Genomic DNA, 72,089 nt, shown 5'->3' with positions numbered 1-72,089 from the left:
AACAATGTATTCATACAACGAAAAATTCCCAAATATTGGTTTGAACTCGCGATTTGCGTTTTACTGAAAAACTGACTGTTTTCATAGAAAAAACTCATATTTTGTTCTAAAACATTGAAAAATTTGTTCAAATTGCCCTGTCTTTCATATCAAATCAATGTTAGGGGTCACACCAGTAATGTTTTGTATTCAAATTGATAATTTAATTTTAAAGTAAAAAATATGATATTTTGTCTAAGTTCTTTCTCTAAGAAGCAATTAAAAATAAATTTGCCACAAAAGCTAATCTTGTAGGAAACTTTTTCTGATCAATTTTGCATTATGAATTAGTAGTATATGCAACAAGTTGCACAAATTAGTTTTTTTAAGCACTAGTCGTACATTTATCCAACGAGGTGCACCGAGTTGGATAAATACGACGTGTGCTGGAAAAATCAAGTTTTGCCACGAGTTCCATACAACATTTTTTGCAATTCCGAAATATTCCGTGAGAGGGAAATTATAAGTCAAATTTTCATGTATTTTGTCAATTCATCGCTCAAAATTTTTTTGAGCATTATTACTTTTTGAAACAAGTGCTGAAAAGTTCATTAAATTTAAAAAGTGTTACTATCCCATGCTGCTATTTTTAGAACAGAAAAGTAAGCTTTTTCGTCGTTCGAGATGACAGGAAAAGTAAGTAGTTTCACGACGGAATTGCAAAATAGTAGTTCATGCAACAAGTTGCAAAAAGGGGATTTTTTCAGCACGAGTCGTACATTTATCCAACGAGGTTCACCGATTTGGAAAAATACGAAGAGTACTGAAAAAAAAACAAGTTTTGCAATGAGTTTCATAAAACATTTTTTGCAATTCCATTAAACACTCATTGAGTGAAATTTTAAGTTAAATTTTCATGTATTTTGTGAATAAATCGTTTAAATCAAAAAATTGTTGAAAAGTGTTACTTTTCGAAACAAGTGTTAAAAAGTTCAACTTTTCATCACCCATTTCAGTGCTGAAAAGTAGAACTTTTCAGTATATATTTTGAAAAGTGTTGCTATTCGATTCTGTTATTTTTGAAACAGAAAAGTAGGCTTTTTCGTCGTTCGAGAATGACAGGAAAAGTATATAGTTTCAAGACGGATTTGCATAAAAAATAGTTTTTGTCAGTTCAGTGCCAAGATGCAGTATTATCGGGGGCGTCAATAATTAGAGTTTACGCGCGGTCATATGACCGTAGAAGAATGGCCGCATGACAGCCCCAAAACAAGTATTCAGCTGTTGTCAAGGGTTGCCTTGAGTTTTCAACTGACTTTTTGGAAAATATTGAAAACAAACCAAGTTGGCCAGAGAAATTGGTCGTGTGGTGTTCGTTGGATCGATCGAAGTGTGAATGGGCGCGCGCGAACCCGCGAGAAGTAGATCGGAAAAGCATTGAAATAGAGATTCGCGTCGTTGAATTATATATTATATTTTCAGTTCGTTTTGAAAGCCCATCCCATAGCATCGTTGCTCGGATGGCACGCCGGCGGTAAGAAGTTAAACATAATACGTGGTTGAGGAATTGGTAAGTCCTTCTCAAAGCGTCGCAACTCGGAAGGCAGCGATAATGTTTCACTTTTTGGTCATATCATCTTACAAAAATGAATCCTGATCTATCCTAAATTGTACATCACCGAATAATACGTTAATTCAAAATTCATTTCGTTTTGAAAGTCCTTCCCAAAGCATCGTTGCTTGGATGGCACGCCGGCGGTAAGAAGTAAAAAATACGCGATTGATAAGACCTTCTCATAGCGTCGTAGCTCGGAAGGCAACGATTGTTTCACTTTCTGGTCATATCATCTACCAAGATGAATCCTGACCTTTCCTTTCCTTCCCCTACTAACACAATTCCCCCACTTCCCGTGATGAAACTCTGTGTCTGATGAGTCTGCAACTTAAACTATCAGACTAACATTCCTACCTTTGTTGAACTGCATCTCCTGCAGCTCCCACTATTCATCTGTCGGTTCATTGTGTAACTTCAGCTGATCCGTCAATAACGGAGTAGCAGCTCATTGGCAGTCAACCATGCTCATGCTCATGCTCAATATTGAAAACAAACCAAGTTGACAGCAAAATCAACGTGGAATTTCAGTTCAATCAGTAAGTTTTTTCTAAATTTTTTCTTACTTTTGGTAATCTCTTAGTCATAAGCAATAATCGTACCAAAATGGTTTGAGATTTAACACACAGTTGAAAGGAACTCCAAAACTCTGTTATGTACTACGAATGAACTAATTGTAACATGATTATTCACTAATAAAACCGAATTGAATTGAATTGAATTTCAGTTCAACTTGCTGATTTTTACAACGCGGTAGTTCGGTGGCTTTAACCTCCTGTCAGTCGAAGCGAGGGAGAGTCGTGATTTTATCTCGCAATAAACAATTATTTTAGCAAAATGAAAACGGCGAATTTTCAATATTCTTTATGAAAATTTAATTTTGTCTTTAACATTACTGTTTCAGCAACTTCCAGCATGTTTATGTTTCTAAACCTTTTCCATTGTTTTATAACAGCAATTGATATGCAAAATCAATAATTTTCGTTGATTTGACTATGTGACGTATGCGCCATTTAGAAGAAAAGTATTTTAAATTAATTCAGTTTAGTACATAAATTATCACATTTCGCCAATTTTTTATGATCATCGTTTTGTTTTTATCTAAATAACATTTTTTCATAAAAAACCAAGACTGCATCTTTGCTTTAAATTGACAAAAATGATGTGATGTGAAATACGGAGCAATTTGAACATATTTTTCAATGTTTTAGAACAAAATATGTTTTTTTTTGTGAAAACTGGCAATTTTTCAGAAAATTGCAAATCGCGAGTTCTGAACGATTTTTTGGGAAATATTCGTTGATACTTGTGAATTTAACTGGCAGCTTTGAAATAAAACGATGAACTTTGCTGCTGGCCTATACACTAATCGAATTTCTTGTATCATAGTTGAAATACAATATAATTGAATTGATAAGTGAATTATTTACAGAAATTTAATTATTTCATTTTTGTGATTTATATCGTTATAGACAATTAAAATTCAAAGTTTTTTTGTTTATTACTTGAAATGTTCACTTGCACACATTTGAATGTATAATCTATGATAGATTTATTCTTATAATTATTATTAATCAGTACTGGCATATTTAAATCCGTTTAAACCAATATTTTTCTTTAAACACTCATCTCTGCTGTTGTATTCTAAATTAATTTTAATCTAACATATTCATGCTTTGCAGCATTTGCTCCAAGTCTCTGCTCATATTTTCCAATTCGGAAATATTCGTCATAAACGTCGGATCAAGGACTCCCCCACTGAAAGTCCCGTCAACATTTCCAACATTCCCACCAGAAAGAAACATATCCTGACTAAACCCAGGCAAAATTGGCACCCCTCCAACATTCAAGTCTTCGTTCGTCAACCGATTGTACACCGATATCACTTGGTTCAGATAAGCAACAATTTTATGACTTTCCGATAAGGTAGCAGCAGTGAGTATCGTAAATCCCATAAGGTAGTCGTTCAATTGGAGAATTGTCTTCAACTTGGCCAACGATTTCGGACTCAGGTTATCGTCAATCGGTCCACCTACGAGGAATTCCAAAACCATCCGAAAAGTGTCCACATTGTCCTTCACGAGTCCAATGTGAAGAGCGGACATGTTGGCTGGCGCCACATTGTTGACGACGTCGATTCCGGAACGCTTACCGTGCTCCAAGAGCTCCTTTAACGAATCTCTGCATCCGTTGACGATAGCTTTGGCTACGACTGTAAAGCCTTCGATATCCCGAAGGGTGCAATCCGCCCCGGAATCGAGGAACAACTGGACCAGTTCGGTGTTGTTGAGACCTGCTGCGGCGAATAGTGCCGTTTCCCAGGTGTCTGACCGTTGGATGTTGACCACGGTGGATGGGTTTTGAGATAGGAGGGTTTTCACGATTGGGACGCTTCGGACCATGACGGCGTTGTACAGCGGGAAGCTGCCGTCGCGAGCTTGGGTGGTCTGGTCGGCGCCGTGGTCGAGGAGGAAGCGGACCGCTTCCAGCTTGCACATGGAGGCCGCTTGCGAGAGGAGGGTTGTTCCGTCGATGGTTTGGAGTTGGAGCAGGTTTGGGTTGGAGAGGACGGTGTGGTTGAAGATTTGATGGAGGACTGGCCAGGGCATGGTTTGCTGGAGCAGGGTGAAGAGGAAGGAGTTTTTTTGGTGATCCAGGATGGAGGGGTCGACTCCTCGGGAGGTTAAGTGTTCGAATGTGTCGAAGGTGATTGAGGAGGGGAGATGGTGCAGGATTGTCTGACCTGTGCTGTTTTGAGCATTTAGGAGGGATTTCAAGATTGAAGAATCTTTCGGTTGGATCTTGATGAAACAGAGTTGGGAGTCGATTTGTAGTATACGGTAGGGTTGCCCTAAGATTGTCACCTTACAATCCATTCCAAATAGCAAGAATCGTTCTTCAAGATGTCTAGATAGATCTGTCCTAACTTGAGGTAGGGAATACTTGGAATACTTCAAACAAATTGGTTTAACTGACTGTTCTTCAAGTGAACTCGTCAAGCGAGCTGTTCCAAAGATCATACATTCTATTTTCACAGAATTTTCTTGATATTGCAATGCGAATTTTCGAGTTTTAGGCATTTGAAGTATCTTGCTCTGAATCATTGCGTATTGCTGTACAAAATCTTTCTTATTATTTTCGTTGAATTCCAAGGGTTCAAAAGTACTAAGTGAATCTAATCTGGCAAGAATCCTGCGAAAGAGATCATGATCAATCCTCAAACACATGGCGAGTTCTCCAGTGTCCAAGAAACCTGTACTATCGAAATATTTCCGAATCTTCAATTCCTGAAGCATCTTCAACCACTCACCTAAACCGCAATCGAATCCTTCTGGAATCTCAACGTTGAATATCTCACTCTCAATGAAGGCCATCATCCGCGTGTCCACGGTGTTAGCTGATGCCACGGACAATACCCGGCGATCTTGGCAGATATCAAGTCCTGCATCCAGAAGCGCCTTCATCATACGAATCGATCCTTTCGCAGCTGCCAGGGTCAAAATCCCAGATGTTTTCTCGGGAACTCTTTTCAAAAAGTGTCTCAGAATCTTCAAACAGTTGTACCCAACAGCCAGCTCCGCTGGCGATCTCTCTTTAGAGCCATTCTTCCACCATGGATTCGCTCCTCGTTCGAGCAGAAGCAGAGCCGTTTCCCACCGGTGGAACTCGCTGGCCGCTTTGAGTGCCTTGTCGATTGCGGTGAGCAACGTTGGGAACCGCTCCAGAAGCAGCCGGATCATGAGAGATCGTCCAAACTTGCTGCATACTAGCAGGGTATTCTCGAGTTCTTGATTGGGGGTGAAGTTACGGGTTTGTAGCAGGTGATTGAAGGCTGGAAAGTTATCAGATATTGCTGCTGCTGTTAGGTGAGCTGGATCTGCTTCAGTTTTTTGCATCAATTTCTCCAGATAGTGTTGGGAGATTCTTCGTGCGATGATGGCGTGCTGTTGGGCATAATCTCTGACCTTTGGAAATTGTTCTAGAATGAAATCAACCAGCTTTTCAGAACCAACTGCAAGTAGCACGTATAGCAATTCTGGTCCCCAACTTATAAGAATGTCAAATATTGTAGAAATATCTTCGGATTCTTCCAAGAACTTGAGCAAACCACCCAAAAACAGTTTGGTATTGAACATGAATTCAAAGTTCTTCAACAATTTAGCCCATGTAGGCTCTGCGTAACTTAGAGCCTTCTGGAATTGTCCATTGCTCATTGCTGGCTCAATCTTCACGTTTGGAGATGATAGCTCATTCCACTTGCCTGGAGCTTCCGGACTCAGCATGGTCACTAACGACCGAAATCGAGCATTTTGGTGGGAGAATTGTTCATAGTGTTCATGAAGTAGCAACTCTGAAAGATTGCAAATTCTTAGTCCACTGTAAAGGCCAGGGGATGTCCAGTGAGTTCCAGCTAGCAAAGCACCTTGATTCAAACTAGATTTGATGCCAACAAGATCAAAGTTCAGTACAGATTGCTTCAAATTTTCTTGAGATTTGATCCACGACAAACCTTCTTTTTTGACATTCAGCAACTTTGGCAAATCCTTCTTTTTTGGTGCTCCGAAGATCTTCCAATCTTTTGTAGTCATCACCAGAGCATTCACGAGCACTTTAGTCCGCGAACTATTCGTCAACAGATCGTACGATATGCTGTCATGAGCTAGGTAGTTTCTAAAGTTACGCCCACAAATCATCTGAATGTCTTGCTTGATGGTGTGGTAGTTGTCCTGAAACTGCTTAGTTGTGATTAGAATCTCGCACAACTCCAGCATCCAGTACTCGATCGCAAGAATGACTTCCGTTGGAAGATCACTCAAATTGACGATCATGTTTTCAATAGTTTCGCAGTTGTGCATTTCAAGAACTCTCAAGATTGACTTTTTAATACCTTTGAAGATCTCTTCGAGATCTGCCACGTCCTTTTCGCGCAAATCCTTCACCTTAGCCTCAAAATTGTGAATATTTCTCTGCTTAAACACTTGCCCAATGGCTTGCACCTTGGCATCAATCGCAAAAATGTCCCCAAAGTACCCTTTTCCCCTCGTTCCCTGCAATTTCCGGTACAACTGCGACTCCAACTGATCCTTGTCACAGTCGGAAATCTCACCTCCCTCAAACAAGTAATCACAAATCCGCCCCACCTCATTCCGGCAGTAATGATCCTGGGCGATCTTCTGGTTGATCTCAAAGTCAATTTGAACCTTCGCCAACGAGGATGACTCCCGCTCGGGAAGTTTTACTTGCGCCGGGAGCAGATCCAAATCGGACATCAGGATTTCCCACTCGTTGTGGATCAGCGGTAAGTATCCGTAGGTGGAGTGGTTGAGGTTCATTTGGAGCAGCCGGTGGAAGGTTTGGATTAAGGGTGCTGAAAATGCTGCAAGTTGCAGTTCGTGGTATTTGTAGAAGAACTTGGAGATGGGCATGGTTTTGAGGTGAGTTATGACTGGAGTTCGTCGTTGGTGATTTATTTTGAGACGTTCGAGAGCTTCTTGAGATATTTGGGTAAGTTCTTCAAGTGGAATTGCATTCAGCAAGGATTCGACATCTTTGTGATACTTTTTAACTCCATTCAACAGTTTTTCCTGAAGGGGAAGAAGCTGGTTTTGCTCGCCAACAAATCTAATTAAGCTTTGAGCACTCCCAAGTGACTTACATGATCTCAACGATCCAAAAAGACATCGTGAAAACTCAAAAGTTGTGCAAATTAGCAAAATGCTCATGGTAACTTTGATAACCTCAAGATATCCAACCGACACTTGGTAGTACACAAACTGATCCTCAGTTGAGAAATATTTCTTCACCAGAGGAAAATCGTGGCAAGTGACATCCCTTGTCTGTTTGTTGTGCTTCACGTAAGCGGAGAGCTGTCGAGTTAGAATGTTGTTCAGCTTTGCTGGCAGATTCATCGAATTGGCAGTATTTTTAATGGATTCACCAAATATCTGGACGAATCGTTTCATTGAAGCGACCGTAACCTCTTTGGAGCAGTTTGTCGGGGTAAAGTTCTCCAAAATCGAGAAAACTTTGTTCAGGGAGTACATCTGTCGCACGCGATGGTACAATTTTGTTGTGAACTTAATCATTTTCTTAGATTTTCCTGATATTTTCCAGCTGATGTCAAAAGACTCATTGCCAAAAAATTCGTCAATCAGAGCATCGATTGAAAGATTGGAATTTTTCTTGGAAGTCAACTTGTTCCAGACATTTTCGCTTAATGTTGGCAAAGATGAATCTTTTGACCACGAAGCTTCAAGAAGTATTCTGTCACGATTTACAATTTCATTAAAAATTGTTTTCATAGCTGATGATACTCTCAAGAATTCTTTTACAAATTCTTTCAATTCAAGTGAAATCAATTTCACAATTTTCATAATAATTGATTTGTTTAAAACCATTCGATAAATCTCAAATTCATCGTCTTTCACTGACGAGAAGAATATTGCCAAGAGGAACATCACCTCCTTCAGGGGAAGCTTCTTCAAGTGAATCTTATCCTTGATGAAGTGCAGTTGGTTGTGAATCATTCTCAGTTTGTAAAGGACTTCATTGGCAATTGCAAGAAAATCATTGCAGCTTGTCATGCTTAGAAGTTCGTTTGACCACTTAACGATAAATTTCAACGAATCCAACCATTCTGTAGGACTTTTTGGAGTAACAGGATCACCACAGAAATGATTGAATCCGAACGTTGCAAGTTTGTGCTGAAGGAATGTTTGCAATTCTTCACCAATTATTACTCCTCGAATGTTCAACTCCAAATGGGCATTCGAAACATACATGAAAAAGTTAGACTCTTTAAACATTTTGGCATTTTGACAAAATTTGAACGTTTCAAGCGATCCATACTGCAAAATTTTGAACACTTTTTGCTCCTCAGACAAACTTTCAGGAAGCTCATATTTCAAAACTAATCCAGCAAGATCGGTCCTATCTTTAGACAGAGCACAGCTGATGAAACTCTGAACCGTTTCGGGATGCATTTTCCAGCAGGGCATTCCAGCATCAAGCAGAATTGAAGCCATTTCCCCACTTCTTCGAAGAAGCTTCCCATCGTAATCGACAACTTTGTGGAAAAGAGATGGATTCATCCATAAATCTTGGTGGTTGGGATCGTCAATTTTGGCAATTAGTGCCCGAGTAGATTCGACATCACACGATCCAATTGCCAATTGGAGTCGACTTTCGTTGGAAATTTCTTTCATTAGGGTGGTTAAATTGTGATTTTTGATAGAACTGTTCGTTGTTTTGCATTCTGCAAAGTAGCTCATTGAATCAACTTGAAGTTTTAGGAATCGTTGGACAGCTGAGTCGCTGTTGAAAATTTTCACATCACAGCTGTAAATATTAAATTTGAATGAATTTTGCAACTTTTGAATGATTCGTTCATGAATTGTATCGAATGAAAACTTGTCTTCGTTTAAACAAATGTTTTCACATAAATTTTCATCCTCAATAAATTCAAAATTGTTAACAACAGTTAATTTTGCAAACGCATAAATTTCACTATCATTGCAAAATATTTCGAAATTAAACTGTTTTTGAACTTTCAAATTTGAAGACTCTAAAATTTGCTGCATTTTTGAAACTACTTCTGAAAAGTCAGTGCCATCTTCAACATTCTCCGAATAAATTTTGAACTTTTCAATGAAAAATCGCTCATCTATCCTTTTGTAAAGCAAAATTCTTTGAAGAACAAAATTTTGAAATTCAACGTTTTGTGTAAAAATAAACTCCTGGTTATTTTGCACATTTTCTAAAAAGGAAACATATTTTGATGTTTCCAGTAAGTTATACCAATCGTCAAACTGACTCTTTCCATCAACTTTAATGTTCAACCGAATATTTTGAGCAATTTCCTCCAATATTCCTGAATGCCTCAATCCCAAAGCTACTGGAACAACCCAGCTATCGAAAATCACTTTGAATCCAACTCGCAAAAGATGACGCACCATTTTGACGGATCCAGATGATGCTGCCAGAGCAAGCAAATTCAACTTTTGATTGAATTCGATTTTTGGAGCACACTTCTTGACGAATTTGAAACATTGATAATGTACGGCAACTTGGAATGCAGTTTTGAGCTGAATTCCAAACACTACAAATTGACTTGAATTTGTTTGAAAGTGTGGATTTGCGCCGTGTTTTAGAAGAATTCTGGCCAATTTCCAACGTCCTTTCACGACTGCTGAAAACAGAGCTGAATTGAGGTTTAGTTGGGGAAATTTCAGTATCAAATGTTTACAAATTTGAATTCTGTTAAAACTGATTGATGTGATAAGAGCTTCACCAGCTATTGATTTGAGTTCATCACTTTCAATAAAATTGTTAATGGCTTCAATATTGTTGGATTTTATGGCTGCATTTACAAACTTTATGGAAGTTTGATCATCAAATTGTTTGAAATGTGCATAATCGATGTGTCTTTCTAATGCTCTTACAAGTATTTCTTCTTCCATGTTGATATTTAGATCAATCAACAATTTCAAAAGTTCAGCAGAGCCAGTTGAAATGGCTTTCAAAACTAAACTTTTGTCAGGTTTGAAATCAGGTCTCAACATTAATAAATATTTAAGACCAGCAATATTGATAAAAGTGACAAGTTTGTTCACTACAAATGATAATGTTTCACAATTCCAATTCTCAGGATCAATTTTAGTTGATTTAATCAAGTCGTTCCAAGAAAACATTCTCTCAGGAAATTTTTCCACTTCTTTTGGACACAAATCAATCGCTCCATTGAAATTTTCTAAATCCAAAGCAATTTGCAGTTGACATTCCTTTGAACGATATTTTTCTTCGGAATCACACCCCACTAAAGACATCATTTGAAAGTACGAGTCATTTGGTTGATTGCTAAATTTGTAAGCTAAAATTGTTCCCAAATCGTAATATTTGGATGGTTCTCCAATGCCAAGTTGAAACCAAAATTTACCATTCACCTTTGATCCCGTCCCAATATTTTCGTGAAATCTCTCAACATCCAAGTCCAGAGCAGCTTGAAGTAACTCTTTTTGCTGGCGATTCCAAACTATCGCTTCGAATCTGATATCTTTAAGGCATTCAGGAAGTCTTTTTTGAAGGAGTGAAACACTTTGAAAGCGGATCTCTGTCAGAACAAGGGCATTGATTAAATTATTTAGCTTTTCATTGTTCAAAACTGTTAAAAAGTTTGGGTTTACATCTTTCAAAAAGTCGTAATAAGTTTTGCTACAAAGTTCTCCAAATCCATAACGAATTAACTGAGAACAATCGCAAATCTTTTTGGAGGATTCCAGAAATTTGTAAAACTCCATTTGCCAATGGTTGAGTACCATCAGGACATTTCTTGGAATGGTCGAGTGATTAAGTATCAATTTCTGAACTGATTCGCAATTGTAGCTTTCAAGTATTGGTTTCAATGTTGCTGCATAAGTTTCAAAAACATCTGCTTGCATTAGAGAGTATGTGTTGATTAATTCGTTTACGTCCATGTTTTCAAAAGATTTGACATCTTCTTCCGAATCGGTTTCAAGTTCAGATTTCTTAGCTTCAATCATTTCTGAAGGATTACTACTTTTAAGCTTTTGCTCAAGAAGATCAAATATGATTACTTCTGGTTGAATCGACTCCCACAAGTGGAAGGCAAGTTTGACTAGTTCAGCAGGATTACATCCAAGATCCAGATTTATCATCTTTTTAATGCGGTGCATGTCTGATAGATTTAAAAAATAAATGCTTGATATTTGTAAAGTCTTCAAATCTCTCAAAAGTACAAGTTTTCTTTGCAAGTTGTCCTGTAAATCCTTCATATTTTGTAAATACAAATGGTTTTCCAGTTTTTCATAGAATTGTGTAATTTTGTTGTAACTTTCTTCATGTGCTAACAATATTGATTTCAAATCTACAAAATTAAGTAGTGACTTAAGTTGTTCTAGCGAACAATTGCTTGCAATTTCAAGAAAGTGACGATGTGCCTTGTGCGTATCTAAAAATATCCCTGATCTAAAGATTGTTTCCAGTATTGGTAATCGCTGATATAACGTTTGATAAAATTTGAAAAAGTCATCAGCAACTGCAATATCTTCCTCGGATTTTCCACGCCAAACTAAGCTCTCCTGATTGATAACGTACGCTATGCAATGATTTCTTAAATCTAGAGGAACTTTAAGTAACTCTGCATGTTGTTTAAATTTGTACAGCAACCGATCCATTGAAGTATTCCTGATTGCTTCATCGACATCGTTCTCGATTATTGCTGATATGTCTCGCTGAATGATCTTCATGCAGTACAGCCGGTTCAAAATTACGTAAACTTTTGCTAATCTTTTGAACACTTTTCTATGCTTCTTACAAACAAATCTCTGGTAGTCACCAGGGCTCGGCACACCTTCCACCTTAACCTTCTGCAGCACCACCACCACCGCTTCCAAGAACTCCATCACACTGCCCCGATTCAGCACCAACCGATAGACCTTGAAGTCACCCTCGCGCTTGAACACCAGCAGGAACAGCGCCAAGCAGAACGCGACCTGTGTGGTGATTACAAACCGATTGATTATGCAGGCTGAACTCACATTACGTTCTGTCGCGCACCTCTTTCACCGGAATCATCTGCAACTGTTCAACCCGCTCCAAGCACCACAACTCGTTGTGGATTAGCTTGAGCAGCAGTAACGTCTCGTCGTCAACGCTGAACGAATCGCCTGACGGTTGACCTTGAAGTCGCTGGAACAGATTTTGAACGCGATCTACCGCTTCAGACCATGTAGATGACTCGAGAGGTCCTGCTAGGTACTGCGCCCCATATCGGGTCAATTTGTACTGCAGCAGGATTTGAAGATCTTCGGGAAGATCGACATTCCTGATGTCCAACTCGATCAATGCGTTGGAACAGGTTACGAAACCGTGCTCGGATAAGTCCTCGTTATCCAGCGAACCCAGTAGATTGCGCAGACTTTGCTCGTCCATTATCGCTGGTTATCGACATTTGAACTAATCGCGAGCTTGGTTCGATCGCAACTGCGTTGCGTGTTAAAACACGCTCACGCGCACACCACCGCTTGAAACTGATACGCCGGTCAGTGTAAAGGTCTTCGCGCGGTGTTATCTTGCGTGTTGGGGCGAGTGAGTGAGCGCGATTCTTAGCGCTTGCCCCATAAGCAAACCCGCTATTTATGGATTTTTTATGGGATTTGAGAGAGTGTTGGGGACTACGCATCGAGTTTGATAATTTTGACTGCCGGGGTTGAGTCAGAGACGTGACCGAGGAGTTTGTAATAAAATACAGTTTTGTTAGCAAGTGACTAATTTTTTCTAACATGAATTCCGAATTTGTAGGGTTATTTTTTTGAATTATAATAAGAATACCGAAAAATGCTTTTTTTAGTGAGAGCGAAAAATTTTCAAACATTTTTTCCTTTTCTGAAACTGAAAACAATGTTGAGCAGTTCTCTAGGATTTCGGTCATTCGATTTTTTTGTATTTTTTAATCCGGCTGAAACTTTTTTGGTGCCTTCGGTATGCCCAAAGAAGCCATTTTGCATCATTAGTTTGTCCATATAATTTTCCATACAAATTTGGCAGCTGTCCATACAAAAATGATGTATGAAAATTTAAAAATCTGTATCTTTTGAAGGAATTTTTTGATCGATTTGGTGTCTTCGGCAAAGTTGTAGGTATGGATACGGACTACACTGGAAAAAAATGATACACGGTAAAAAAATTGTGATTTTTTATTTAACTTTTTATCACTAAAACTTGATTTGCAAAAAAACACTATTTTTAATTTTTTTTATTTTTTGATATGTTTTAGAGGACATAAAATGCCAACTTTTCAGAAATTTCCAGGTTGTGCAAAAAATCATTGAGCGAGTTATGAATTTTTGAATCAATACTGATTTTTTCAAAAAATCGAAATATTGGTCGCAAAAATTTTTCAACTTCATTTTTCGATGTAAAATCAAATTTGCAATCAAAAATTACTTAGGTGAAATTTTGATAAAGTGCACCGTTTTCATGTTAAATCCCTTTTTAGTTGACTTTTTTGAAAATAGTCGCAGTTTTTCATTTTTTAAAATTAGTGCACATGTTTGCCCACTTTTGAAAAAAATATTTTTGAAAAGCTGAGAAAATTCTCTATATTTTGCTTCTTGGGACTTTGTTGATACGACCTTTAGTTGCTGAGATATTGCAATGCAAAGGTTAAAAAACAGGAAAACTGATGTTTTCTAAGTCTCACCAAAACAGCCCACCATTTTTCAATGTCGTTATCTCAGCAACTAATGGTCCGATTTTCAATGTTATTATATGAAACATTTGTAAAATTTTCCGATCTTTTCGAAAACAATATTTTTAAAATTTTCAAATCAAGACTAACATTTTAAAAGGGCGTAATATTTAATGTTTAGCCCTTTTGAAATGTTAGTCTTGATTTGAAAATTTTGAAAATATTGTTTTCGAAAAGATCGGAAAATTTTACAAATGTTTCATATAATAACATTGAAAATCGGACCATTAGTTGCTGAGATAACGACATTGAAAAATGGTGGGCTGTTTTGGTGAGACTTAGAAAACATCAGTTTTCCTGTTTTTTAACCTTTGCATTGCAATATCTCAGCAACTAAAGGTCGTATCAACAAAGTCCCAAGAAGCAAATATTTTTCAGCTTTTCAAAAATATTTTTTTCAAAAGTGGGCAAACATGTGCACTAATTTAAAAAAATGAAAAACTGCGACTATTTTCAAAAAAGTCAACTAAAAAGGAATTTAACATGAAAACGGTGCACTTTATCAAAATTTCACAAAAGTACTTTTTGATTGCAAATTTGATTTTACATCGAAAAATTGAAGTTGAAAAATTTTTGCGACCAATATTTCGATTTTTTGAAAAAATCAGTATTGATTCAACAATTCATAACTCGCTCAATGATTTTTTGCACAACCTGGAAATTTCTGAAAAGTTGGCATTTTATGTCCTCTAAAACATATCAAAAATTAAAAAAAAATTAAAAATAGTGTTTTTTTGCAAATCAAGTTTTAGTGATAAAAAGATGAATAAAAAAATCACCAATTTTTTTTTACCGTGTATCATTTTTTTCCAGTGTAGTCCGTATCCATACCTACAACTTTGCCGAAGACACCAAATCGATCAAAAAATTCCTTCAAAAGATACACATTTTTAAATTTTCATACAGCATTTTTGTATGGACAGCTGCCAAATTTGTATGGAAAATTATATGGACAAACTAATGATGCAAAATGGCTTCTTTGGGCATACCGAAGGCACCAAAAAAGTTTCAGCCAGATAAAAAAATACAAAAATTAAAATTGAAGAAAAAAGACCGATTTCGTAGAGAATTGCTCTGTTACTTATGTTTTTTGTCTAAAATTTTAGTAGCAATTGAAAAGCACCTCAAACCTTTTCGTTCGAAGAGATAATGTTGATCCCTGATTACGAATCCGAGGTTTATTTTTCAATATCTCGTGATGGATGGGCAGTAGGACCCCCCTCATTTCTGAACGTTCGAAAAAAGACTATTTGCAGCCTGGAATAGTCATGATTAAGAAATGATTTACCAAAGAGAAATTCCATTAAAACGTATTCTTTACCGTGAAGCAAATTTATCCGGCCCGCGACGGCTTTTCAACAAAGTTCTATGACCGGCCCCTGAGGCTGATCATGCAACACTGAATAAATAAATTGAGTGTATTATAAAAAACTTGATTGAAATTGTAAAAAAAAATAGTTAGCAAAAAATAATAGATTTTTTCAAGACTGAAGTTTGGTTCGAAAAAAAACTTGAAAACGCAAATAATCAAACCGAAAATAAAGATCGCTGCGAATAATTTTAAATATTAAAAATGTCTAAAAGATTAGTCAAAAAATCAAGAAGCAAAAAACATATTTTTTTATAAACTTCAATAGTTTAAAGACGCATTAAAAACTATTCAATATTTATTTTACTACATTTTTTTTTAATTTTGTGTCTGTTTAAAATCATTTTAATTTTTTTCTTTTACTTAGAATACTTGAATAAAGAGGCACAACAACTTAAAAAGTGTTTTTTTGTACAGAATATTTGAATCCAAATTGCAAATCCAAATCCTCAGTGATTTTTTTTATTTTACTTTGCTAAAAAAATTAAACTTTTAAAAAGCTTGCATCAATCAGTAAAATTTGAGTGTTTATATAAATCCAATGATGTTCGGGTATTATTTGCAATCGACAAAAAATATTACAATACAATTTTGAACAAAACAAAACAAATCAAATGCACTATTTTTATTGAAAGTTATATTAGTTTTTTTTTCTAAAAATCAAGATACATGAATCTTGTTTGCTACACAAGTTTGTAAAATTGTTTAATTTAAAAGAAACTTATAATTTTTTTGTTCTTTTTCAACTTTTATCAAACATTAGTTCCGGCCCGCCACTGCTTCAGAAAAATGAGATCAGGCCTGCAGGGCAAAAAGGTTGGGCTCCCCAGCTTTACAGCTAAAAGATTTTTTCTCTCATCTTAAAAAGAAAAATCTTTAAGACTATTTTTTTTCTAAGCGAATGATTGAGAAAATACTCATATATAGCCATTCCACGTCAAACAGGAAGTCTCCAAATCAAAAGTGCCCCGGTTTGACTCAAATTTGGAGTGAGGGTTCTTTGGCCCAAATAATTAGACCCGTATTTTTTTGTTTGGCGATAAGGGGGGTCATTAGGGTGTAATATGGTTGTATGGAAAAAAATAAAATTGTCCAAATTTAGCGAGCACAACCATTTTTCAGTTCCTTTTGGGGTCCTAAACAACTCCCCAAAGTTTGGGAACGATTGGTTTAGTCCTCACTTTGCGCAAAGCGATTTAATTTTCCATATAAATTTGTATGGGAAAAACCATTTTTTTGGATTTTGATATTTATAAAATCCACGTTTCACGCTGTACTAAAACCGGATTCATATTCGGATGCTCTGGAACAGGGGTGCTCAAAGTTTTTGGAGGCCGGGCCAAATTTGAAGCTCATCATCGGACCTTTTCAAATATTCAGCTAGTTTTTTTGGACCTCAACATATTTTCCTTAAAAGCCCAACTAATAACCTTTCTTTTGAATTGTGGGGCTCCAAAATTGGTTCAGCCGTTCCGGAGATATGTTTTTTTTTAAAAATGTGGTTTTTGCGAAAATTGACGAAAAACGCAATTTTATGGACCACCCTATTTCGGATCAAACCACCCTAATCACCAAACAAAAAATACGGGTCTAATTATTTGGGCCAAAGAGCCCCCACTCCAAATTTGAGCCAAATCGGAGCACTTTTGATTTGGAGACTTCCTGTTGGACGTGGAATGGCTGTATATGTAATGCATTTTTGACACTTTTTTCATTAAAACGTTGATTCCATGACTTGCCATTTCAACTTTGCATTTTTTCCCCCATTTCAAATCTATCAGTTTGAAGGAAATCGCAACGAGCTGTAAACCTACATCATAAATCGAGCACGGGTGGCTAAAAACGAGCTGATAAGATTCGTAGAAATCACATGCATCGCCCGTTCACAAAAACCACCACAAAATAGAAATGAATATCTAATAATATGAAGTGAAGAAACTGTTAAGTTTCTATGGCAATGAACGAGTTGTCAATCAATTCTTTGAAATTTTGCTCAAAATATGGACTGAAAGTACATACACATACATACATTCATAGTAACCTGACTGTTTATCAGTTTGGATTAATCATTTCAATTTGCATACGTTCAGGCTGAATTTTGTAAGAATCACACTGACTATCAAAGTCACCCCTGGTTTTAAAATAACAATTTTCAACGAAACCATGGTTTAAAGTACTATTAAAAAAAACTTTTTTGAACAAAACGAATATGGAAATAATTATGGGGCCAAGGCCCCAGTTGAAAAGTATCTGAGTATTTATTTTTATGAAATCTTATAATCGTCAACTCGGTTTGGCCATTTCAATGAAGAAAGGGTTATTATTATTGTTGGAACATTCTTCTTGAGTTGTAACTGTAACCGGTTGAGGTTCTAATACAGCTACAACAAATAAATACATAAGCATTGCGGGGCCATCCGGTGGTGAGGCGTCCTTCAAATCGAGACTAAAAAAGTACAAAAAAAATGTTGCAAAATTGTTGCAATCGGATGATAACAATTATTATACACAGATAACCAGACCGGTAGCCAAGGAATGGGTTTCAAGCTGAGATTACTTAAAAAAATTAAACCGCTTATTCTGTGACATCCCTGGCAAGTTCCAGGAATTTGTGAATTTGAAGAGTTCAGCCGGCGACTGCTTTTATTATCAGCGCAACTGCAGCTGTGAAACATTCACAGTGTCACTTTCGAGTCGATTGGACGTGTTTGTTGTAATTTCTGGGGTTGATCCAAGTGAATCGAGTAGAGATTTTGTTTTTTTTTTTTTTTTCTGGAGAAAAATATTTGTTGTTCAATTTAGAAAGATCAGGTATGTATCACAACCTAAAACGCGAAAGGATACTAAAGTTTTTTTTTAATGACAGACCAGTTGAACCTTAACGACCCCCTTTTGCTTTTACCATTTGAGCGAGATATTAGGTCTTACCTAAACCTAGTCTGGTTTTTATTTAATGAATTCAAAAAAAAAATACTTTTTGCAATTTCTCAAAAAGTAGCAAACTAAGAATTACCAGACAATTTCAATAATTTAAAAATTACTGTGTCTCAAAGCCGTTGCATTGTATTAAAAAGTGGTCAAAGACAAACTTGTAGGAAATTAGACGGGCTTTTAGAAAAAAAAAAAACTGAAATAAAAATACATGTCACTTCTATGACATTTTTTGATTTTTAAGTTTAAATGTTAGATTTGAAGGTGATTAAGATTTTTTCTTCGTTCAAAATTTTTGATTCGTTATAATATTTACGTAAGCATACTTACTATCCAGGTTTCTACAACACTGAAAAAATATTCTATTTTTAGCTATGACTAATGTTAAAAAGCTTATATCTGTACAACCAATTTGAATGCTGTCAGAAGCAAACTTATGGGAAATTGAACGAGCTTTTTGGTAAAAATATTTACGAGACTGAAAAATCAAGTCTGTCGTATACAAATTGCCAAAAACCTAAAAAAAATATTTTTTCAACATTTTTATTTTTAAAACCGCTGCATCTTCACAAGGATTGGACATAGGACAATGGTCAATATGGGAACTTTTATGTAAAATTGTCTAGGAAATCGATTCTCACTATTGGATTTTACAAATTTTGACGTTTCGACCACTTTTCAAAAAAACAGGTTTAGTACATGATTTTTGAGACATACCATCCTGCATTTTTCGTCAGTCTTTTTGAAACATCTTAGGCTATTACCTCAAAAATGTTGAACGAAAAAAAAATCTTTACATCCGCTTAAAATGTAATTTTTAAGCTAGAAAATCCAAAAATTCATAAAAATAGGGTGGTTTTTTTATTTCAGTGTATTTTTTTTAGAAAGCTTGTCCTACAAGTTTATCTTTGACCACTTTTTGATACGATTCAACGGCTTCGAGATACAGTCATTTTGAAATTACAAAATATAAAAATATTTAAATAAATAAAATTAACTTCATATACACAAAAATGACTTATATAGGCCTAGGGTAACATGTTTACAAAGTTTCATTGAAATCGGAGAGGGTTGGGTACCAGAAAAATTACTGATTTGAGCTGGAATTACTCATTGCTCATCGAACTAAATGGCAACGCTTCATGGTGAGGAACCGCATCCATAGGTCGGAACCAAAGTCCAACCGATCGGGTTGTGGATGCGTTCAAACCTCTCAATCTGTATGCAAATGACGTACTTAACGTCGATGACGAAACGTTGCTGAGAATGAAACTGAGTTTGGGTGAAATATGCTTCCTAAGAAATAGTGAACAACTTGAGTTCATTCCATTGTGGTGGTGTTCATTTTGATGTTTGAGGAGAGGGATAACCGGGCATTGATGTTAGTACTTAACACCCAAACTCCCAAGCCCGAAATACGGAGAGAGTTTGCGTATAAATTCTCCCTTTTTCTGCTTGGGAATCTAGGTGTTAATATGGACTAAAACTTTGAAAATATTTACATCGACCTCAAGTGCCAATTATTGATGGTTAAGCTTGATCTAACAAGACTTATCTTTTATAGATATGGACGGTACAAGGTTTCGTCAGCTGTTCGGAAAGAAAGACTTGTCCGAGGAAAGTTTTGTAGAGTGTTGCAACGCACTGCTCGAGTTAGACGTGAGAAATGTGGATATGGATGAACGGCTGCAAGCTCAGCTGCAGTATAAATTGGTGCGTTTTGGCATGAAACATGATTTGAAGCCCCGTAGACCAGCTTGCAGTAAAGGTGGATGGCCTGAAGCTATCGACCGAATCCAGCAACTTTTCCAACGTCTTAAAGATCAACCAAGTGAGGACCCGTTTTATGTTGACGATGGGACATTGCTTCTGATAAGAATCATCCATAATGAGCTGTGGTTCTTGGAGCAAGTGCCTGAGCTGCAAATGGCTCCGGTAAAAAAGGTACGTACATTTTCGAGCCCAAGGGCGTGTGATAAACCTCATTTTGAAAATTGATTTTTTATTTTTGCAATTCCGTCGTGACTTTTTCTTACTTTTCCTGTCATTTTCAAACAACGAACCGACTTATTTTTCTCTACTAAAAATATCAGATTCGAAAAGTAATACTTTTGAAAAGTTCTACTTTTCAGCACATGTAATTTAAGTAATATTTGTCAATATTGTTTTGAGTTGAACGATGAATTGACTAAACAAATGAACATTTGACTTAAAATTCCATTCGGTATTGCAAAAATGTTGCAACACGTTGCAAAGCTTGATTTTTTCAGCACTCGTTCGTTTTCTAAATTGTTGTATTTACTACTATTAATAATCTTTATTTTTTCAATTCGGTGCCAATGTGCCTTTGATGGAACGCATGTTGAAGGTTTATGTTAGTATTGTTTGTTTTGTCATTTATGTACTGCCACAACGGCCACAATTTTGAGAATTGGTTCTGTTGCCTCTAACAGTGAAACAAAAGAAGTCATTACACGGAGAAAAAAGAGTACCCAAAATCGTAAACACGCGTTCACAAAAATTGGGAACCACAAACAAAGCGTTCAAGTTCCATGGAACGTTTTTGAAAAACGTATTTGAAAACTTTGTTCGTGGTTCCCAATGTGATGAACACATGTTCACGATTTTGGAAACTCTTTTTTCTCCGTGTAACCATTTTTTGAATTGGCATAAGAGCGCCATCAGTGAAAACACATTTTGAAATTGAACACTGACAATCGAAATTTATTTCGCTAAAAAGTCCTGTACAATATTGGATGTAAAAAAGGCAGTTCTGTTCAAACCATGTCATGAAAATCGAGAAAAATATAAGGGTGTACTAAAGAATATTTGTCGACACGGACGTCAACCTAAGGCGGAGAAACGAAACAAATGTAAGACAAATAAAGGATTTGTGCTGAAAATATCGGCATTTTTCAGCTTACGAAAAAATAAAACATACTAGCAATTCTCTGGGAAATCTGTTTTTTTTTTAGAATTTTAATTTTTATATTTTTTAATTCGGCTGACACTTTTGTGGTGTTTTCAGTATGCCCAAAGAAGTCATTTTGCATCATTAGTTCGTTCATATAATTTTCCTTACAAATTTGGCAGCTGTCCATACAAAATTGATAAATGAAAATTCAAAAATTTGCAGCTTTTGAAGGATTTTTTTTATCGATTTGGTGTCTTCGGCAAAGTTGTAGGTATGGATATGGACTACACTGAAAAAAATGATACACGGTAAAAAACAATTGGTGGTTTTTTATTAAACTTTTTGTCACTAAAACTTGATTTGCAATAAAAAACAATATTTTTAATCTTTTTTGACATGTTTTAGGGGACATCAAATGCCAACTTTTCAGAAATTTCCAGGTTGTGCAAAAAATCTTCGACAGAGTTACGAATTTTTTAATCAATACTGATTTTTCAAAAAATCGAAATATTGGTCGCCAAGAATTTTTAACTTCATTTTTCGATGTTAAATCAAATTTGCAATCAAAAAGTAATTTGTTGATATTTTGATAAAGTGCACGGTTTCAAGTTATAGCCATTTTTAGGTAACTTTTTTGAAAATAGTCGTAGTTTTTCGTTATTTTAAATTAGTGCACATGTTTGCCCACTATTCAAACAAATATTTTTGAAAAGCTGAGAAAATTCTCTATATTTTGCTTTCTTTGAACTTTGTTGATACGACCCTTAGTTGCTGAGATATTGCCATGCAAGTGTTAAAAAACAGGAAAATTTATGTTTTCTAAGTCTCACCCAAACAACCCACTATTTTCTAATGTCGATATCTCAGCAACTAATGGTCCGATTTTCAATGTTAAAATAAACATTTGTGAAATTTTCCAATCTTTTTGAAAACAAAATTAAAAAAAAAATCAAGACTAACACTTCAAAAGGGGCCAAAAAATCATTATTACGCCCTTTTACAATGTTAGTCTTGGTTTAAAAATTTTGATTTTTTTTCGAATATATCGGAAAATTTCACGAATGTTTAATATTTTAACAATGTAAATCAGACCATTAGTTGCTGAGATATCGACATCAGAAAATGGTGGTTTGTTTGGGTGAGACATCAATTTTCCTGTTTTTAAACACTTACATGGAAATATTTCAGCAACTAAGGGTCGTATCAACAAAGTTCATAAAAGCAAAATATAGAGAGTTTTCTCAGCTTTTCAAAAATATTTGTTTCAATAGTGGGCAAACATGTGCACTAATTAAAAAAAAAAACGAAAAACTGCGACTATTTTCAAAAAAGTTACCTAAAAATGGCTAAAACTTGAAAACGGTGCACTTTATCAAAATATCACTAGAGTACTTTTTGATTGCAAATTTGATTTTACATCGAAAAATGAAGTTAAATTTTTTTTGCCGCCAATATTTCGATTTTTAGAAAAAAAATCAGTATTGATTAAAAAATTCATAACTCAGTCAATGATTTTTTGCACAACCTGGAAATTTCTGAAAAGTTGGCATTTTATGTCCCCTAAAACATAACAAAAAATAATAAATAAAAAATAAAAATAGTGTTTTTTTGCAAATCAAGTTTTAGTGACAAAAAGTTTAATAAAAAATCATCAATTTTTTTTACCGTGTATCATTTTTTTCAGTGTAGTCCTTATCCATACCTTCAACTTTGCCGACACCAAATCGATCAAAAAAATCCTTCAAAAGCTGCAAATTTTTGAATTTTCATTTATCAATTTTGTATGGACAGCTGCCAAATTTGAATGGAAAATTATATGGACAAACTAATGATGCAAAATGGCTTCTTTGGGCATACGTAAGGCACAAAAAAAGTTTCAGTCAGATTGAAAAATACAAAAAAAAAATCGAATGACCGAATTCTGAGCGAACTGCTCATACATTTCTTATGATTTATTACAGATAACATTCTGGCTGGCGCTATTTCTGCTGGTGTTCAAACACGAAGCTGACTTCGATGCTTTTAGGTTGCTGCTTAATCGAAATACTGTCATGGAGTTCCTCGAAGAATGTTTGAAAATGTTACAAAAGTTAAAAATGGGCAACGATCTGGACGTCAACAATTACAGCCTTCTTTTTGATAAAAAGTGCAGAAAATCAATCAAAAAGTTTAACAAAATCACTAAAGTATTGCAACGATTGTATTATTTGCGAAGCATTCGTCAAATACTATCAGCTGTTATTGCAAATGATGGTGATAATAGGGTTAGACGAGTTGCAATGAATCACTTGTTGCATACATTTGATCGGCACCATGAACTCTTTTCAGATTTTTCAGAATTGAAAAAGTTTTCAAAAGTGTACAGCGACATCGTTAATAGAGCTAATCATCGTGTGTACTCAGATGAGTTTCAAGGTTTTGTTGATAAGGTTTCAGCTTTCTATCAGAATTTTTACCGGAGCTTACCAGAGCTAGAGATGCACATTAGTTCAAAGATTTTTCTGGAAGAGCTTTCTGCATTTCGTTACTTTCTCAACGCTGCCAGAAAATGCCCGGAAGAGCACCTTCAATCATTTTTTGCCTTTGTAAATATGAGTTCAATTCAGAAAAATCAAGTTGAGTCCTACAACAATGTAAAAAAATACTATGATTCCGTTGCCGCAGATTTTTCGAAATTGGATAAGGTCGCGTATATGAAACATTCGCATGTTTGTGATTCCATTTATAAACTAACTGATTGCAACGTAACATTGTTAAAAGAAATGATTGACCAAATTTTTGCATATCGCCGTAAAAGACCAGATGAGTACTGTTTATTGATGTGGAAATCTACACAAAATGCAACCACGATAAGTGATGAAGATTTGACTGTCAAAAATCAAGAAAAACAAAACATTCCCTGTGCAACAGTGTTATCCCATTTAGCCAAGAAAAAATACCATGCCTTAACAGGAAAGATAAAAACCGCATTGATAAGGTACAGCAGTGAAACAGTTGAAAAAATGCTTCACAATTATTCCAATATTCCACGAAACGTGCTAATTGCAATTTGTCAGTGGCAGCTTAAATGCTACGAATTGATGGAATCTTCGGATAAGATGAGCGATTTTGCTCCTTTCGTTATTTATGGGCATGGAGCTATTTCTGAGAAACAATATTTCAACTATTTAGAGACTGGAAGCCCCAGCTTTTTGACGGTCACAAATAATATTGATTTGAGTAACTTGATCAATGCAATTGCATTAACTGAAGTCCAATTTGAAGAATTGAAACATCGTACAATATTTGCAGATAATATTAAGGATGTGAGAACCGAAGGGTTAGTTTGGAATCTACAACAGAAAAAATTGTTGCAAGCTACCCTGAACCTCGACGTAGAAAATGAAAAAACAGAACAAGAATTTTATAAACTTGTGTCGACTGGATCGAATGTGAAAGGAAGTTTCTTGTTTCGTCCTGACATTTTAGAGCCATTGAAATACCATACTTTGGGAACAATTCTTGCGTATAAATTTAACTGTAAACCTGGTGAATTATACTACCGAATGCTGTCAGCAATTGAGGACCAACCACGGGAGAAATACCATTGTCGAAGTTTGAAATTACGAATTGCTATGGATTTAAAACAATTTGACGATGCTCTGATGTTTTGTCCCGATGACATAAGGGATTTTCCAGATAAAATGTTTTTCTGGAACAATATAATCGCAGGCTTAATTGCTATAGGAAAAGACCCAACAACCTGGAGCAGTGAAATTGCGTCTTATGTCGTTGACAAACTTGTTACTCATGTTAATATTTCAGCTCTTAAGGCCTTGTTATCTTTGAAGACTGACTACAGGCCCAATAAACGATTGGTCATGAAAGCTGTTTCAACCGGAAGTGAAAAACTGGCATTAATGCTGATAAATCTTTGTGAGATCGTCGACAAAGATATTTTAGAATGTGCTGTTGAAAGACGTTTCAACATTGTTGTTTTTAAATTCCTTGATAAGGAGTACTTGAAAGATGTTTTAATGTGTTCAGTTAAATCAAATAACATTGAAGTTGCTGTATACATTCTTGAACATGAGAACTCTTTCTCAATGACCAAAGAAGCTCTTATTTTGGCGGCCAAATACAATCGGATAAAAATTTGTCAACATTTACTAGCAACATTTCCTGAGTTGTGTCGTAACCATGCTTTGATAACGGCAGTACTAGAGGAGAATTGGAAGCTAGCCGATATTTTAATTGAATGCAAGGCAAATCCCAAAGCGCAGCCCCACCATCGTATAAATTCTTTAAAACTAACAGTTGCTGAAGTACCTATTGTGACTGCTTATCAGCTTGCAATTTCTCACGGTTGTTTGAAATTTGTCAGAAATTATTTCATTAAAGATCAGCTGGATACTGATTTAAATTGTCTAGCTCTTGCGGCTGCAAGTGGATCTGTTAGAATGATGGACTTCTTTTTTAGAGCTGGTTTACGTGTGATTGATGACCATTTAGCTTTTCCTGTTGCATTGGAAGTAAGGCACGTAGAGCTGTGTGGGGCAATTGCTAGAAATATTAGGTTAAATATTGTTGATACTGGAGATCCAATTATAATCAACTGGTTTAATTTGCTGGAGCAATGGAAAAATTATCTTTATATGAATGAATTAATCACTAGTCCACAAAACGACATGTTTTTACCAGAACTTAAAAAATTCCTCTTCAGAAGAGCGTTACTTTATAAAAAAGTAGATGGTCGGTTTTATATTTCCTCAATTTTTAATGCTTCTTTTGATCAGCGGGAAGAAACTTGTTTTAGTCTAGCCAGTGAGAGAAAAAAAATCCTTACAACAATTTCAGAGTTTCAAAGAAACCTACTTTCACTGGTTCCAGTTCAGTTTGAGTTTCATGTTTTCTCTAGCAACTCCAATCATTATGCATTTTTTGTATTCACGGTATTAATTAATTCGATTTCCAATGCGATTAAACCAATTAGTGACATTATTTTTGTTGACGAAAACAAATTTTCTTTCCGTTTCATAAGAGACATGATAAAGGTCATTTTAGTGAAATCATTCCAGTTTGAAGGTTATTTATGCGATTTTACAGAATTTAAGGCAGATGTATGTGTGCGCTACCAAGAGATATACGTAAACAGTATAAGCTACATGGCAGAACTGTTGCCTTTAAACGAATTTGTACCAGACCACGACGGTGAATCTTTACTCAATGAAATTTTTAATGAAAACCGTCTTCAATTAGCGGTGGCATCGGGTGACATTGAATCAACCAGAACATTGATCAACAAAATTGGTAATTCCGATCATCAAGATTTATGGCTTGACCCAACTCTGTTTCACAAAATAGTTGATTACAACGAAAACCTTCTTGGTAGAAAAGAAGAAATGACGAGTTTGATACTCAACGCTGGGTTACCTTGCTGGAGGGTCAATCCTAAAACTGTTCAGTCAATTATCGACTATGCCTTGTCCAATGGTCAGACAAATCTTGCCGAAAAAGTCCTTGAACATGATCTTCCAAATGACATGGCTATGAATCAGAAAATACTCAGGGTTTTACAGTACGGGTCACAGAAAACTTTCAAAATGTTCCTTGCTGCTAATAAATTAACGGAATCTGACATTTTTAAAGAATGTACAAATGCTCTAATTGAACTCGACACACGATGTGTACCACTTGAAAAAGAGTTGCACACTTTGCTCTTGTATAGATTGGCAAATTATGGATTTGAAAATTTCTGTGCAGATCCTTTAACGTCTAAAGTTTCTTCTGAGTGGTTGAATTCACTTCACTTGGTCATTGAATGGACTGAGTCCATATTGCGCAGTATCGATTGTAACCTTGTTTTAGCAGTCAATAATGAGCTGCTGTTTAGGCTTAAAATAATCCACAACCAAATCTACCTGATAAAGGATAAAGTTCACTTTAAAAAACTTCCCTTGAAGGAGGTTATGTTTTTAATTGCGATTTTTATCTCGTCAGTCAAATCAGACGAATTTGAAATTTATCGAATGGTTTTAAATAAACAAACTATTTGTAACATTTTACAAGCAATCGCAGCGGAGCTTAAATCATTCTCCAAAGAATATTCAACAGCTTCTTTGGAAATGGAAAACATTCTTTCGTGTGGATCACGAGATCGAGATACTCTTGAGAATTCCTGGAATAACAATGCGTCTCTTCCAAAACTCAGTGATAATGTTTGGAATAAGCTGTGTTCCAAGAAAGCTGTAAATCTCTCGAACGAAAAGTTAGTTGAAGAAGTGTTTGGCAATGAAGCCATCGACTTCAAGTGGAAACTGCACGGCAAGCACAAGAAAATGTTCAAATTTACTATCAGAGTATATCAGCGCGTTCGCCAGATGTACTCATTAAACAAAATTTTGTCCATTTTGGAAAACTTTTCTTTGTCCAATAGTTCTAAGGAAGTAATAGTTGCCTCGATGAAACGCTTCATACAGATTTTTGGTGAATCCATCAAAAATACAGTAAATTCACAAAACCTTCCAGCTAAATTCAACAAAATATTGTCCCGCCAACTGTCTACCTATGTAGAGCTGAATAAAAAAACCAGAGATATATCATGTCATGACTATCCTGTGGCAAAAAAACACTTTAAAACAGAAGATCAGTGTGTATACTATAGAGCGTCATTGGAATATCTGGATGTGGTCAAAGTAACAATAAGTATTTTGTTAATATGTACCACTTTTGAGTTTTCTCGATGCCTCTTTGGTATGTTAAGGTCTTGCAAATCACTTGTTAATATTCAAGACATGATCCGTTACGTTGGAGATCAGCGCCGGTTTCTTCCATTACAAGATAGACTTCTTGAAATAACAAAAAAATATCATAAAGATGTTGAATCCTCTTTAAATGTTATCAACCTGGAAGTGTTGAGTCTAACACAAAAGAAAGCTGTCGAGCATCTTAAAGTCAATCACATTAGACGAATTCCTGTGATTGAACACTTGGAAGGAATGATCAGTTCAATGTTTTCATACAAGTACCACTACCTACAAACAGCAGCATTTTTGAAAACCGACATTGTGACCTATCATCGTATGCTTGATATGAATTTAAATCAGTCCCTTAACAACTACTTGACTATTATTCATGATGGATGGGAAATCGAGCTTAATTACCTTAGTCTTCTTCCAGACAGTGTTAAATTACAGGAAAAACAAACATTTATATTGGCAAACCTACAGATGGAATTTGACATTAATTTTAAAGCATTACAGGAATATCACTGTCAAAAGGAAGTGGACAGAATTTGTCAACTCTTTGACTCAGATGATCCTGTCAAGAAGGGTCAGTTGTACCAGAAGTTGCAAGGAACCAGAGGTGGTGGATGTTTTGGTAACATTTTTACAATTGACGCCAAAATACAAGCTATTAAGCAAGTTTTTCAAAAGAAAAAGACTCGTGGTTCTAAAGAAGACGACAGAACAGAGACAAACTTATTTGAGAATAAATTGAAGGAACTGTATGAAGATGACACACAAGAGTTGTCCAACATTTTCAAGAGCATTCAAAGCTCCATGCTGCGTCTACTGAAAGAATATAATTGTGATTCAATTGAAAAAATGGCCTTCAACATGGAATACCTTCCTATTGATGCTATTTTGGCACTGGAATACTGGATGCTTGAGATGAGTGAGATTTTAATCACCACCAAACAATTCCAAGATAACTTCCACACAATACAGAAAAATGTGCAGATGATTTGTGGGCGAAACTTTAGAAATTATTTAGCTCACGATGGTATTTCATACGATTTGTTGACAAACAGTTCTAGGGTTAAAGTCCTTATAAACGCACTTGTAATGGCAACCAAGAACTGGAAACTTTTTCGAATGCCGCAAAAAAAGGACCTGCCAGCGCTGGTTAATCTCAAAACCGAAGGTATATCTTGGATTAAAAGCCAAAAAGACTTGAAACAAGCCGTACTTGCATTAGATCTTAAAACGGTAAATTCCGTGTCCAATGAACAAGGCGGGATACTTTCTGGCATATTTTGGACAACGGTAGGTTTATACAGTGGAATCCAATCGGTGAAGCTTCTGGAACTATTACAAAATAAAATTTTTGTCGATTTTGACTGCTTAAATTTCAAGCTCCGTTCCATTCTGACAATGCTATGCCCAGACGCTCCAGGAAGGTGGCAAGAGTTTGCTTCTTCAAAGACGAAATATATCAATGCAATGATGAATGGTGACTTTCAGAAGGCACCTAGTTACCTGGGACTCTCCTGGAAAGAACTATTTAAAAGTGTTGACAGTAATTTTGGTATAAATTTGTTCTTGGGTAGTTTCATTAGGCATTTGGAAGAATCGTGTGAAGAATCAGTTTTGCTTGATGTTTTGAAATTATTTGATCCCGAAGTGCTTATTATTGGTCTAGCAGTGGGATCCGACAAAAAAATAGATTTGATGCTAAAGAAATTTCCATTTGCAATTGATTTTGCTCAACTGCATGCTATATCAGTTCAAAGAAACTCAGTAGATCATTTTAATAAACTATTCCCAAGAAATGAAATAGATTTTGTTCATGTTAACAGAGCTGCAATTTGTAATAACTTTGTAGCATTTAACTATTTTTTACAAAATCAAATTGCTAAACCGAATGAAGAGCTTGAAAACACTCTGGTGCTATGTTGTAAATATGGCCGAAATGAGATGATCAAACTGTTGTTGGAAAACTTTCCGGTTTTGTTCAACGCTATTGACCGCGCCCTTCGAGTTGCAATCGTCTTCTGCCGTTGGACAACTGCTCGTCTGTTGGTTGATCGGGGAGCAGATCCCTGGCATAAGGATAGTGTGGATGAAGAATCCTCGGCAGATATCGTTGTGAAAAATGGTTGCTATAAGATGCTCAAACATTTTTTCAAGATTATGCCGAGAACAACTCATGGGATATTAAGGCTCGTGGCTGAGCATGGCTCGAAACGAATGATGGAACTTTTCCTCAAAAAAGGGTTTGATATATGTCAAGATCAACACGTTCTTTTTTGTTCATGTATGAACATAAAAGATACTCAGATGATGGCTTACGTTGAGGACTGTATATTTAGTTTTCCATTTAATGAATGCTTGGATTCTAATTTGAGGGAGTGGCTTAAAATTTTACATGAAATCAAAATTGGTACATACTTTAAGAGTAAAGAACTTAACCTGTGTTTGCAGCACAATCAATTATTAGTTGGTAGAATTGTGAACCATTTGAATTTATTCAATAGAATTCAAATCGTTGGATACAATGGTGACGACCTAACTTATGAAGACGATATAAGAAAATGCGTTGATTTACAAGCAACAATTAACAAACCAACGTTAAAACAATCGCGTAAAACTGTATTGCTGTATCAAACAAACGGAAACTTAATTGTTTCAGCAGAATGTTTCTTGTTTGATGAAGAGAATTCTTGTAATTCGTTTGAAGATGAGCCAATAATAGTTCATAATACAACATCTTTTGAACTTTCCGTAGATAAAATATGCGCAGATGTTCAGAAATTAATCTCCGAATCGCGGTTGAAGGTGATAGACTGCAAATTAACTTACCTATCCGATTCCTTTAGGTTACTAATAGCCGGGTCGCAACGATTTATTATTGAAATTTTACCCGAAGATACTAGAACCAGCACTGCAAAGTCATTTCTGACCGATCAAAACAGTAAAGGAGAAACAATTTTGCATCACCTTCCGTCCACTATTACATTTGACTTATTCAAGCTACTTCTTGATCATGGAGCTGACCTTTCCCTGTTGAATAATGATGGTGAAACTGCCTTGTTCTCTCTTCTAAGACGTGACATTTCTTGGGACGTGTTGAAGGATATTTTCAAATTTGTGGTCAGCACTGATATAAACCTTTTAATGATTCGAAACAAAATGGGATCGACGCTGCTATTTAAAGCAGTTTCCTCACGCCAATCGGAGGTTGTTCAATTTCTTCTAGAACATGGCGTGGACCAAACCATCCCCAACCACGATTGTATTTTTCCTTTGATTGAGGCAGTTAATATTCGAAGTGTTCCGATCGTGAAGATTCTGCTGGCAGACAATCCCGAGGTGGTCAATCTCCGACGAATGGACAGAAAGACAACGGCTTTATATGCAGCAGCATCATTAAACAACGCCGAATTGGTCCAGCTGTTTCTAGATGCTGGAGCTGACTGTACTCTCCGGGATGCTGAAGGATGTACCGCGGTGGCCGCAGCTATCGCGGACGATTGTCTTGATTCTTTGAAGGTACTGTTAGAGCACGGCCAGCGTGCTGGAATCGACGTGTTAAGTAATGTGACAGGAACCAATTTCACGGCATTGCTGCACGGAATGGGGAAGGATAACGTTGACACTTTTAGAGCAGTATTGGAGTTTCAGGTTGGAGGAGCACTCGATTCTAATTTGAGCAAAGAATCGCTGGCAAGGCTGAAGGAAATTCTATTGAAACCTTTTGAAGAAAATCATCGGTTTACGTTACTCACGTCAGCTTATTTATCCAACAGTCAAAGAACTATCAAGTATTTGAAAAAAGTTATAAAGTTTTACGAAGAGCACGCCAATGAATGTTTAGATATAGGAGCAGTTCAAACTTCATTTGGATGTCCGCAAAAAACGTTACTTTCAGCTTTTGTTACTAATAGTAATGGAGATGAGGTGATGAACTTTGACAGAGACCCCCGAGAAGTACAAGACTTGATTAATTTTGTAAAAGATTACAAAAAAAATAATCCTGGGTGCACTACTTTCACTGATCAAGCGCATTGATTTTTGCCGATCAAGCTTCAATTCCCACATCTTTACGCTACAAAAGTCTTATTTAAATATTAGGATGTAACAAAAATTACAAGATTACCTAACGTATCAAGAATTTTCATTTGATAATGTAACCAGGACCACTCAATTTTTTTTCTGAATTTGAATTTGATTTTAAGAATTAGAAAAAAAAAAAACATAAAAAGTTTAACCAAATTTTTTGTTTGAATGAGGTTCATTAAATTTCTTTGGATAATCAAATAAGTAGTAGTATTTGGAGGACGCCCCTCATCCAGAACAATAATCCATCTCGGCAGATACCATGTTTTCATCTATTGACGAGTGTGTAATAATACGCAGGCATACAAGGGTCTTAGTTTTAGACGCGGTTCCTCATATAGACTGTCATATTTAGATTGAAATTAATATAGTAAATTTTGGAACCCGTTCGGCATGTTTGAGTTTACTAAAGAGCGTGAGTGAACTCGGTGGCAGAGGATTGAGCAACAACTGTTGACCATTGTAATTGTTAGTTTGAAATAATACACGAATGCATAAATTCAGTTTAAATGTCGCTAAATAATAATAGTTATATTTAAAAAAAGTATTGATGTTACCAAGTTCTTAAAAAAACAAATAAAATAAAATATGCAGGAACAAATAATGTGTTTAAATAAATGCAATATCACAAGCAACTAAACTAGAAAATTAATTAAGAAATAGACATAACAAAGGGATTTAATCTAAATTAGCTTGCAGTTTTTTATTCTAGTTATTCTGTACAGCAAATTCAATTCTTCTCCAACCGGTCTGAAAGCTGAAATGTACGTACATAAATAAACCAAGACCCCTTGCAATTTAAGTAAGTTTTTTTTCTTAACTTTTTCTTACTTTCGGAAATCCCTTAGCTATTAGCAAAATTGTTCCAAAATGGATTATGATGTAACACACAGCTGAAAGGAACTCCAACACTCTGTTATGTAATCCAAAAGAACTTATTGTAAATTGATAATTCACCAATAAAACCGAATTGAAAAAATTGAAATAAACCAAGTCTAAAAAAGGTTCTTCGTAAGCCGGATCCTTGAAGCGATAACTGTAAAATAAGAGAATTTTTGGTCGGACTGATACAGCGAAAACAAATTGTAAACCAAATAATTAAAATGATAATTCCTTGATAAGACTCTACTCGAAGCTATAATCCATACCATCATCAGGGTTGACATTGGGTATGGGGATGAGATTGTGTCATACAAATGTCGTTATTTAGTTTTAAAAAGACAGTTTTAAAATTGATCAAATAAACAAAGGGACCATCCATAAACCACGTGGACACTTTTTTGGGAATCTGTTACCCCCCCCCCCCTTCGTGGACAATTGCCCATACAAAAATAAACTTTTTGTATGGATCGTGACAATCGCCATACCCCCTAAAGTGTCCACGTGGTTTATGGATGGTCCCAAATCTAAGAGTGACAAAAATATGGCTTTGATTTCACTAATATCTATCATCCATAAAACTTTATTTTTTCCCAAATTTATTTAATCGGTAAGATTTGCCTCAAGATCTATATATTTAATACATGTACTGGAGTAAGCCACACAATATCACAAACCGAAGTGATTTTTTTTGATAAATCTGGAGCAACATTTGAAAAGGGCGCATAAGCATTTTGACAGCTAAAACAATTTTGCAAATTCCGAGCCAACAGGTAACTATTTAACAAAACCCGCACCGTTAGAAGGTTGCTGGGAAGGCCAGCTATTGTTTAACACATCGAGTTTTGCGAAAAAGTTACCTGTTGTCTCGGAATTTGCAAAATAGTTTTAGCTGTCAAAATGCTTATGCGCCCTTTTCTCGTGTTGCTCCAGAAATTGGTAATAAATGATTTTAGATCGAAGCCCATCTACAGGCGGAGTTGGGTTGCAGAGGGTTAATCACGGCCACACACGCATCAGCTTGATATTCCTTTGAAACATGATCACGCTGAATTCACGATGAACTTCATTGAAATAAGTCTTAGTGTCGAGAGTGAATCGGAACAGAGAGCTGTGCGCACAAGAGAGAGCAGATGGTTTGAAGCTGTTTGAGTTTACTAAAGAGCGTGAGTCCCTTGAGCAGCTGGTCGAGATATTCATACTAAGTGTCACTTTTGAGTCAACTGGATGTGCAGCTTCATTCTTGAGCGTGTAGATTGATGTAAATAACAATGAGTTTACAGTTTTGAAAATGTTATTTCGGTGGTTAACAAAGATTTGTCTGGGAGGCCAGATTATTTTGCCTGTGAAATAGTGGAAACTTGTCTCCAATTCTTGAGTGCTTTTCATCAGATGTAACAATTGTAAGTGTAATTATTTTCCAGATCAAATCTGCAAACTAAAATACTCTTTTATTAATGTTTACCAACAATTAGAGTGACAGAAAATGTCAATCCAAAATCTTCGAGATCTGCTTAACTCACTTGGATCCAGTGACTTCACCGCAGAGTCCTTCGTAAGCTGTTTCAATGAACTGCAAGAACTAAGCATTAAGAACATCAAACTGCCGGATGACGTCAAAATATCACTGATCTACCACCAGCAACGCTTCATGGTGAGGAACCTCGCCCAAAATTCTCAACCCAAAGCTGACGAAGAAGACCTGCTCAAGTCAATCGACCGGCTCATCGATGCGTTCGAAGCACTCAAGCTGAATGCGAATGACGTACTTGACGTCGATGACGAAACGCTGCTGAGAATGAAGCTGATTTTGGGTGAATTATGCTTGCTGAGAGATAGTGAACGATTGGCGTTGATTCCTCTGGAAGAGATGGCGTTCTGTGTGACGTTGTTCATTTTGGTGTTCAAGGAGAAGGAAGAATATCGTGCATTTAGGCTAATACTGAATAGAGTTAATGTTACGAAATTTCTTAGAGCGATAGTGTCAAGTTTGCAGGATTACAGAAAGGGAAAATTTGAAGCAAATGCACGCAGAAAAGTGTTCAAAAAGTTAGTAAAAATTTACAGAGTTGTTCATAAGCTTCACATTTTGTACAGCATAAAAAAGAACATATCAGCACTTGTGGATCATAACACAAATGAAAACACAAAATTAGTTGCATTGTATGTTATGTTAGAAAAAGTCAAACAAAATAGGAAATATTTTGAAGAACCAATCAATATTTACAAGCTGTTAGAACCTTGTTTTGAAAAATATGAATTTATGTCAAAACGATTAAAAATGTTTGAGACAATTTCCAACATAATCATAATTTTTCAAGTCAACACAGTTTTAAAGCATTTTCTCAACGCAGCTAGAAGTTGTCAAACAACCAAGGAGCTGCGATCACTTTTCCGTTACGTAGAAAATTTGGACCTTGTTCGACAAGGATTGACTAATTTGCACGATCAAATAGTGATATTTTTAAAAGGTTCAGAAACTGCCTCACGGTTGGGATCGTCATCCAATCTCCGATCTTTGAAGTGCTTAACAGAGCTAAATGTACCACATTTTAATCGATTGCTCTACGATGAAAATTTTGAACTAAATATTGAGCATTTTGTTAATGTTGTTGATGCATATTTTGTTGAAATTAACACAAACCAAGTTAAGAATATTGTTAAAGAAATTTGGCGATCACTGAAAAATGAAATTAGTTTTGATAAACCTATAGAATCTGATTTAGCTTCCCCAAATTGGAGTGAATCTCTATCAATAGATTAAAATACTTCTTCAGTCACAAATCTAAAGAAAAGTCTAGATTTTGTTGTAGCAAATATTCAATCTGTTCTCACCGACAATAACATTATGACAACTGGTTCAATCATTAAAAATCATTCTAAAATTCCTAATGCACTTTGCGTGGCTGTAAGGTATTGGATTGAACGTTATTTTAAAACATTGAATGGCTTTGGTTTATGTTTCAGCTGCCACAATCTTGATTTTCTTAGCAATTATGACATAGAATTCAACTCAGTCATAAACCTTCTTGTAATGGCGCTTGTCCTAACGGAAACATCATTTGAGGAACTATTATCAAGCTCGTATTGTGACAGTTTAGGATTGCTTAAAGATTTAGAAATATTTGGCTTGAATTTAGTTCAAGAACAGAAAGATTTGTTGAAATCGGTTAGGAATTTGGACATCTCAACAATTGATACTTTCAAATGTGAAGACTTGCAGCGATCTTATTTGCTGTGTTTAGAACATGCCAAAGGTCCCAATTATTACACCTTGGAGACCATCTTGGGCTATACTTTCGCAGAGAATTCTATAATGCTTGATAAATTAGGTAAATTTTCAGACACGTTTACTTCAAAGGACTTCAAATTAAGTATTGCTTTAGGCCTTAATAACTTTTCTGAAGCACTTACTCTGTGTCCACAAGATATCATCTCTTTCGACGAAAGAATGTTTGCTTGGAACGATCTGATAGATGCTCTGGTTGATTCTGGAGTTGATCCAACTAATTGGAATTTAGAAACTTTTTCGTTCGTCGTTGAAAAACTAGTCAGATATGGAAACAGTGGATCTCTGGAAAGACTTTGTTGCTTTCGTGCCGTACCAGATATTATAACGAAAGCAATTTCAACAGGAGATGATTCACTAGTATTGAAAGTGTTTGGAGATGGTCCTCAGAAAGTTGATGATGGCAGTTTGAAGGATGCCATCAAATTTCATTTGAATGATTCAGTTTTATCAATTTTGGATAAATTGAATGAAAATCAACTTGAATTTATCTTGCTTGAATCTATTAGACTAAAAAATGATCGACTTTTTGAAGCAATTATTAAAATCAAACCAACCTGCCTTCCAAAAGCATTTGAAGCAGCTGTTTACCACAATCGAATTCGAATTGTTCGAAAACTTTTGCATAGTTCAATTGATTCATCAGTAGTTAGTAGAGCCCTCTACAGTGCCATGCAGCACAAACGGTGGAAAATTGCAAAATTTCTTCTCAATAACAGCCAAGCTGATCCCACCATTCGATTCCATCCGGAATACCTTGAATTTGAAATTCCAATAGAAACAGCTTTTCAAGGGACTGTCGCCGCTGGAAAGTTGGGCCTTTTGAGAATGTGCCCAATCGATGCTGAACTAAATTGGGACTTGTCCCTAATCACCCTTGCGGCGTCAACAGTATCAGTAGATTTGATAAGATGCTTGGTTAAGCTGGGATTCAACGTGGCTTTTGAACCCGAAGTTATTCCGTGCATTATAGCAATTGGTTACACAAAGATTTGGAAGGATACCATTGCTAGTTTGGAGTTGCGTCCTTGGGATGGACCAAACGCGGATCTTACCAATTTGTACTTTCAAATTGAGCAGTGGAAAGTTCTTATGCACCTTGAGAAGATCTTCTACTGCGAAGTGTTTCAACAATCTGCAAATTTCAAATTGATGAGTTCTGTAGCAAGACGGATCAAGCTGTACAAAACATTTCAAGAGGAGTTGGTTATCAAAAAAGTCGATTCTCAAATAGGATTGTTTTCAAACATTCAGCAATATCTCAAACAGCAAAATCAAACAATAATTCAGAAGCATAAAACGTTTCATTTTTTCGGAAGTTTGGAACAGCAATACGCTTTCTGTGACTTAAAGTTTTATATTACATCCGACATTGATGACGAAAATTTGTGTGAAGAAATTGAAAGTCTCGAAGAAACCAACATCACTAGTTCATTAATTATAGATAAAATCAGTGAATTGTTTAATTTATCTGAGAAACGTTGTTTGCTCATTTTCAATATAAACATTTTTCGTGAAGACATTCTATGTTCTCGGTCGATCAATTTTCTGTTGGGTTCCACATTTTTTACAGTTGAAGTCCACCCCCAAAAAACAGTTCCTTTTTTCAATGTCCAGAATTTAGAGCAAAAAGTTCGAGGACTACTTGATGTAATTGCAAACGAAACCCCTTTCCAGTTGGCAATCAATTCTGGTGATGTTCCTTCACTGGCTCACCTATTGAGAGGCAAAAAGGCTGAAGAATTTGTCGGACTCAACTTCGACTTGTTCCACAAAATAGTTGATTTCAAAGGAAAGGAACAGAAATCCATGGCAGTGATGCTGCTTGAAGTTGGTCTCAAAAGCTGGACGCTGAATCCAAATTGGGTTTGTTCGATATTAAACTACGCTATGTCCAAAGATTGCTTAGAACTTGCTCAGCTGATTCTGTCCTACGACTGCTTTGGACGAACGACTGATGAAGAGTTCGAAAAGGTCATCAATTACGGGTCAATTGAAATTTATGAAATGTTTCTAAGCATGGTTCCCTACAATGAAGTTGAAATTTTCAAAAACGTTTCAAATGCCCTACAAAGTTTGAGCTGTAAGGAGGTTGAAATTGGGGAAGAATTGCAAACCTACCTGCAATATCAACTTGCTGATTTCGGATTTAAACATCTCTGCGCTGATCCAAAAACTCCCAAAAATTATGGAGAGTGGCTAAAATCAATCGAGTTCATTGTAGAGTGGACAAATCAGTTATCAACTAGAGAAGATTCGAATAGTTATTTGGGAATCGACAACGAAGTTCTGTTTCGCCTAAGGATGATTCACAATCAACTTTACTTGATTAAAGATAATGTCCAGTTGAGGAAAATTCCCATCATGGAGGTGACCATTCTGTTGGCTGTTTTCCTTAAAATATTCAAAGAAAAAGAATTCGATATGTACCGAATGGTAATCAACAAACCTTTATTGATAAAGTTTTTAACATCAATTTCAAACAATTTAAATGCATTTCAAGACGAATTCAAGAGAGTAACCTCTGCAATGAACTCAATAATGACAAGTCTGAAGAGTCGGGCTCGTCAAAATTTGGAACCCGTTTGGACATCTGATTCTTCTATGCCAACCTTAAGTGACAACATTTGGAACAGGTTGAGTTCAAAAAAGTTCAAAGATGTTCCTTTTAGTGCCATAATTGGTGAAGTATTTTGCACTGATTTTATCGATTTCACTTATCCAAATAAATCGCGCAAAACATTCGCGAAAATCAAAGAAATATTTTTTCGTGTTAAGCAGATGTACTCCCTTTACAAAATTGCAAAATCGCTAGATTTTAGTCAATCGCTCATTTTATCCCACAAACAAACCGCAGAAATCTTGCAGGATCAGTCCGGCAGGAAGGAAGGCTACGTCGCCGTCATAAAGCGATTCACGCAAATTTTTGGTGAGTGCATTAAAGCTACAACAAATACGCCAAACATCCCGAAAAAGATCGGCCGGATTTTGGAAACGATGCTGTGGTCTGAAGTTGAGCAGAACAAGACAACCAGGGATGTGACTTGCCACAAGTTTCCGTTGATTAAGACATTTTTCACCGCGCGGGATTTGTTTTTGTACTACACCAATACACCGAAGTATATGTCGAACGTGGGAATTGCGGTGAAAATTTTGATTGTATTTACTTGTTTTGAATATTTTCGATGGTATTTCGATTCTTTGCTGCGAATATCATCATTGAAAACTCTTCGTGATTTTATTTGCTTTGTTGGGGATCAAAAAGTGTTAATAAAACTGCAAACAAAATTATTTGCTGATGTCAAGAATTTTCATGAAGCTAATGAGTCAGCTATTGATGTAAAACTACGAGGAAATTGTACAGTTGAGATTCGAGATCTTCTCCAGCGAACAAAGACAAATTATTCAAAACGAATCGCAGTTCTTAGTTGCCTTGAAAGGATGAAAATTTCAAACTTTTTCTACGATTTTGACGTATTTCAAGCTGTGGCATATGCCAGCGATAGCATCCAAATTTGCCACAGAATGATCGAGATGAACTTTGCCAAAAGTAGAATAAGCAACGATTCGTTTTTCCAACTTTTAACCGACAACTGGAAGATTTTGCGGTACGAGGCCGGCTGGTTGGTTTCGGAACAAATGATCGATTTGGACATGATTTCGATGGGGTCTGCGCAGAGGATATTCGACATCGATAATAAGCTAGTGCAGGAGTACTATTGCAGGGAGGAAGTTGAACAAATTTGTGATTTTCTGCTCGAAGAGAGTGAGGTTTTGTTGCAAGAAAAATCCAAGTTGGAAGCAGCGCTTTTCTTGAAATTGAACAAGATTTACTTCAAAGACATCTTTCTGATTGATTCAAAATACGACGCCATTGACAAAGTGATGCCGAAGAAGAATGTTCCTAACTTGGTAAAGAAAATTAAGGAGATGCGAAAAAAAGATCAAAAAGAACTCAAACAGTTAACTCAAAATTTCCAAAATTTCATCAAACAACTTTTGAGAAAACACAATTGCGAAACAATCCACAAACTAACCAGAAACTTCAAAAACATTCCAACAGAAAGCGTCCTGGCGATTGAGTTTTGGATGCTCGAACTGAGTGAAATTCTGGTTTCAACCAAACACTTTCAGGACAATTTTCACACCATCAAGGGGGACGTTCAGATGATTTGTGGGCGGAACTTTCGAAACTACCTGGCGCACGATGGCATTTCGTACGATTTGCTGACCAACAGTTCACGCGTTAAGGTGCTTGTTAATGCGCTGGTTATGGCCGAAATTGATTGGCAACTGTTTGGAGATCGAGAAAAATTTGATCTTCCCGATGTTGAAGATGTTAAGGTTGAAGGGCTTTCACATGTTAGAACACAGGAAAGTCTGAAAGGGTCTCTTTTGGGCCAAGATGAAGCTGGAATCGAATGCTCTTTAAGTCGAGGTGGATTGCTATCGGCGAAATATTGGATGAATCTTAATAGTGAACTCCAACAGCTAAGATTACCTGATTTATGGCATTACATTAATGATGCAATGAAACCTCGTCACAAAGTGAGCTTAATTTTGAAAAATTTTAACCAGGAAAATAATTGTTTTTCTAACATAAAATTGCTAAATGCAATTAGAAAGGATCAGTTCGAGCATGCCCTTGCAACCTCCGGTGAAGATTCATGGAGTTCATTCTTCGAATCTTCCAAATTATCTGTCAGTGTTTGGAGATTCATGGGAAGATTGATCAAATACTTGAGTCAACAAGATGACATTTCTGAAATTTTGGATCTCCTAAACGACTTTGGCTCAAAATTTGAAACTATTTTAATGCTAATTGGTTCTCATGAGCTTAGAAACATCATTCTGACTGTAAATCCTTCTAAGTTGAAACATTCAGAAGTTCACGCAATCGTTCGAAGTAATTCTTTAAAGGACTTACAAAACATTGATTTTCTTTTCAATAGTTCTGAAACAATGACAGCAGATTTGGTGACTTTACTTCAAAACACAGTTTCCTGCAGCAACTTGTTTGCATTCAAATTTATGATCGAAAACTTCAAGTTTAATACTCGTGAGGACGCCGAGGAAACATTTCTCTATTGCGTGATATCAGGTCGAACAAAAATGGTTCAAACTTTGATGGAAAGTAACTTCGGAAAAGTGTTCAATTTGGAACGAGCCCTTCAGGTGGCAGCCTCTCATCGTAAATGGACTTTGGTGAAGTATTTTCTTAGCAGAGGTGCAAATTTGATTCAAATTGATGATTTAAGGAAAATTGGCCGAACAGTTTTTGGATGTTTGAAGTATTTTAAGCAATTTCCAATAGATTTGCCTGAAGGATACCACTTGCACGTTGAATTGCCAAATGTTTCGAAATTTTCACTTGCAGATTTTGAACTTTTATTAAAGTCTGGTTACAACATTTTGCGTTACCAGCCATTTTTCCGATATGTTATGAAATCAGATGATGAGGGAGTACTTGCTCTTGTTGAAAAACATATATTTAACTACAAAACTGCAACCTTGTACGATTCAAATCTTTCTGAATGGCAGCGAAACGTGCACGAATGCAAAATATTGAATTACCTGACAATCGATTTGCTCGGTCTATGCTTGAAAAACAAGGTTGACTTCTTTTACAGAATTGTAGAACGAATCAAAACTTTTGGCATTACTGATAGTGGTTTTGGAGTGGAAATTGTTAATGAGTTTGATTATGAAGTGAATGCCACTAAAGCTTTAGATTTGTGCATTGATGTTCAGAAAAGTTTATCAATCTCAAATCAAATCAATATTTTTAGCCAATTTGAAAGAGAATTTCTATACATGGATTCAGAAGATAACTTGAAACAAATAACAGTTCAGTTCAAAATATATGGTGCCAAAGAGCTTCCAAAGGTCGATCAATTTGATCAATTCGCATTTTGTGAGAACAACTTAACATTCAATCGAATTTACAGAGATATAATACAGATTGCAGAAGATCTAAACATTCTCAAGACCTGTCACATAACAACAGTTGACTTTGATTATGCAAACAAATCCTATCGATTTCTAAACATCTTATCGAACCAAATACTGCTTAGATTTTCCCCAAATTTTTCACCAATCAAGAAAATACTAAACACTCAAGACCGCTCCGGATCCACAATCATGTCCGGTGTTCCTAATTCAAAAATCTTCACCCTCCTCATCGATTGCGGAGCCGACCTGTCCATCGAAAACAACGACGGGGAGAGTGCCCTCTTTGCCTACACCCAGTGGCCCTGGTCAGAACTTGAACCAGTGTTCAAATACTGCGTTGAAAGCGGCATTTGCAACTCCAAAGGAACTCACCTGTTTCACGCCCAAAGCAACCGGAACATCTCCGTGCTGGCCGTGGCCGCCTCCAACGGCGCTGCCGAGGCTGTCCAATTTCTGGTCACCTACGGGGCAGATCACACGGCCTACGACTGCGGAGGGATGTTCCCCCTCTATATGGCAGTTCACATGCAGCGGATTAATGTGGTGGAGGTTCTGCTGAACCACAGTCACGAAACCGTGAATAAAAAGTGTCAAAATATTGAGCTGACGTCGATTTTCCAAGCAGTTTGCAGGAATAACGCAATTTTGGTGAAGATGCTTCTCGGCTGTGGGGCGGATCTCAGCTTTGAGTACAATGGACTGACCATTTTTGGAGTTGCGATCCAGCATCAAGCCAATCGAGCACTGAAGGTGCTTTTGGAATATGCCAAACGAAACAAATTGGAGGTTGTTACCGATTACAAAGAAAATACCAGCCCCATTCAGTTTGCTCTGCTGGCGGACGACGTGGAAATGTTTGAAATTGTTTTGGAGTCGGAAAGTGGAGGATCGTTTGAATGTTTAGACTCAGCAGCACTTGCAAAAATGAAGAACTTATTAAATGAACCTCAATCGGATGGATTTTCTCTGTACGCACTTGCAAAATCTACAGGAAACCTTAAAATTGTTGCCTTTATGGAGAAATGTGCTGAACTTGGGGAAAGATTCTCTGGGGAAAAAATAGAATTGGAACATCGAATCAACTTTGCTTCTACCATGAAATGGTTCAACGATTATGTGTTATCGGGCAGAAGTAGCAATAGTTGAACAAAATAGTTTAATTTAATCACATAAGTTTTTTCAATATATTTGAGGTTTCATTATACATATTATTTAGGCCTGTTTGTACAATACAGTAATGCTACAGTAAAATGTCAATATTATACTCTCATACAAGACTGATTAATTTGTGTTTTTTTTTTCTCCTGGGATCATGATAAAGCACAGTGACGTTAACATTGACACAATCACAATATTGTCATTTTCAATTAATATAAAAAATACTCCTCAATAACTCGCATTGCTCCCCCGCATCGAGATGCTCATCCTCCGCTCGACCCTGCTCACGTGGGGCATCAACGACCCCGGTGGGGCAAAGCGCCACCTCCGCGGTCGCGACAGCAGCGTCCCGTCGGTGGAGGCCCGTCCCCGGAACGGTTGCTCCTCGATGTCGGACTTTTGCGACGAACAGCAGCTCGACTCGGACTCGTCCGTCTCGTCCGGTTCCTCCTCGGTCCAGGGACGGCCTAAAAATTTAACATTTTTGATTAAATTTGAGAAATTTTAGATTGCTTAAAATGGTTCTCACCTAGTATTATAATTGATCGTCTCTTCTCATAGCCCAAATCACAGTTGCAGAACGGGTGAATGCTGTCCGGGCTCAGAATCAGCTCGACCTCCGAGTGCAAATCGTGAACATCGCTCGTAGATCGCTTCAGCTTCGGGTACCGGTTCAAAACCCGCCAGAACCGACACGCGTCCCGAAACACCCCGGAAACCTGCTCTATACTTTCCCGCACGGAAATTTCGTGAAAACACGCGCAGGAAATCTCCTTCGCCCGGCGCTGGCCCTCCTCCGTGGACACCATCCGGTCCCCGATCTGGTCGATTTTGTTCCCCACCAGGATGACCGGCACGTCCAGCTGGGTGTCCTTGTTGTACGAGCCGAGCCGGCGCCGCCGCTTGTTGTAGTTGATCAGGAACTTGAGCCGGTTGCACTCGTCGAAGCTGCACTTGTCCGCCACCGAGTACATCAGGATGAACGCCTCCGCCCACCGGATGTTCGCCTCCAGTGTCATGCAGTCCGCTTCCTGCAAAGTAGTGGAACGTAGAAATTAGTTTAAAATTATTGATCTTAAATGGAAAATAAGTCCAGTTTTCAACAATCAATAACATAGAAGGGTTAAGAAAAAGTCGTATTTTTTTATTGTTAATTTTATTTGTCATTTTAAATATTTTGTTGCCAAATCTTTTCCAACTAAAACTTATGTTTTTACAAATCATAAATTTGATACTTTTATGACACTATCGAGTGCTGCACAGTTGACCTACAGGTCGCAAAAATAAGTGAAACGTGGTTAAAAAAAAACTGAAAATTTTGAACTTTGGTATCTTCAGAAGAGTTCTTGCAAATAAAAAGGGGCAAAATTTGGGTGATTTTCAAAATCAAACATTCCACTAATATTTTTTTGAAAGTTGTTGGGAATGTCAATCCAAGCAGCTTGATCGAAGACACCAACAGTTTATCTCGCAATCTTCGCCTTTTACGAATGATTTTGTGAATAGCGTTTTTTTTAAGAGCACAGTGATGTTCTGAACACATTTAGAAAACATTTTCCCATAAGAAAAACAAATTGACTTCAGGGTCAAATGTTACAGCCAATTTTGGCATATACAAAAAATTCAATTTTTAAACTCAAATATCTTTTTAATTCCTTAGCCGAATATTATGCGTCACGTTGCCTTCGAAAGGGGGGATCTAGCAATACAAAAAGAATATCAGCGGTATACTTAAGGGTGCCAAAGAAGTTGTTGTCTTCTTATTCCCAAATTGTCAAACTCACGGACCCAATCCTGCAAAAATCTTGGTGCAGAAGCTCTGCTTGATGTGTAAGTTTGTCTGCTAAATCTGCTTGAGCCAAATTGTCAAAATAACGATTTTTGGTCATATTTTGGGTTTCTGTAAAAATTGTCATGTAAACGAAACATGTTTATAAAAAAATAAAAAAATCTTATTTCTAAGATAAAAAAGAGTTTAATAAAATTAGAAATTTTTTTTTTCAATTTATTTTTAAATTTGTTTAAAAAAAGGTTTTTTTTTTGTATGGACAATTGGAGGGGGGGGGGGAGATTCTCATAAAAGTGTCCACGTGGTTTATGGATGGTCCCTTAGTCCTCCAAATCCAAATCGACCGAAAAATCTTTTTCCAAAGTATTGATTAGGATGTAACAAAAATGACTTTTTGGCGGGCATCCAAGGGTTTGTTCCGGTGGGCATACTGAGCCCAAATCCAAAATATGAGCATGATTGGACGTAACAGGAGCCGGCACTTTGCATTTGAATTTTAAATGGAATTTAACCCGTAAAAAAAGATTTTTTCAAAAATATCACTTTTTGAGGCATTTTGGCCACTGGAGCGTCGTATCAACTAAAGGTCGTATCAACAAAGTCCGAAGAAGCAAAATATAGAGAAATTTCTAAGCTTTTCAAAAATATTTTTTCCTAAAGTGTGCAAACATGTGCACTAATTTTAAAAAATTAAAAACTGCGACTATTTTCAAAAAAGTCACCTAAATATGGATTTAACTTGAAAACGGTGCACTTTATCAAAATTTTAACAATGTACTTTTTGATAGCAAATTTGATTTTACATCGAAAAATGAAGTTGAAAAAATTTTTCGACCAATATTTCGATTTTTTTAAAAATCAGTGTAGATTAAAAAAATCATAACTCGGTCAATGATTTTTGGCACAGCCTGGAAATTTCTGAAAAGTTGGCATTTTATGTCCTCTAAAACATATCAAAAAATAAAAAAAAATAAAAATAGTGTTTTTTTTTTTTTGCAAATCAAGTTTTAGTGATAAAAAGGTAAATAAAAAAATCACCAAATTTTTTTTGCCGTGTATCATTTTTTTTAATTTTCATACATCATTTTTGTATGGACAGCTGCGAAATTTGTATGGAAAATTATATGGAAAAACTAATGATGCAAAATGGCTTCTTTGGGCATACCGAAGGCACCAAAAAAGTTTTAGTCGGATTAAAAAATACAAAAAAATCGAATGACCGAAATCCTAGAGAACTGCTCATTATGCTTTTCTATCATAAAGTTTTTTTAGTTAAACTTGAACATTTTCGAAAATATACTTTAAATAAGCATTTTAAAGTATATTTTCGAAAATTCAAAAATCTTAGAAACTAGACCCTTTATAAAAAAAATAGTTAAGTCATAAATTTTATTTTGCATATAGAACTCGTGTCGAAATCTCACTTAAACAAAATTAGCCTTTTCCAAAAATGACAATTGTTTCTAAATTCAAATTTACGGTACCGAAATTTGCACAGAACTCTAGCGCAAGACATGATTTTTATTTTTATTTTAGTGTTGCATTGCAAGTTTCATTTCAAGTTTCTGTCTTCCCCCTTTCAATGTTTTTTTTTTTTTTTCAGAAAATCAGGGGGCACACACAATTTTTGCTGAAAATTTAATTTTTCAAAAAAGAACATGTACAATCGAGTGAGAACTATTTAAAATTAAAATGTTTATTTTTTAATTTTTAATCAAATTGGGCTTTTTGCAAATTTAGAATTTTGGGATCCAAGGTCGGGAAAAAAACATAACACATTAGGAAAAAAAACTATTTTCATAAATTCATTGAAATTATGCTATTTTGCGGTAGTGTTACATCCTTAGTTATGCATAATGTATTTTGTGGTTCATCAAAATAAAAAAAATAAAATGTGCAAAAAATTTGATATTATTAATAATAAATACAATTTAGTGCATTATCTTCCTCCGGAGCTATTTATTTCTTGATTACAATTTAAAATGCTTCTTTAGAGTTTTAATTAAACGTCAAAGTGCTGATATACAACACAAGGTATCCGATGGAAATACAAGTTGGTTCCCGTATGAAGTCGAAAAACTTACATTCGGCTGTCCGGCCGCGTCCAGGATGTCAAACTGCACAAACTCGTTGTCGACCAGGGTGTGGAAGCTGTACACCTTCTCCAGATTCGGATCGTACTCGCCGATGAAGCGTTTCGTGATGAACCGAACCACCATCGCTGCAAGCAAATGAACACAAAAAGGTCAATTTAGAGGGATGTTTTTCGCTGAACAACTTTACGAACTTTCTAATTGACCCAGTTGGGCAATGTTTCTTTCTTCAAACGCCAAAAGCGCTGAGCTGTCGACATCAGTTCACACGTCGTGACATGACCTATCGCTTTGTTACAGTTTGATAAGAAGAAAAATTTACCTTTAAAAGTGCGCAATTTTCCTCCCACTTAGCAGCGAAGGTGCCGCTGACCTTCTCCCAGTGGAGCTTTGAACTCACGCGAATTTAATCAACGTTCGACCTTCACTTAGCACAGGTAACGTGCCACAGACAAACGGACATGGTTTTTTATATTTATTTTGTAATATTGTTTTCTTATGAGTTTCTTTTCAGAAACAAGTGTTGAAAAATTGCAACATTTTTTTCTGGTAATTGTCTATGGCACTAATTGATGATGAAAAGTAGAAAAACTTTTTCGCTTGGTTTTCTTTCTCTGTCGGTGTGGGTGTGTGTGTGGAAATCATTAAAAGTTTTTTTTCCCGTACTACGCGTGCCGCGTCGTCATCGTCAATTCATTGTGTTCTATTGAGGCAGACAGTACTCGACTTTCCTCCCGGTCCCCCGGGAGGGAGGACCGTAGTACTACGACTTGGTTGTTTTGGCGCGTTTCCGACTGTGGCGTGTCAACTCTTTTGTCGGTGAAGTCAACGGAAATTTCGCAATATTATGCATTGAGTAGAGGTTAGAATTTGGACAACGGTTACATTTTGTGAAATTTTTTTATGTTTGTCTGTTTTTATGAGCTCATACTTATTTATTTTTTTCAATTGGTCAAACATTGTTTAAGGACACAAATGTCACTACATTAATGTCCACGAGCAAATGATTCGATATAAAAAGACAAATATACGAAGATGGATCAACATCTGTAGGTAATCTTTTCGGTTTAACGATGTCTAAACCTTTAGAAGAATCTGGAATTTTCATTAGTTTCTAATAGCGTTCTGTATCACGCTTTATTAAAGTGAAAAGATGTTGAGGCATGGTTGTTACCGAAATTTATCAAAATTCCTTTAATAAACTAATAAAGATTGATTTAAAATAACCAGTCACGTTGGTTCGCTCCAACTCAAAGTAAATAACTTATCAAATTTCGTACTAATTTATCTTCCTTTCAACCGAACTCGATTAGCAGCTCGGTGACCTTCGGCTTAACCAAACAATCAAAATATTATCTCGACCGCAGCTGCTTTCCTTCCGGATCCGCCCACGCACACACTCATTTTCCCACACTTTTCCAAACTCACAAAATAACTCTCTTCCACCACCATCCCAGAGCGAAGATGCCAGCCCATAAGCTCTCAGCACAAGTTGCGAAATCCCTTTTTCATCATTTGGCTGACTCGTCAAACCTAGAGCGACATCGGGACGGCGTCAAAACAAACGACTCCCTTCCCCCTCCCTCCTGTGATGATCCCGGATGATGGCACAGATTAGCCTACGCCATTATGGTCCAGCTGATAACCCGAATGTATGAGAGGGTGGCGGAAGCGTGTGGGCTTATCAGTTTTAGCAGCATCAGGTCCCCCCCCCCTTCTTCCTCCTTAGCTGCTATGAATAGAGTGTGATGGGAGGAATCTGCGGGGGGGGGCTTATAAGTTTACTTTGAGGAGCAAATGGTTGGCACACGCTTGGCGTTCTTCCTGGCTGGGCGTCGAAACTTTTTGGAATTTCAGTGAGGATTCCGAAAGCATTGCATAACTGCCTTTTTTATTATTTTATTTGAAACGTTCCTTGAAATTGAACGGATTACTTCTTAGTAACCAATTTTGTTAACGTTTGTAATATTCTGAAAAAATACTCTGTTTTCAGCTAAGTGCAATGTAAAATCGTTTTGGCTTTCGAAAGAAATGGTCTCGCAAAGATTGCTAATGTAGCAAAAAATCAAATTTAAATTTTCCGTCATATAAGGCTGGTACAAATATTTTGAAAAGTTTTTGTCACCACCCCCCTTCAAAATTGGCCCGAAAAATCAGGGGGCAAAAAAATATTTTTACAATAAACTTCAAAATTTCAATGAAAATTCAAGTGCAACCAGCTAAAATCAATTAAAATACATTCTCCTGCGTTTAAAATCATGTTTAGCATCTTTGGGTTTATTAAAAAATCTTAAGATTTTTTGAAAAATTTTCGATGCAAAATCTTTTTTTTCGATACAATTTTTGTTTTTGTCGGATCTTAGATTTTTTGAAAACTAATGATTGCAAAACAACTGAACTAGTGTAAAATGCATTTTAAAACACTTTTTTCATTTAAATGTGAAGACTATGGCTTGTTATTTAAATTTTGAATATTTTTATATTTTTTTGCCCCCCCCCCCTTGACCACGGCTAGGGCTGAGGGACAAAAACATTTTTATATATTTGCATCGGCCTAAGTCATATAACAAGATGTTGATTTTTTTGTATTATAATGAATTTAAATGTTTGTATTGAAAATGGAAGAAATTTTAAAAGGTTGTTGATTTATGCAATTTTTATATCACAAACCCTATCCACAAGATTAAATGTAATATGAATGGCATGAAACTGGCTTTATCAATGATTATTCTTGTTTGAATTACTCTTTCGATTGCAGTACCAAAAGTATATAAATGCTTGATTTTTTGATAATGTATTTTTGAGGATAACTGTTGTCAAATTATGAGTATTTTTAACAAATTCGAATTGGTCAGCAATGTTTACGGTATATTTACTCTAGTTCAATTTTTAATGGTTTTTTTGGCACATGAATCTCCAAAGTAACTTAACGAGCATCTACAAAATTTAACTTTTTCGAAATATTACATTTATAAAATTTGTCAATCATCCAAATTGACCTGTTATGAGTCAATTATTCAAAAGATTTTTTTTCAGCAAGCAATATTGAAATTATTTTTAGTTGTTCTAAAATAAACAGTCAGTGTTTTGAAACAAGAAGTAAGATTTTAATAATTTTTTTTATTTTTGAATTTCTCAAACCTCTTTTTGCATATTTAATTGTTATGAAATTATAATTGAAACCATAATTTATGCTCGAGTAATTTCTTTAGTCAAACGAATTTTTAAAGTTTAAAAAAGTTGAACACTCATTTAAAAAAAAAATATAAACTGATTTAGATCCAAATCAGCTATTTTTTTCAAATGAGCTAATTTTCTTTTATTTAAGCAAACGTAAATTTGAGGTTCAGTTAATATTAAAAATAATTTCAATTGAATAAAAAAGACATTTTCATGAATCCATATCGAATTGTTTTTTTTTTCACTTAAACCGGCTTTGGAAATAAAATCACACGTTTGCTAAGAAATTTATTGCTCTTAAAACAAATAAAAATCATGAAGATAGTTTTGAAGCCTGTTTGTAATATTCTTAAGCTTTCTTATTAGAAAATGATATCACTTTTTCTTATCTACATAATAAGGGAAAAATAACTGAAATTTTTTTCTAACCGATTTTTGATCTTTGAAAATCAGAAAAAAAGAATTATTCTGCTTGGGGAATGACTTGTTTTTTTTTGTGATTTTGCCAATGATTTTGAACCTGTCATTTGTCATGGGTCAACTTTGGATGCATTTTTTACTGAATTTCCTTTATTTCAAGTATAATTAAGTTTTCACTTATTTTTGTTTGATGGCAGTCTCTACATATTTTAATTAACAATTGTTATGATAGTGATATCTTTCTTTAGCAAAAAATGTGAATAAACAAAAAATATGAAAAAGCTCAAAAGATAATGGATACGTCGTGACAGCAAAAGCCAAATACTTTTAGAAACATTCATTAACAAAAAAAGCAAAATTCAAAATAAAACTCCTCGAAATTTTATCAGATAAATTAAAATTTTAGTGAGCCTATCTCTATAAAATAATTAATTTAAAATGAAAAAAACACATATTTCAGGAAAAAATTGGGCATCAGAGAGTTGAAATTATCATGTCTTGCAACATTTTAATAACAATAGTTAAATTGCTCTCAAAACATTTTGAAATTTATTAAAACTGCTTCTCGAGATACTTTGAGTTCTTCTCTACTATGTTTCACTTGCTATTTCGCTCAAAAAAAATGTCTCTCTGGTGTACGGTATATGATTAAGGGGTTTTATACATGTGAGTAAGAGATAATTTAATCTCAAAATTTTGCCATACGCAAAGCGGACTGTCAAATTTTCTGAGCGTTTTTCTCGTAACACCGAAAAGATTTACGAGTGCCACGATATCTCGAGATTTTAAGGACCGAATCGGCTGAAATTTGAGGTGAATACTCTCAAGACATATCCCATGTGCATGACGAAGCTGGATTTTTAAAATTTGCTTTTTTTTAAAACAAAAATCAAAAACTGTACGATTTTTTATATGAAAAACAAAAAAAAATATGTTCTTTTTTTTAAATAACGTTTTTAAAAATCGACCTTCGTCATGCACACGGGACTGATTCAACGAGACTTCACCAAAATTTTGAGCCGATTTGGTCAACGCAGTGTTGAGATATCGTTGCACCCGTTTTTTGAAACTGCTATTTTCAAATAGCTCAGCTCAGCAATGATTCAACCAAATGTCTTCAAATTTATTTTGTTAACAGCCCGAGCAGACGGAAATAACTTGGGAATAACAATTTTTTGTTATTTGAAAATACTAGGCTTTTTTTTTATATAATAGTCCTTGTTTATTCTTTTAAAATTTCAAAGTTCAAATTTGAAGTTTTCTACACTAATGTTATCTATAGAATTATTACAAACAAAATATAAATATTTGGCAACAATGAGTTTTGTTTGAATTGAATGCTCTCGTGACAATCGACTAAATGATGGATACAGAAAATACTCATTCCGTTTATGTCTAAGGTTAGGACTAATAGCATTCAGTTTTGTTTTCGCATAACTCCATACTGGGGAAACTATGCGACACTCGAATAGCCTATGCTCTAGTGTGTCCACTGTCCGCGGACAATGGTCACAATTCGGACTAGATCGTCTGTTTTGCCGATGCAGCAGCTCGTTGTGTTGGATTTTCCCATGTACTGCGCAATACCAATTAGATCGAAGTGTAGAGTCCAGTTTTTGATCTCCTAGTTGTTTGAAGATACGTCTCCATTCTCGCTGGGTTTCTAGGATGGCAGGATCACATTCACCTTCCATGAGCTCTTGGAAGATGACGAACGAGCTGGGCTGCTGAATTGCACGTGGTGACAGTGTTGATATTTCCAGAACAGTTGTTTTGATTTGTGGGTAAGCGGCTGGTATCTGAAAGAAAGGTGTGTTGTATCGCATGTCCCTGAAGAGGTCTAGTTCACTTTCATTTTTCAGCATCCTGTTTGTGATCAGCGCAGTTGATTTGAGGCCAGGTGAGTGAAGATTCAGACCACCACGAGATTTGGGAAGAGACAAAGTCTCCAGCCGGATGTGTTGTTTCCCACCAATCCACAGGAAATTCCGAAATTCTTTCAGAATCTGCGTCTCAAACTTTTTGGGAAGCGGAAGTGTTGAAGCTGCGTACCACAGTTTAGAAGACACAAAGGTGTTGATGTGGATGACTTTCTGGATCAGATTTAGAACTCGAGACTTGCACGTCCACAGTCGCCATTTCAACTGCTTCAAAATGTTTTGCCAGGTAAGCTCCATGGATTTCTTCACGGTATCCGTGAAGATAAGCCCCAAGATCTTGCAGGAGTCCTCGAAATTCAGCCAAGGCGGAATACCATTTGTGTCTACATTTCCAATTTTCAGCGCCACTGTCTTTGCAAGGTTGAGAACTGCACCAGAAACTGGTTCATAAGCTTTGATCACGTTGACTAACTGCGTGAGTCGTCTTCCGTCTGGTACAAATATGCTTAGATCGTCTGCGTAAACGTTCAGCGCGTCGCCAGCGAGTCCCTCTGAAACAATTTTGTCGACCAATGGTTGCATGTATAGGACGAAGAGCAGCATGCTGAGAGGGTCGCCTTGCCTTACGGACCGTAGTATTTGAAACGGACGTGATAGATTTCCGTTCACCAGAATTCTAGAGAACGAGTTCCTAGTAATTTTTTGTAAGAAGTTGATCAAGCGAGGATTAAAGTTCATCTGCTCCATCACCCTGAAGAGGAAGCTGTGGTTGACCCGATCGAACGCATGGTCCATGTCAAAAGAGACAAGCATGGAAGGCTGGCCACGGAATTTCAGTGCAGAGATTTTGTCCAGGATCTTTGTCGTTGCTTCGAAGATGTTATGCTTCCCGTTGGAGCACTTCTGGTGACGTGAAAGAACTGTTTCGACAAGAGGCGTGATTCGTTGTTTGATTATTCTAGTTAAGACTTTGTAATCAAAGTTTAACAGCGTAATCGGCCTGTACGCCTTCATGTCCTTTCCGGTACCCTTCTTTTCACCAGCACAACTATTCCATTCATGAATTTGGAAGTAGTGTCTGGTGCTTGAAGAGCTTCATTCATTGTCAGCGTGAATTCCTGCTTGATGATGTCCCACGCTTTCGAGTAAAATTCTTTGGGTAGACCGTCTTCGCCAGGTGATTTCCTCGAACAGCTTTGCTTGATGTACTTGAGAATTTCTTCTTCGCTCACAGGTTCCAAGATTGCTTCGTTGCGTTCATTGTTTGGAGGGATGCTGCAGGTTGGCACAAAGTCAGGTGAATGAAAGTCCACAATGTTGTTTGAGAACAGGTTTTCAAAGTACTCCACTGCATGTTGTACGACTTCCGGTCCTTGGATGATTCTTCCGTCAATCTCTAGTTGGTGAATGTATGTTGACTTTCGATTTTGGCTTTTTTCGGCCAGGTGAAACGTGCTTGTCGGTTCTCCTTGTAGGTAGGTATCATACAGCAGGCGTGATTTGTTGGATCTTTCCCTCTGCATTCTCAGCATCAGGCTTTTGATGTGATTGATGCGAGTAAGCTGCGAAGCGTCGTCGATGTACAGTTCATAGCGTCGAGCTAATTCCCCATGCAAGAGCTCCATTGAGTCTCGATACTCCCTATTTTGGATCGATGACCGCCATCTGAAGAAGGCAGCCAGCTTTGGTTTAGCAAATTCTATCCACCAGATTAGCCAGGATGTGAAGTTTCGTCGCTGCCTTACTAGATAGTCCCATTTCCGTTGCAGCTCAGCCATTGTGTCCTCATCGTCCATAGTTGCTGCGTTCAATCTCCAAACTCCTCGACCAATATTTGTACCCGCAACTGGCATCACCATGCGCACTATCACAGCTTTGTGATCACTAAAGCAAGTAACAGCATGTTGGATTGTCCTTAGATGCTCTCTTGTTGACTTCGACACAAGAAAACGATCCAGTCTTGAACCAGAACCTCCTCGAACGAAAGTGTAGTTTGTTTGATTCCGATGTAACTCCCTCCACACATCGATCAGGTCAAGCGAAGTCATCAATCGTGAAGTCATTTCACTCTTAGGGGTGGCACCTGTAGCATCACGGTCGTTCACGATCGAGTTAAAGTCTCCTCCCAAAATTAGCGGACCAGAAAGATTGCGCAAGTAGTGCGCACAGGTGCAGTTGAAGAAGTTTTCACGTGACTGGCGGTTTTGCGAACCAGTAGGCGCGTAGATGTTACACAGCGTTGTCCCATTTCTCAAGCGTACGACGATTAATCGTCCGTCCAGTGATTTCTCAACCGTTACATGCTCAACTGTAGATTTCAATCCAATTGCAACGCCCCTTCTTCGATTGTCTATATTGTACAGCATGGTGTAGCCGGGGATATTTATAGTATCGTTTTCAACTTCTTGAAGGAAGAAAACGTCTATTTCGTGAGCGCGCATGAAACTGGTCAGCGCATCCAGCTTAGTTTGGCTCGTGATGTTGTTTATGTTGATAGATACGAAATTATAACTTTTAAATCCACTTAGACCCTTTAGGAAAATGCCCGCGTAGTGCTGCTATTGCCCAACAGATGTCGCTAGTATCGCACGGTTTTGTCTGACCCTTTACGTTTTGATGTCCGTTCCAGGTCTCTGGTTCTGTCAAGTAGTTTGACAAAACAGCTGTTCTTGCGCTGCTGTCATGGTTTTTGTGTTTACATACCACTTCCAAAAGCGCTGCTTTCACCTGTTTTTTTCTTGGACCGTGTGTTGATGCGAGTTTGAACTTCCGTGTTTTAATTATCACCAGCCATTGGCGAGGCGGTGCACGTCCCGGCAGGTAAGTTCCGTGCAAATTTTCTGCACACCACGATGTGTGCTGCGATCTGTGAATAATTGAGATTCTTTTGCAGAAAAGGCAGTATCCGGAGGTGCTTCGGCAGGACATATATCTGTGCTTCTTACCTGTGGAGCTAGGTGAAGCTGCTTGTTGATATGTTGTCCTCATCGCCGGGCAGGGTGTGTTTCGGTTGCGGATTCCAAGTTCAGCTCGGCAGGAAAATCTGCGAGCAGTTTGTGTGCTCGACGTCGAACCGCAGATGCGGATGATAGATGCAGAGCGGCCAGGCAATCTGTGAGCAGTTTGAGGACTTTTGAACGGCGGGCAGTATCTGGTGCTTCGGCAGGACATATACCTGGACCTGAGCTTCTTACCTATGCGAACAGGTGAAGCGGCGTGATGGTATTCTTTCTTCAACGACGACGGGCCAGACGTGCGGCAGTAAGCGACTCCAGGAGCGCCTTGTTCGGGAAATCTGTGAGCAGTTTGAAAACTTTTCAAGGGCGGGCAGTATCTGTTGCTTCGGCAGGACATATACCTGGACTTGAGCTTCTTACCTGTAGAACCAGGAGAAGCGGCGTAGTTGCATTTTGTCTTCAACGACGACGAGTCAGACGTGCGGCGGGAAGCGACTCCAGGAGCGCCATGTTCGGAAAATCTGTGAGCAGTTTGGGGGCTTTGAATGGGATGGCAGTATCTGTGGACGCTTCGGCAGGACATATACCGGAGCTTTTTACCTTTAGGAACTATGTGTTGCGCGAAATAAATGGTTGCTGAAGAGTGGCGAGTTTGTGATGACGATGAGTAGTTGGATGTAGATAACGTGGTGATGCAAATAAAGCTAAAAACGATGTTATTTGGAGGAGCCAGATTTGGACTTGGATCCGGACAGCCGTTTCGACTTCTTCTGCGGCTTGGAGCGTGCGGGGCGTTTCTTTCCTGCCGTTGAATTTTCAGCTGAATCGGCTTCCGACTCGGCTTCTTCCGTCTGCATTTTTGCATCCTCATCACTTGAAATCTCGTAGTTTTCATCTCCAGCAAAATCTAGTTCTGGAAAAGTCGAGTCTTCTTTGCTTTCTTGTTCCGGAACGACTTCAGGGATCGCCGGAGCCTCCTCATCGGCAAGGAGTTGTTCTTCGTTCAGCGTCTCGATCGGCAGAGAGGGTCGTGGCATCAATGGAGGTGGTGCTGGTAGGGTTTCGGTGTTTTGTTTTTCTTCGGTGCTCGGGTTTACACCCAACACGATGTCGGCCAGTGTCAAGCGGCTGTTAACGCTGCCCGTAATAGCCTTCTTAACGTCAGAACACTTCTGTCCAACGTGGAGATAGCGGGAACAGTGTCTGCAGGTGGGTCGCTGATTACGGTAACGAACGTACCCCACTTCTTCCCCGATGTTGACATAGGATGGAATAGGTTTCCGGATCCTCATTCGAACAATCCGCGTACCTGTCGGTACACCCGGGAAGTGTTCCTTCCACAGCTCATCTGTGATGGACAGAATCTCGCCGAACTCTGCTAGGTGTTGCGCGATAATCTGGGTGGGCATGTAGGGGGGAAGATCGTGGATCTTAACTTCGGTAGCTCCATCTGCAGTGTGCAGCGGGATCGGAGTTTGTACTCCATCTTCCGACGTCATAGTGAGCTTCATGTCGAACTCTGCCACCAGTTCCTCTGCGTTGATTTCTGGACTCATCTCGATGTAAACAAATGACTTGGTCATGCTGAGCTGGAGGTTGCGAATTTGTGTGATGTCTAGTTTGAGCTGCTCGAAGGCGAACTTGCGGATTTGTGTTATTGTTGGTTTTTTTGGGACCGGTCCAAAATCGATCACCACCGTGTTTTTACGGTAGCCACGCATCTCGTTCATGATGCGGGCCAGTAGGCAATATTTGCCTAGCGCGGAGAGTGGTTGCAACTATTAGCGAAAAAAACAACTCGCAGCGCGAAAGTGTAAAGACGTGCGCCCCAACCGAGGTTTTGACGTCAACTGATACGTCGTGACAGCAAAAGCCAAATACTTTTAGAAACATTCATTAACAAAAAAAGCAAAATTCAAAATAAAACTCCTCGAAATTTTATCAGATAAATTAAAATTTTAGTGAGCCTATCTCTATAAAATAATTAATTTAAAATGAAAAAAACACATATTTCAGGAAAAAAATTGGGCATCAGAGAGTTGAAATTATCATGTCTTGCAACATTTTAATAACAATAGTTAAATTGCTCTCAAAACATTTTGAAATTTATTAAAACTGCTTCTCGAGATACTTTGAGTTCTTCTCTACTATGTTTCACTTGCTATTTCGCTCAAAAAAAATGTCTCTCTGGTGTACGGTATATGATTAAGGGGTTTTATACATGTGAGTAAGAGATAATTTAATCTCAAAATTTTGCCATACGCAAAGCGGACTGTCAAATTTTCTGAGCGTTTTTCTCGTAACACCGAAAAGATTTACGAGTGCCACGATATCTCGAGATTTTAAGGACCGAATCGGCTGAAATTTGAGGTGAATACTCTCAAGACATATCCCATGTGCATGACGAAGCTGGATTTTTAAAATTTGCTTTTTTAAAACAAAATCAAAAACTGTACGATTTTTATATGAAAAACAAAAAAATATGTTCTTTTTTTTAAATAACGTTTTTAAAAATCGACCTTCGTCATGCACACGGGACTGATTCAACGAGACTTCACCAAAATTTTGAGCCGATTTGGTCAACGCAGTGTTGAGATATCGTTGCACCCGTTTTTTGAAACTGCTATTTTCAAATAGCTCAGCTCAGCAATGATTCAACCAAATGTCTTCAAATTTATTTTGTTAACAGCCCGAGCAGACGGAAATAACTTGGGAATAACAATTTTTGTTATTTGAAAATACTAGGCTAATAACATTATATGTTATTTATAACAAGATTTGTTATTCGTCGTTATGATTTTTTTGTTATTGGATTGTTATTGTAATAACAGACTAAAAACATTTTTAGTTATTCTTCGAACAAATCTTTGTTATTACTTTTTGTTATTTTAACAACTTATCCGACCATCCCAATAACATTTGGAGATATTCTTCCATAACAAGAAATGTTATTCCAAAGTTGTTTTGGATTTCAACCAATATCAGACCAATAACAAATTTTGTTATGATAACATAAACTGTTATTATACCCTTATGCAAAAATGGATTTTTCAAGAAGATTCCATAACAATTTCTGTTATTTTAACAGTATTTGTTATTGAAATGGCATGAATTTTGTTATTACCGTTTGCCCGGGAGATGAAAATGTAAATTTCAATACCCTGAAACAGATTTAGAAAATAGTTAAAATGTGTGCAAATACCAACCAACAATCGACTCAGTCTCATAAAACAGTTTGCAGAATTATATTGGATCTCGAGCACATCCTATTATTTACAGAAAACGTGCCACAATTTGTGTGCAACTTTAGTCTCTAAAAAAAATGAAATCAAAATTATGTATCATAAGCCATACGAACTTTTATGAATGAGATGATTCGGTTGGGGTTTTGTTAGGTCAACAGTTTATAGATTGATCCACACACAAAAAAAATCATGGTTTCATTACATCCGGGAATCTTACCATGACTTATAATACTATGAAATTCTTGGGTCATGTAACTTCGCATGGACCAATCTTCGGCTATTCAAGCACCAGATCCTTGTCGGAAGTAGCCACGTGACAACAGCCGCCAGTCCGTCAGCCGGGCGTGGACATTCCAAGCAAACAATATTCGATATTAAAATGGGGCAATAAAAGCTCCCAGCAGCAGTCTGTCTGGCATCGTGCAGCATCATCAGTACCATCATCATCATCAAAAGTATCGTCAAAGTCGCATTACTCGTTGATGGTATTTCTGTGTCGCTTTGCCGAAGAACATCGATTCTGGGTCAAAGTGATTAATACTTCATTTTATTGATACATTGGTCCCTATTTCCGAATATTATATCGATGTGCTTATTGTTGGATGAGGCTGGTGTCGGCTCGAATAAACACTGACCAGGTGCAATGTGGTGTGAAATTATTATTAGGAATTGCTTAATTTAGTAGTCTAATAAAGGTTGACGTCATCAACGTTCTTCAAAGATTAAATGAAGGGTGTGTAATTTGTCAATGTCACACTCACGTATTCTCATGTTCCGTGTGAGCCACAAGTAACAAAGTACTCTTTGTGATATAAGAGAATTGATCGAGAGTCTACCACAAAATCTGATATTTGTTGGCTTAACTCAGTAGCTGCGGTTTGCGGGTTTTCCAGTGACTGTCAACCCGTTTCCTAACATTATCATTCAAAAAGCAAGTAAAAATCGGAGAGACACTTTTAATGCTAATACATCTTGAAGCTTTAGGAAATGTATCGCAATTGTTTATTAATGTTATTTTCCCCCAACAACACACCGGTATCTGCTTGTTTTCGTTGCAAATCGGAAGATCTGCAATCGCGGAAAAAGAAATATTATATTTATCTTACTCACAAACGCACAAACACAAACAGTCGCACACCCCCGTGTGCAGCATCGCATCTCTTATGAAATACAATATGCCACAGTTGGTTAGTTCGAACATGTCGGCGGAGATCGGCAAATAAAAATAAACCGTTTGCTGCTAGTGTAGAAGCGTGTAGCGCGGAAATCGCCAACTTTTTTGTTGCTGTTGTTGCTCAGAATGCTTTTATGTCGGCATTAAACTGGAAAACGAACCTGTCAACTTGGGAGGGCTATTAACATGTGTGTTGCGGGAATGTTTTTAAAAATATCTAATTTGAGGCATGTGACAAATACTTAGTTTTTTTTTGCATTTTAGATGATTGGAATGTTTTTTGAAATCATAGCTTTTATGTAGATTTCATTTTTTTGTTTTTTCATTTTATTTCCAATCCATCTCAAATCTAATTTGGTTTCAGTTGAAAACGAGTTAGAGCATTGTTTCTCAATTTGTGAATTTAGCATTCCTTAGAGGGAGTGAGATTCTATGGAAATTCAATGTTTTTAAAAGTTTCTGCCAATCCAATTGGCTATTTTTTTTAAACATTTACACAAACAATTATTTTAGATTTTCTTGTGAAATTTGTGAAGCTCTTTGATAACTTTCCCACCTACCCCTCTTTTTTTAAATTAATTTTTAATGGTATTAAAAGATATAGCTGACAATAGCTACAAATTTAATTGCCTTTTTTTATTTTTTTTATTTTTAAAAATCATTAGCAATTCTTGAATATTTTTGCTTTAGTTTTAGTTTTTTTTAAAGGAGTTTTATGGTTCTTTCAAACATGTGCATTATTTTAATATTTGCATATATTTTTGAAGAATGTTTATGAGTTTTGAGATTATTTCGATTAGCAACCAGTCTTTATTTTTATTTTTTTTTTTTTTGAAGAGGTAGTTTTTCTTCTTACAGATTTTTAAAGATTAATTTAAAAAAAAATGAGGATTTGTATAGTTCCGAATTTTTGAGAACAGTATCTATTGACAATCGTTACTTGATTTTTTAAACAAGCATCAATGAAACCATAAAAAAATTGTTGTCGTTTAATATTTTTTGTGTGTTTTGCTTTCTTTCAAACAAAAAAAAAATATTTGACATCATATTTATTTTCGCTTATTGAAAAAAATATATTTGTATATAAATATATTAAAATTGGTTGCTTCCACGTTTTGCTGAATTCCAAATTAAAAATTAAACAAGAGTAGTTTAACGGCTTCACGGCGTGTTTTCTGGGCAACCTTAAAGAGAAAAAATAGTCATCACTACTTTCAAATGTGTCTTATAGGAAATTTTCTCAGCTTTCCAATGCTTCCAAGAGCGAAATGTTTCATCGGGAAATTTCTGAGATATCTCTATTTTAAGTTTTTTCTTTTAAAATCCTTGATTATTAATTGGATACTTTTAAATAACAGTCCAGGAAACTTGTCAAATTATGTGTTTCATGTGTCTTTTACTCATCAAAATGTGCAGAATAAGACAAGAAACAACTTTGTAGAAGGTTGCAAACCGCTAAACATTTTGAAAATTAAGTTTTAACCGAATTTTTGGATATGTGGGATTTATTCAAATATTAAAATAATAAAATCGTATTGAAATATTATTGTTAAAAGAACAAATAGATTATTACATAAATATAATAAATATAATATTTCCTTAATCAAAAACTAAAGAGTTGCATGGATACAAAACATGTTTAATACTAGAAATTAAGAAATTAGTTTGATAAGAAAGTTTCTGTTTGTTTTGTTTTTGTTAAAATATTATTTAATTTTTGTTCAAACAAAAAAAAATGTTTGTGACGGTGTTTTCAGCATTCTAAATTGGAAGACTCGAGTTTAAGTGCTACTTTTAAGTGCATTTTCAACAGAAAACATTTTATAAAATTTAATTTTTATTTTATACTGATGAAAATATGACTTTTGAAGCTTGCTGCAGTAATATGTAGTATATTTTCGATTTCAAATCATATTTGTATTTATGTTCCAGGTTAATGTTTGCTTAAGAAAAAATCAAATTTATTCATTAAAATTCAAAAATACCATTAACAATCACAAACCTGCCATAGTTTCGGTTGAACAAGCTAAATCAGAGTAGACACGTGTTATTTGTACACAAAAAATATGTAATTATCAAATAATTCTTGTACAAAATATATTTTTACACTGTTTTATGATTTTAATTTCTGAATAAATCCCATATATTCAAAAACTTAGACAAAACATGATTTGCAAAATGTTCAGCGATTTGCAACCGTCTACAAAGTTTTTTTTTGTCTTATTCTGCACATTTTGATGAGTAAAAGACACATGAAACACATCATTTGACAAGTTTCCTGGATTGTTATTTAAATGTTTCCAATAAATAATAAAGGAATTTAAAACCAAAAACAATAAAATAGAGATATCTCAGGAATTTCCCGATGAAACATTTCGCTCTTAGAAGCATTGGAAAGCTGAGAAAATTTCCTATAAGACACATTTGAAAGTAGCGCTGACTATTTTTTCCTGATAAGGTTGTTCTAGAAAACACGCCGTGGCTTCCATGTGTGCTTTTTTGTACTAAGCTTGCTGATTTTCCTTTCCAGTTAGCATAAAGAAGCACAGAGTATGCTATAAATTTTGTTTTGTCTTTAATTCTGCTTAAACGTTTTTTTTTTCTAATTGAATTGGGATCAATTAAAGGAAAAAAAATAAGAAGCTTAACTAGCAGAACAGACTAGATACTGATAATAATAATTATAAAAAAATCTTAACAAGTCAAAAGTAAATTAACATTATAGTTCAAGAATCAAGTGAAACATGCTTAAAATGGCATCATAAACAAATTAAAAATAAAAATCTTAAGAATTAAATCCGCCGAAAAGAGGGTTATAATAAAAAAAATGCACATTGAAACCACATATCCCAAGTGACTTTCAAAGAATTTTTAAATTGGAGATTTCCATGTTATTTTTAACTGTACAAAATATTATTTTACGATTTTTGGGTTTCCATGTTTTCAAGATGTCAAAAAATGTCCATATTTGAAACCGAACAGTTTGAAATTGGAAATGGGAAAATGAATCACATTTCAATCAGTTTGCAATTCTTTTTGAAGTGATTTCCAATACAAATTTGGCAGCTGTTTATACAAAAATGATATATGAAAATTTAAAAATCTGTATCTTTCGAAGCAAATTTTTTCACCGATTTCGTGTTTTCGGCAAAGTTGTATGCATGGATAAGGACTACACTGGGAAAAAATGATACAAGGTAAATTTTTTTGGTGATTTTTAATTTCACTTTTTGTCACTAAATTTGATTTGCAAAAAAAAAACACACTTTTCTTATTTTCTATTTCCTGATATCTTTTAGGGAACATCAAATGCCAACTTTTCAGAAATTTCCAGAATGTGCAAACAATCTTTGACTGAGTTATGATTTTTTTAATCAATACAGATGTTTTCAAAAAATTGAAATAATGGTCGCAATATTTTTTCACCGTTTTCAAGTTAGAGCTATTTTTAAGCTTGAAAAGCTGAGAAAATTCTCTATATTTTGCTTTTATGAACTTTGTTGATACGGCCATTAGTTGCTGAGATATTGCCTTGCAAAGGTTTAAAAACAGAAAAATTGATATTTTCTAAGCATCACCCAAATAACCCACCATTTTGTAATGTCGATATCTCAGCAATTAATGGTTCGATTTTTAATGTTCGTGAAATTTTTCAATCTTTATGAAAACAATATATTTTGTTTAATCAAGACTAACATTTCAAAAGGGCGTAAACATTCAATATTTGGCCCTAAATGGCCCTAAATCTTACCCCTACTAGAGTTTGGAAAGAGGTTTTTATAATGTTAATTTTTAAAATTGTAATTCTTCAATTCACTGCGAAAGCTTTTGATTTTTTGTTTGTTTTAGCAGTAGTAAAAATGTGACAAACGCTTTTTTTAATTGATTGCAAAAATCTTCAATTTTAAATTAAATTTGTAAGTTTGAAGAAAAAAATCGGAAAATTATAGAAAAGTCGATAACTAAACGTAATTTTTTCTTTTTTATTAATTTCAGTTGCAAATATTTTGAAGTTTGTACCTTTATTTTTTGTTGGTATTTATTGTTTATTTAAATTAAATTCTATTTCAATTAGATAGAAGAACAGTATTTAAATAAATTTTCCAATTGATGTCCTCTTCAAAATATTTACCATTTCTTTGCGGACAAAAAAGATACGCTTTCCTCCACCCCTCCAAGACATCCACAAAACCGTTCGCAAATCACAAACAACCTATCCGTTGTCCGCTAATTAGGTTTATATTTTCCTTCCATTACCTGAGCTGTTTGCTTCCCTTTTCTTGGCTCGCAAAAACACAGATTTGCCCCCGGCCAAACATCTCTCGACGGCGACGGACGGCACTAAGTATCGTGTCTCCGTCGTCGTCCAGGTCATTCCGTTGGTGCCACTTTGCGAAACCAATTTTTGAGTGGCGCGCACAAACTTGCGATTATTTCGCGCAACAAACACACCGGCGTCTTTTTATGAGTTGGAGGTGGGTTGGGAAATTGAGTTTGACGTCGATCGGTGGGTGTTCGGCTTTTTCTTCAGGTGAGGAAAAGTGTTTTTCTCGTATTCCGTTTTTCAAAGAGATTGCCTGCGGCAATCACATTTGGAAATTGTGAAGTGTGATTTTGACGTGTAATAAAGTCTTCAAACGCCACACAGAAATTGAATTGTCAAATTCCTTGATTTTGTTTCATCGAAAAAAAAACGACCCAATTCTTCAGTCTAACCCAGATTTCGCCGTCACAACTTGGAGAGGGTCGTTGAGCAATCTCCAAGAAGCTCCCATCAGTCTTCGTCTGGTCTGGATTTTGTCAAAATGATATACGAGGCAGCAGTGCTCCTCACGCGGGCAAACATCCTTGCGCCGCGATGCAACATGATACCATCATCATCACCCTCGCCGCAAGAGCCAGACGAAGCCAACATATCCTCGAAGAGCGCTGTCCCATCGATCTTACGGATCTTGTGACGTTTGTATCACGGCGGTGGCTTCAAGACGTCGCAAATAAATAAGGCACTAGACACTTTTGCCAGGCACAGTCAGGAGAATCACTTCAAAAGGAAGAATTCGAAACTCGAAGCATTTTCACTGTGAATTGTTGAGTTTTCCATTTTTCAACCCTTCCCCGGAAAATAAGGCGCAGGGTTCGATTTCTACGCGGAAATGGCGGTGGCATCTTGGGTTTTTCTTCCGACGACGACGAGCCTAGAATAATTTATCATCGGAGTCGGAGGAGGATTGGGTGTCCTCCGTCGTCTGGGTACGCAGCGTAATAAATTGCTTAAATATTTCTCGATTTTGGGAATATTTCCTTACTTATTAAGTGGGTATTAGAAATGCGCCGTGTGGTTTCGATTGACTTGCTTGGGGGCTTTAAGGGGAAGCCGAGTTGATTGATTTATCAGTAGGAATTTCATTTATGTTTGTTCAACGTACGTTTTATTAATTTTCGAACAATTTTTCAAAATAGATTAAACACGTTGTCAAATTCAAAGTTGATGTTTAGTGGCTCACGGGACAGGTTTTAAATTAGCATGACTATTGACACGTCATGCTAATTTTAAGCTTTAAGTTTTTTTTTTGATTGTCTTTGGATGTAACAAATAATTTCATTTATTCAATTTCACCCTCTGAATTTGTCTCAAATATGTGAAAAAAAACTTTCAGTTTTCAAAATATAATGTTAAAATAAAGGAATTTTACAAAATTGAAACTTTGCAATTTTTCAATTTAATTTGTTTTGATGAATTTTCGATAAGCATCAAGCATTTATTTTATATCAGTTGTTAGATTTTTGTTGTTTTTGTTATGCTTCAATGATGATAGAGTCAATTTGTGAAAACCATTTTTTTATTAATAATTTAAGAAAATTATTGGTTCGCCTTGCGAGTTCAATCAAATTTGAAGTACATAAACTTAAAGAATTTTCTACTGAATGAGCCTTTTCAAACCTAAATTTATGTCTCTCAGAAAATTCAAAGATGGGCGAACATCTTTGACCAAGTAGTGATTTTTTGAAAAAAAAAAATATAGGGGAAATATACCCATTTTAATCACACTAAGCCGTTCGACCAATTCTCATCACTTTTGCCATTTCTGCTATTAAATCAACATTTCCAGATGTTTCAACAATGGAGAGTTACATGCTCACTTTAATTTGAGCTATTTATTACTTTGGAACAGTCAAAAACACTTTATATAAGCTGTAATTCATGATCAAAGTGCTGATAGGCCGATAATAGAAATAGGCTGAGAAAGGGTATAGTTCCCCTATTTAAGATAATGTTAGGCCGCTGCAAAAAGTTTTCAAAGTTTATGTGGCCCTAACCCTTATGAGATTGTTCAGCAAATAAAGGGACAAAAAAGTTTAACATAAAAATGTCAATTGAAATAGACGTCTTATAAACAATCTAAAAAATGTAAGCAATTTTTATGAAATTCCAATGTACTGCACCGCAAAAACTTTTATTTGTTTTTGACAGTTTTTTTAAATAAAACACAACTAGCTCATTTTTTTGAAAACATTACGTTGAAAATGTTTTTCTAAAACGGCATATTTTGAAACATTTTTCGACATTTGATACTTTGATTTTTTATTTTAAAATTTCCTAATATTTTGAATTGAAAGGAGAAGAAAATCACATCGACTTTTTTCATTAAAAATTGGATCATTAATTTCAGATAGAAAAGGATTTCTAAATTAAAAAAAAACTTCTTTTTTTAAGTTAATTAGGCTGGTACAAATGTTTTTAAAAGTTTTTGTCACCCCCTTCAAAATTGGCCCGAAAAATCAGGGGGCAAAAAAAATATTTTTACAATAAACTTCAAAATTTCAATGAAAATTCAAGGGCAACTAGCTGAAATCAAATTAAAATACATTCTCCTGCGTTTAAAATCAATTTTAGCATGTTTGGGTTTATTAAAAAATCTTAAGATTTTTTGAAAATTTTCGATGCAAAATCTTTTTTTTCGATACAATTTTTGTTTTTGTCTGATCTTAGATTTTTTGAAAACTAATGATTGCAAAACAACTGAACTAGTGTAAAATGCATTTTAAAACACTTTTTTTTATTTAAATGTGAAGATTATGGCTTGTTATTTAAATTTTTATATTTTTTTATTTTTTTGCCCCCCCCTTGACCTCGGCCAGGGCCGAGGGACAAAAACTTTTTTAAATATTTGCATCGGCCTTATAATTTTACGAAAATACTTTTTGAATGCAAATTCAATTTTATGTGTAAATGATGAAGGCAAACATTTCTTAACGTTTTTTTTTTAGATTTTGTAGACAAAAAACTATTTTACGAAAAATCATAACTTGGTCAAATATGATGTTTTGGTCTTTCTGGAATTTTCTGAAACGATGGAATTGAATGTGTTGGTTAAAAAAATGATCAAAAATTGTAATCCATGGAAAATAATTTTGAGTGTCGAAATAAAACTTTGAAAAAACAAGATGTTTTTACTCGTTTATTTCTTTTCTGCAAATTTGTCATTTTCGAAAGCATATAAACATTCAGCAAAAAAAAAATCTAAAACATGGAAAAACTGAAACAGTTGCTTATCTCCTTACATTTTGTCATTTTTTCTTTTAGCGAAAATAAGAAGGGGTTTCTGTGAACTGATCTTTTTTGAGTCCTGAGACAAATTTGATGATTTTTTTATTTCAATTGCTGAAAAAAATAAGTCATATGTAGATATAGTCTCATCTTTAATTATAGTTGCAGAGATGTTTTTGGATGTAATTAAGGTAATTTTAGTGTACTTTTCGAACCTAATGTTTGTCAATGTAATTTTTAGGGTGCCTTGTCTCAGCAACAAGTAGTTCCATCTACCAAATCCTAGATATAAACAATAATATTTTAATAAAATTTGAACATTTGAATTATTACCATAAATCTTGAAATTTATTACTTTTCGAAGCATTTTCAGAAAGTTAAAACCTTTCATTTTCAAAAGCGTAAGTTCAAAAACTTTTGTTTTCAAACAGTATCAGTAGTAAAAAAAACACATTTGGGTTTTAGCTTCCTCTTTTCATAAAGTCATACTTTTAAAATCGATATCCCACTGTTTTTTAACATTCTAATGTGCAAATTGTGTGGATATTTTCCACAATAAAATTTGGCTACTGCCCAATTTTATTCGATTTTTTAATGTTTACCATGTTCAGAAGCCAAAAAGTTAATACCATAGAGCAGTTCTCTAGGATTTCGGTCATTCGATTTTTTTTGTATTTTTTAATCCGACTGAAACTTTTTTGGTGCCTTCGGTATGCCCAAAGAAGCCATTTTGCATCATTAGTCCATATAATTTTCCATAAAAATTTCGCAGCTGTGATATGTGAAAATTCAAAAATCTGTATCTTTTGAAGGAATTTTTTGATCGATTTGGTGTCTTCGGCAAAGTTGAAGGTATGGATACGGACTACACTGGAAAAAAATGATACACGGTAAAAAAAAATTGATGATTTTTTTATTTAACTTTTTATCACTAAAATTTGATTTGCAAAAAAACACTATTTTTAATTTTTTTTTATTTTTTGATATGTTTTAGAGGACATAAAATGCATACTTTTCCGAAATTTCCAGGTTGTGCAAAAAATCATTGACCGAGCTATGAGTTTTTTAATCAATACTTATTTTTTCAAAAAATCGAAATATTGGTCGCAAAAATTTTGCAACTTCATTTTTCGATGTAAAATCAAACTTGCAATCAAAAAGTACTTTAGGAAAATTTGGATAAAGTGCACCGTTTTCAAGTTAAATTCATATTTAGGTGACTTTTTTGTCGAAGTTTTTCATTTTTTTAAATTAGTGCACATGTTTGCACACTTTTGGAAAAAATATTTTTAAAAAGCAAAATTTTACTATAGAACTTTTTGATTGCAAATTTGATTTTACATCGAAATATGAAGTTGAAAAAATTTTGCGACCAATATTTCGAATCAGTATTGATTAAAAAATTCATAACTCGGTCAATGATTTTTTGCACAACCTGGAAATTTCTGAAAAGTTAGCATTTTATGTCCTTTAAAACATATAAAAAAAAATTAAAAATAGTGTTTTTTTGCAAAAAAAATTTTAGTGATAAAAAGTTAAACAAAAAAATTAGCAAATTTTTTTTACCGTGTATCATTTTTTTCCAGTGTAGTCCGTATCCAAACCTACAACTTTGTCGAAGACACCAAATCAATCAAAAAATTCCTTCAAAAGATACAGATTTTTGAATTTTCACATATCATTTTTGTATGGACAGCTGCCAAATTTTTATGGAAAATTAAATGGACGAACTAATGATGCAAAATGGCTTCTTTGGGCATACCGAAGGCACCAAAAAAGTTTCAGTCGGATTAAAAAATACAAAAATTAAAATTAAAGAAAAAATACCGATTTCGTAGAGAATTGCTCCATAGGCTTATAGTCCATGAAATTCCCTAACTTTTGACCTATAGGAGTATGGGTGTTGGAAGCTGTTGCAAAAAGATATTGAGGTTTAAAAAAAATATTTTTTAACAGTAATTTGAAAAAGCTATGAGAAAAAGTCAAACAATTCCTGGATGTCTATGACATATTTTGAAGTACTTCAAAAGACCTTTCGAATCTAAGAGAGTTGGAATTGATGAAGTTTTACGAAAGTGCGAGCAATTTTAAGATTTTATATGTTTTTTGGACCTCAAACTTCAAAGCCCGTTTTACCCCACTTCCCTTTGTCGTAGAAGGCTCATATTTGGCATGAGTTCATCTCATGTTTGGATAAACAAACGCTGAAAGTTTCATCCAAATCGGAGAATCTCGATACGACCTCTAGAACAAACCGAGCAATATTTACAAAAAACTGCCTCTTAACTTTTTTGTTTTATATATTCCTTGTTCCATTTTTAGTATTTTAATTTGTATTTATCTTGTTTAGTTTATGTTTGTTTCTGATAGTATTTGGCTTACTCTACCACTCTCTACCACCTTTTGCTTTTCAAGTTTTTTCATGTTTTTACAGTCATTTATTTTCAATATTGTGCTTTTTTGCATGTTCTACTATAGAACGATACCATTATCATTTAAGATAAAAAAAAGCTTAGAGGCAAAGTCGGTACACTATAAAAATACGGCATACCTTATTTTACATAATATTTATAGAGGAAATATCAGTAAGAAATCACAGCCAAAGTTGACCGCGGAAAAATGACATTTTTGAAAACATTGGCAAAATCTCATTAAAATAAATCGAACTTCTAAACGGTAAATTTACTTCAAATTTAAGAGTTCTTCTTTCCAATGATTTTCAAACATCAAAAATTGGTTCAAAAATTGATTTTTGGCGATTTTTCAGATCGAAACCTGCCTTGAGGCGGGGTTGGGTTGTAAATGGTTAAAAAATATATATATTTAGGAATGCCAAACAGAACTGTTAAAGCCAAAAAAATCTGTTAATTTGAAGATCTCCGTATAAAAATTGATTTTTCGGTTCATAACATAAAAAAAGATCAAATCCTTAAACATAAACCACTTAAAGCTCATCGTGAACCAATCCACCCAAATCAACCCAGTCAATCACGTGGACCCACCACCCCTCTGTTACAACTTACCCGTCTTCCCCACGCCGCTCTGGCCCAGCACCATCACCCGGAATGGCTTTGCCGCCTTGGAATGTAACCCGAGCTTCACCAGCGACGAGGACGCCAACTTGGGACTTGTGGTGCTGGTGGCGGTGGCCAATCCTCCCACCACCGAGCTCGTGCTGCTGGCCACTTCCTCCTTGCTTCGCGTCAGTGGCATCTTCTAGAATCCTTCGCAGAATTCCCGCCACAACTTTTTCAATATATCGTGCGTGAGTGGGCTTTTTTTTATTGTTTTCTTGTCACCAAAGTTTAGGTTTTTCCCAGGATTTCCTGGCCGATAAAGTTTTTTGGATGACTGATTTTTCCAGGCAACAAGCAACACTCAATTAATAGATCTATGTCTTCTTCTTATTCGTTGAATAATTCAAGTTATTGGGAAGCAACAACATCTGGACGATAAATTCCAATTATTTTCGCAGGCCACAACCAATATAGTTGGTGGTGTTTACACTTTGTCGGAACACTTTGGAGAAATTTGATTGCCAGACTAGTTTATCGGTACCGGCTGGTTTAATTGATATATTTCCTGAGTTTCGATGTCTTCTGGCTTCTGACTTCTTCCAGCCAGGGCACGTGTCTAGAATGACTTGGTCTGTGTCTCTCTTTTGCACAAAATTGTGATATCCCCGAGAAAGGTGATTAATTTCTTCCTTCTTCCTTTTCCCCACCGAACGGCACTAGTTGATTCTATTTGCTCTAGTTATTTATCAGGACTGTCGCTGGACACGAAGATAATCTTCTCACTTCCTGGCACTTCCACCCACAGACAGTCACTAATTGTCCCGTTGCATCGATAGACACTTTGCTGTGAACGCACTTGAACTATCGTGCCACTAACTAAAGGCACCATCATCATCGCGCGAGTTGCCTGAGTTGGCCCGACTCCAAGATCGGTTCTTCCTCCTTTCGCTCAAAAGTGTGTGATAATTATTCACAGATTTTTCCCAACTGACAGTGTCCTCTAAAAACCAGACGCCATGTGTTTATCTTAGGAAACAAACAAACTACATCTCTACAACAGTTTCTCCCGCCAGCTTAATCCAAGAGATGTTCCGGAGTTCCGTACCGAGCGACGATCCGCCAACGAGTAACCGCCAGCTGGCGTTACGTTCGCCAATATATATCGGATTTTCCGCGCGCGTTAAAGTTTCGCTCTCAAGAGAGAGTGAAAACGAGAGAAAATTTCCAAATCGCTCTCTGTTTTTGTTTTTCCTCGCGTGACGAGTTTTTCCTTTCCTGCCGACAAGCCTGTTGAACGCGATTGATGGTGCTGAGTGGTTCTCTGAGAAAAGATTGTTGTTTCGTAAATAATATTCGAATCAATGAAAAAAAAATCCATGCAAGAATATTATAATATAAATTGAGAAAAAAATTGCAACTGATTTGATAAAAAAAAAAATTTCCCAGAGAACCCCATTTTGTTGTTGTTCAACAACTCGGCAAAACACGCGTTCGCGCGTTCACACTTGGCTTCAACAGTTGGCCCGAAGAGAACGTGAATTTCAAGCAAACTCCATCCATGCGTTACATCTCGACCCGAAGGGAAGGTAAACAAAGCCGAGGGAACTGGGCGAA

At 36.0% G+C, this 72,089-nt stretch overlaps 4 protein-coding genes across 5 annotated transcripts; 2 read left to right on the top strand and 2 right to left on the bottom strand.

The window, feature by feature from the left end:
• Positions 1–7,442: 7,442 nt before the first annotated feature.
• On the bottom strand, positions 7,443–12,546 carry LOC6041774. Its single transcript, XM_038251053.1, has 3 exons — positions 12,167–12,546; positions 11,705–12,102; positions 7,443–7,458 (listed from the first exon to the last, which is right to left on the bottom strand). The coding sequence occupies exons 1-3, from the start codon at positions 12,539–12,541 to the stop codon at positions 7,443–7,445; spliced, it is 789 nt and encodes a 262-aa protein (XP_038106981.1). The 5' UTR covers positions 12,542–12,546.
• Positions 12,547–17,920: 5,374 nt separating this feature from the next.
• On the top strand, positions 17,921–32,404 carry LOC6041775. The gene is made up of 3 exons (XM_038255703.1): positions 17,921–18,039; positions 19,724–20,103; positions 23,035–32,404. Exons 2-3 carry the CDS (start codon positions 19,726–19,728, stop codon positions 31,843–31,845), a joined length of 9,189 nt encoding a protein of 3,062 aa, XP_038111631.1. The 5' UTR covers positions 17,921–18,039; positions 19,724–19,725; the 3' UTR covers positions 31,846–32,404.
• Positions 32,405–33,990: 1,586 nt separating this feature from the next.
• On the top strand, positions 33,991–43,267 carry LOC6054364. 2 transcript variants are annotated; one of them, XM_038253665.1, is made up of 2 exons: positions 33,991–34,175; positions 34,248–43,267. In XM_038253665.1, exon 2 carries the CDS (start codon positions 35,621–35,623, stop codon positions 43,157–43,159), a length of 7,539 nt encoding a protein of 2,512 aa, XP_038109593.1. In that variant the 5' UTR covers positions 33,991–34,175; positions 34,248–35,620; the 3' UTR covers positions 43,160–43,267. The 2 variants fall into 2 exon arrangements, with proteins under 2 accessions (XP_038109593.1, XP_038109594.1); XM_038253666.1 differs by having other exon boundaries at positions 34,248–43,073.
• Positions 43,268–43,304: 37 nt separating this feature from the next.
• Positions 43,305–71,589, bottom strand: LOC6054365 (ras-like protein family member 11B). Its single transcript, XM_038253667.1, has 4 exons — positions 70,482–71,589; positions 47,045–47,181; positions 43,701–44,202; positions 43,305–43,638 (listed from the first exon to the last, which is right to left on the bottom strand). Exons 1-4 carry the CDS (start codon positions 70,669–70,671, stop codon positions 43,400–43,402), a joined length of 1,068 nt encoding a protein of 355 aa, XP_038109595.1. The 5' UTR covers positions 70,672–71,589; the 3' UTR covers positions 43,305–43,399.
• Positions 71,590–72,089: the final 500 nt, after the last annotated feature.

Source organism: Culex quinquefasciatus, chromosome 2, assembly GCF_015732765.1.
Source record: "Culex quinquefasciatus strain JHB chromosome 2, VPISU_Cqui_1.0_pri_paternal, whole genome shotgun sequence".
Lineage (NCBI taxonomy): Eukaryota > Metazoa > Arthropoda > Insecta > Diptera > Culicidae > Culex > Culex quinquefasciatus.
The sequence above is the reverse complement of the archived record's forward strand: the minus strand, read 5'-3'. Positions and strand labels throughout refer to the sequence as shown.

Coding starts and splice junctions, on each gene's coding strand:
- LOC6041775 (XM_038255703.1), top strand. CDS start 19,726: ATGGACGGTACAAGGTTTCGTCAGCTGTTCGGAAAGAAAGACTTGTCC. Junction 20,104..23,034: donor AAATGGCTCCGGTAAAAAAG/GTACGTACATTT, acceptor GATTTATTACAG/ATAACATTCTGGCTGGCGCT.
- LOC6054365 (XM_038253667.1), bottom strand. CDS start 70,671: ATGCCACTGACGCGAAGCAAGGAGGAAGTGGCCAGCAGCACGAGCTCG. Junction 44,203..47,044: donor ACGCGGCCGGACAGCCGAAT/GTAAGTTTTTCG, acceptor ACTACTTTGCAG/GAAGCGGACTGCATGACACT. Junction 43,639..43,700: donor ACGATCAATTATAATACTAG/GTGAGAACCATT, acceptor TTAAATTTTTAG/GCCGTCCCTGGACCGAGGAG.
- LOC6041774 (XM_038251053.1), bottom strand. CDS start 12,541: ATGGACGAGCAAAGTCTGCGCAATCTACTGGGTTCGCTGGATAACGAG. Junction 12,103..12,166: donor AGATGATTCCGGTGAAAGAG/GTGCGCGACAGA, acceptor ATCACCACACAG/GTCGCGTTCTGCTTGGCGCT.
- LOC6054364 (XM_038253665.1), top strand. CDS start 35,621: ATGACAACTGGTTCAATCATTAAAAATCATTCTAAAATTCCTAATGCA.